At 36.9% G+C, this 72,089-nt stretch overlaps 1 protein-coding gene across 1 annotated transcript; it reads right to left on the bottom strand.

Annotated features, from left to right (window-relative positions):
* Positions 1-12,536: 12,536 nt before the first annotated feature.
* LOC100011172 (UPF0462 protein C4orf33 homolog) lies at positions 12,537-68,303 on the bottom strand. Its single transcript, XM_007496345.3, has 9 exons — positions 64,409-68,303; positions 63,280-63,347; positions 59,391-59,485; positions 48,209-48,263; positions 44,866-45,046; positions 42,961-43,021; positions 36,784-36,832; positions 18,766-18,965; positions 12,537-17,417 (listed from the first exon to the last, which is right to left on the bottom strand). The coding sequence occupies exons 2-9, from the start codon at positions 63,334-63,336 to the stop codon at positions 17,330-17,332; spliced, it is 786 nt and encodes a 261-aa protein (XP_007496407.1). The 5' UTR covers positions 63,337-63,347; positions 64,409-68,303; the 3' UTR covers positions 12,537-17,329.
* Between the last annotated feature and the right edge of the window lie 3,786 nt (positions 68,304-72,089).

Raw genomic sequence — 72,089 nt, 5'->3', positions numbered from 1 at the left:
TCATCAACAAAGGTAACTTATAAATCTTTCCTCAATTCCATTCTCTTCTGATATGTGAATGTACCATTTCTAATCATATTGTATTGTTACTTATCTGGGTACAAATGTTATCTCCCCAGAAGGATGTGAATTTCCTGAGCATAGGATTTTTTTTAATTTTGCCTTTGTATCCTTAGCTCTTAGTTGTTTTTTCCCCTCAGATTACATCAGTACAATTTTCAATTATCATTTTCGGACATATTTAAATCGATGTTATCTTCCTCTCCTATACCTCCCCCCCCCAAGATGGCAGGTAATATAATTTAGATTGTACATGTCTTATATAACACAATTATTATGTTTACTCAAAGGAATGGGAGAGAGGGAATGGTTTGGACCTGTGATATAAACCCTCTACAGCACCTCTGGTATAGAAAATCCCTCCATTTGACTATCAGTTTGTTTTATAGGATTGTCCATATTTGTTGCAAAGAAAGTCTTCCTTCTTTGAGAGGGTAGGGCTAGGGAGGAGAGGAGAGACATGAGTGGGTAGCCATAAAGACACAAAAAACAATAATAATAAACATTTTTAAATGCACAGAACAAAAAGTTGTACAAGGACAGAAATACACCTTTAACAGTTTAGTTACTACATTCTTAAAATTAATATGTAATCCTCTTTTTGATCATCTTGAGATATTGACCTATTTATGTTTAATGATCATTAAGCTTGCAATAACAAAACGAAAGAAAGAAAGAAAGAAAGAAAGAAAGAAAGAAAGAAAGAAAGAAAGAAAGAAAGAAAGAAAGAAAGAAAGAAAGAAAGAAAGAAAGAAAGAAAGAAAGAAAGAAAGAAAGAAAGAAAGAAAGAAAGAAAGAGAAAGAAAGAAAGACTCCCCTTGTGTAGGAACATATCCACAACTCAACTGCAGCTAGTCCTAAAGAATTGCCAGGATCACTATGGAGCTAAATGATTTCACTCAGGGGTCACAAATTTAGACTGTGCCAATAGAAGCCTAACTATTAAGTCCAGGCCTCTATTTTCCATCCCATTCTGCCTTATACATAGGAAGTATTTCATTAACACTCATTGTTGAATTGAATTGGTTTAGTGATATCATTTAAGGGAAGTGAGTTCTCATTCCTCATCTCAAGGTTCAGATCACTGAAAACATCTTTTGTGGATGCTTATGAATATTCATTAACATTCCTTGCATAATGACTGCCATATTGTAGGAAGTGATGTTCTTCCATGGACACTGATCTGGCATCATCTCAAAAAAATGCAAAGCACATCTTTGACTAGTCCACGAGTTGAAATAATTGCTCACAATTTTTTCTAACACTTTAAGGTTTACAAAGTGATTCACAAAAAAATAAATTTTTTCAACCCAGTGAAACAGTATATATTTTATATTTTACAGATGATTGTACTACCAGGATTCAAATTCAAGTTTTGACTCAAAATTCAGCATTTTTTGGACTACAGTAGATTGCCCAGTAGCTAAACTGTGGGAGGGAATAGCTGACACATGATAGATTCATACTGAAAAATTCACAAATCTATTGGAGTGTAACAGCTGCCTCTCATAATGACCAATACAAACCAAGTAGGAGAAATGAGTCCAGTGCATGCCTTATTGAGAAGATAGTGAAATTGATCCACAATGCTATCTCCCTTGTCTAATTAAAATACTTGAAATGTACAAGAGTTAAGTAAATCATCCTAGCAAATTAGGAATGAAGCCCATTCCCATACTGGCTGCCACTGGTTAACTTGGCCTGCTAGTCTATTCTGCCTTCTACCGAAAGAAGATAATATTGGATAGAAATACTTTGGAAGAAAAGTTTTCTCTAGGCAGTTCCTGGATCACAACCACAAAAGTGATCAACTAGAACAGAGAAAATTAAAAAGTTTAAGGATTAAAGAGTAAGTTAATTTCAGGGAGAATGAATATGGTGAATAATAAAATTTTAAAATTGAAAATGGCTTTCAAGTTAGGGAGAAGCATTTGAATGACAATGGAACACTCAGTCCATTCCTGATGCAGGATAAATGCTAATTTCCAGCATTAGCCAATTTCCTTATCGCTAGTTATTTTCTGGATGTCATCACACAACATTGACTTCCCAACTCAACAGCCCACTGACTTTTTCCCCCTTTTCTCCTCTAGTCAAGTTCTTTTGCTACAGAACCATCACTGGAAAGTTACACCTTTTTTTATCATAAGGCTAAGATTATAAAGACTACATCCACCAAAGACTGAGTGAAAATATACTGGCCAAGTTATCAGAGGCACAAGGAATATGAGCAGTTGCTAAACAGTGAAATATTTACTTGGATTCTTATCTCTTTACTCAAGGAAAGTCAAACTTCTTTACTAATATTTGAGAGAATCAGAGAAACCAGCAATAAATTGACAGATACCTTAGCCAAAATGCTTCCCCTTACATCTTCACTAGGTTTCATAAATTTAAATAAGATTAAGGTTAGGATTGCATTACATTCTCACTGAACTTCAGAGCTGGAAGAGATCTCAGTGGTCATCCATTTCAATCCATGTCTGAAGAGGACTCCCTTCTTCAGTACACCCAGTAATTGGTTAGTGAACTTTAGCTTAGAGACCTGGAATGAGAGAACCTCCTAACTCCCAAAGAAGCCCTTTGATAGGTCCAATTGTTAAAAAGTTTCTACTTAACTCAGACCTAAATTCCTTTCTTTATAATCTTCACTCCATGCTCCTTGGGATCAAGCAGAACAAATCTAAATCTTATACCCTACAATAACTCTTCAGTCCCCCACTTGTCTGTCCAGGTTAAATATCACCAAAACATCCAACATGGCACCTTCTTAAGAAATACAGAAACTGAGAGGCCTAGAAAGGTTGAAAGACTTGTTCCAGGTAGTAACTAGTAGGGTCAGGATTTGAATACAGTTCTTTCTTTCTAGACACCTTTCCTCTTTCCATTATATTACACTACTATGTTAATAGTCCAGGTTTGGAATATGCCAAGATATGCAAAGTCCAAAAATTATTCATTAAGAGTGACAATATATCCATTTCTCTGATTTGCTCAGTTCTCCAGCATGGAATAATTAGAAGGTCACTATTTAATTTAATCTCTTTCCATGGAATAGGCTGCCTTCTAAGATTATAAATTCTCTGCCAAAAATTATGATCCAGCCAAAAATGACAGGATCCTTTTTCAGGTATATTGTCGAAGGAATTCAGGTTTCCAGTTCAGTGTTGGACTAGATGATTTAAGCCTGAAGTTCTATTACTCTATGTCCTTAGATAGAGATCTCTGAGCCTTGGGGACTATTGTGCTAAAAGGTATGATTTTTTTTTTAGGGAAGATGCAAAATCATTGTTCTATACTTGAGAAAAGTATTTTATGATTCTTCAAGTATAGGCTAAAATTCATCTCTCATTCCCCTACTAGATTAACTCCATCTCATTCCCCTCCTAAATCAACTCCAGTCAATTTATATCATCTCCATGATAAAAAATAAATTCCTTCACTTTGTTTCTAAAGCCATTAATAGCCTGAACCAAACATCTTTCTAATTTTATTGGACATCACCTCCTTTCCTGAACTCTAATATAGACAAACTGGCCTTCTCTCTGTTCTACCCCATCTTTCATCTTCATGCTTTTGAATTAGTCCTTCTTCATGCTTGAAAAGCACTCCATTCTTGCCTCCACTTCATAGTCCCTCTCTTCCTTCAAGGCACAGATCAAATATTACCTTTTACATAAAGTGTTTTCTGGTCCCTATCCCAAACTACTAGTAAACTCCTAAGTACCTTTTTAATTATTTTATATTTATTTTCTTTATATTTATTCCAAATATACTTGTGTTTTATAAGTCCCTAGTGAGTAGGAATTGTTCCTTTTTAAAAAATTTGAATCCTTGTGCCTGTGCACAGTAGATGCCTAATAAATGCTTATAGATTGATTCTATCCTGCTCTGACTTCACCTGTGACATATCTGGCACTGAAGAATTTACCCTGCTCCATTACTAGGATAGGTTTGTTTTTATACCTGAGAAGGTCCCCTGGGACTAGTAGATAGAAAGTCATAATGCTCATTGTTTTACCTCCCTGGCAACCTGGTCTCTTGGGCCAATTCAGCCAGATGATTTTATAATTGGATAACTCCTCCTATAGATACCAGGAAAAGATATGCGCTATTATTCTCAGGCTTAACTCAAGCTTAGAAGATAGCATAATCTAGAGAGAAAAAGCATTAGATTACTAAGCATGATGATAGTTTCTGTGGCTGAAAAGACTGGCAAGTGGATTGCTTGAGTTCAGGAGTCCTGAGCTGAAATAAGCCATCAGGTGGTTTTATTAATTCTGCCACCCATATGGTAAGCCATAAGCACTGAAACATCAGCAGGATACCTAAAGGGAGCAAAACTGGCCCCAGTTAGGAGCAAGTGTGAGACCTGGTCCATGTGGTATGCTGAACTTTCAGTCTGAGCAAGATAGGGAGAACTAGCCTTCCAAAAAAGAATTGCATTTCATGTCAAAGGACATGGATTCAATTCTTTGCTTTGTCACTTGCTATGACTTTGTGCAAATCACTTCAAGTCCCTGGACCTCATTTAATTTAATTTCCAAAATAAGTAGTTTGGACTATATGACTTCTATGGTCCCTTACAGTTTTAAGCCTATGATCCTAATGTCTGAACTGTTAGATTCAGTGATGCATTGTGACTGTGGATGGTATACTGATTCTGTCATTTTGTGAATGGATTGTATTACCTCTCAGAGCGAGTGATGTAGAACCATGAAACCAGAGAATTCCAAAGGAAATCTAAGATCTCAGAGATGCTGTAGAGAAACCTCTACTTAGGCAATAATCTCTTCTATAATATCCCTTGAAAATTTTTTTCTTTGAACAGGTTCAATGAAAGATGGGGAATTTTCTCCTTTATGAGATAACCCAAAGATTGCATAGCATTTCATGGTGGCATATTAAATATGATCCAAGCCTTGGAGAGACAGTGCTGGAACACATATACTCCTCCTTATAGCTACTACGGTTTTTTACAGACATGATCCAAAATCTGTGTTCTTTTCATGAATTTCTACCATCAATAGTCAGTCTGACTGGTGGTCACATGCTGTCAGTTCTTGCCTTGCCTTTGACTATTCCATAAGTAACATCCTGCAACTCCAGTGAACTGTTTGTTATCTTTGTTGATGTAAATGACTTTCTGCACATTTGGTAAGGATAACATTAACAAAGATATTTATGTGACAAAGTGATTATCAAAGGGAAAATGTTGCCCATCTTTAAGCTTAAGAGAAAAGGAAAGAAGACTATAGTTTTGTCAAGCCATGTTTACCATTCTTCTTATTTTATGCAAAATAAATTACCATCAACACAACTTTCAAACCAGCTCCCTATCTTTCCTTCCCTTTTGGATAGCGCCTTTCCTAACAAGGGATCATAGTCTGCTTAGGTAATGGGTCAGATTGTGAAATGAAAGCACACCTAGAGTTTGGAAATTGTTCTTTGAAATCTATACATCTAACTTTATAGACCTGGACAAATAATAATAAAATTCATCTTGGGGGAGCAATTGTTCTTACTCTCAGGGGATTTTTTAAAGTAGGAATGAAGAGGAAATATATATCAAACCATACTAGAAGGTCATCATCAAAACATTTTGCCACTGGTTAAAAATAGAAAATAGATCAGTGAATGAGATTTGATAAGGAATAATCAAAAGTAACCAAACTCAACGACCTAATGTGCAATAAATTTGAGAGTACAAGTTATTTGACAAGAATTGCTAGAAAGCATGTTGTACAAAATTAGATTTAGCCCAACAACTTATACCATATATCAAAATAAGTTCAAAATACATGTGCCCTAAATATTAGAGGTTCAACTATATTGTAATTTGATGAGAACCAAAGCAGGTACCTTTATTATTTATAATTCTTGAAAATTCTTGGTTTCACTTTATTTGCACTAACTGCAAAGAACTAAATTTTCAAAGGGTAGTATCTGTATAGTTGACATGAATAAGCTGTAATATGTTAATAAGAATCCATTAGATTGTGAGCTCTTTGAAGGCAGGGGCGATATTTTGCCTCTTTTGTGTGCTCAGCACTTGGCACGGGGATTGACATATGTTAGGTAATTAATACATGTTTATTGATTGATGAAGAACTCTAGAAGTGGTTCAAAAAATAAACAGAAACAGATGATCAGCAAAGGAGAGAGTGCTTAATATAAAAAGAACAAAGAACAATAAATAGACGGACAGCCCATTTGCTCCATTGGTATGCTTATAATGTCAAGAGCTCATACACGAGCATGAAGTACACACTCTTGTGGAAAAATTTCAGGAGGATATGGACAAAAGCTATACTAGATAAGAAAACAAAATGAAAAGCAACTTACAGTACTGAACAAAGTACCAACAGTAAAGAAAAAACATCCATCAAAAGATCCAATTGTTTTATTAGTTACTTGCGATATTAAATTTATTATCTTTATTAGTTCTAGTATACTATCTGGAATTGTACTTTAAAAGACTGTTATCTTTTGTGGACTATTGAAATATTTTTCATAAAGTGCTTAGCACAGTGACTGGCACATAGTAGGTGTTTAATAGATGTTTGCTCCCTTCCTTCCCCCCAGACATCAAAATATTCTTGAAGAACTCACCAAAAAAAAAAAAAACTGAATTAAAAGAAGCCATTGTGACAGTACAAAATGTTGCCCACAGATCACCCAAGCATAACACTAATTCAAAAAACTTTAGAACACTTAAAATAGATTTTGACATATCAAATATGCATAATCTTCATGTGTAACAGAGTAAAAAAAATTCAAAATACAGAAACCACAGTAAAGGAATCAAAACCATATAGGAACAAATGATGCATATATCCTGCTCATCATTCTCATTATTAGGAGTTGTCCAAAAGAAGCTTTTGATGAACCTTCAGAAGATAACCTTATAGCCTAACATTTTTATTCAAATATTAAAAAACATTTCTTTTATCTACCTGGGCAATAATATGTAGAAATTTAAATATAAAAGAATAATAGCAGGATAGTGAGTTGTGCCAAAACCATTTCTAATTAAACTCATTTCTAGCTAAACTCAATCAAATAATATCCAAAGAGTAATTTTTTCTCTAAAAATTGGAATAAATCCAAAAGAGTTTTCAGGAATTATAAACAGTTTATTAAAGAAAGGAAGTGTTTCCATTTCAAAAAAGGCAGTGATGATAGTGGCCCCTAATGACTATGCCAGAGAGATTGTGGAGCTCACAGAGAAAAAAAGGTATTTTAACCTTTATTCCAGGAGGTAGAAGATGATGCAGTATTCTATTATCTCAAATGACAAGTGATTTATTGGGATAGTTTCTTTTCCTCCAAACTACGTTAAACTATTATTTTTTTTCTCCAATTGTCCTGATTCTTCAGCTTATTGAACATACCAGGCTCTGAGTGTTTGAATGCTAATTTTTTTAAGTACCATTCTTGACTAGAGATCTTTCCTTTAGTGGCATGGCAAAAAATTTAGTTCACCCTATTATGTGCTCAGGGCAGCTTTTATTTAAGGCACCTTTTTATCCAGCTTGTATTTGTATTCCCAATGCTTGGCACATAGTAAGTACTTAATAAATACTAGTTGACTAATTGACTGACCCAGCACTGAATACAAAATAATTAAGAAGATTCAAGGAAGTCATTTCTCCCCTCACTGCTTCTAGTAATTTGCTAAAATCCCTGCTTGAGGAAACCATTGTAAACATGATATTATGGATTTGTAATGGGAAAGGACCTTAAAGGGTCATCTAGACCAAACCAATCATGTTATAGATGAGAAAACAAATATTTAAGTTAGAATAGTGGCTTGCCCAAAGTCACTAAGGATTTTAAGATTATTGATTTGGAGTGAGATATACCTTGGAGAGCTCATCTAGTTCAACCCCTTCATTTAATAGATAAGGAAGATAAAGTTCAAAGAATTAAGTAACTTGCCTAGGGTCATACAAATAGTGAATAAAGAGCCAGTATTTGAGTAGAGGCCATCTATGTCTAAATTTAGGAAGCTAGGAGACTCTGGATAGGGCATAGAGGTGGTAAAGAGTCAGAAAGGCTGGAGTTTAATGGCTTTATCAGTTTGATTACCTGGGTAAATCCTTAACCTCCTTCTACCTCTGTTTCTTTATCTATAAAATGAGGATAATAGTAGCACACATTTCTCTAGGTTGTGAGGATCTTCAAATAAGATATTTTAAAAGCACTTTTAAAAATATTAAAAAATATTTTAAAAGCAAATCTTAAAGCTCTATATAAATATTAACTACCTTTATCATTAAATTCAGCACTCTTCTCACTGTACCAGTGTTGGCAAAGACGTGGCATGAGTGCACTCGGGAGCTGCTATGTTTCCCCTCTTCCCAGTGCCCAAGGATATTTTTGCATGCCCCACCCCCCTGTCCAGCTGCCCAAAGCAAGCACTTCATCTCTCAACTCTCTCCTGTAATGTGGGGGCTCTCAGACAGTTTGAATTTTCCCTCTGGGCACTCAAACTCAAAAAAGATTAACCAATGCTGCACCATGATGCTTTCCTAATTCCCAGCTTCCAAAATGGAAGGCTATGTGGTAGAAATAGAACTACATTTCTCTATCTGTAAAAAGAGATTGTTGAATAAAAGTATCTCTAAGGACCCTTCCTTCTCTAAAGATATGCTCCTGTTTTGCCTTCAAGATTAAGAGGAAAATGATTTTACTTGAAAGTAGCACTCTGCCTACATGTACACTGAAGTTATTTCTGAGGTAGCCCAGGTATGAAAGCCAGTTTGATGAGGATGGAATGATTATACATGTGCCATTTGTCAGGCTTACAGGTGAAGCCTAAAATGGAAATGAAGTCACTCATCATCACATCCTAATCTACTATAAAACCATAGAAAGAATGGCTTTGCTGAAGGGTCTGAGATGGGGATAAAATTTCTGCATATTTTTTCTCAAAAGGTTCTTCTCCCCTGAAAAGATGATAGCCTCATACTTTAAGCTTTCAGACAGTGGATTGGGGTGGGGGTGGCTAAATGGGGTGTCCAGAGTCAGGGTTTTCCAACTTTTATGCCTGCTTGACAAATTACTCAGAATCCACTGGCTAATGAGCCATTGTTATCTGTACTCTGGAGATGTGCAAATTAAGTTCTAGAAGAGGAAAGATGGACCTTCTACTAAATTTCCCATGATCAATCCTGTATACTCCAATTGCAGACTAAAAGAATGGCAGCCCTGAGGAATGAAGGAAGCCTTAAGAGATAGCAAGCTGTGAAACAAGAGTAGTATGGTTACATACCTACTATCTCATGGGGGAGATGTGTAAAAGAGGAAGAAAATGGAGACTCTCCTCTCTTACTAAAGGAGAGGGGTGAACAGCATTTTTGACTCACTGGATGGATGTTTCTCCAGTGAGAGGCTGAAGGGAGATGTGGAGGAAAGGGATGTGGGGGAACTGAAGATCTGAGGGAAATGACTGTATCTCTTCTTCCCCAAGTTTAGCTGACTTTAGAGCTATGGATTACACAGAGAGAAACAGAAGGAATCTGTCTACTTCTCTTCCCAAGGATACACCACAAATTATATCCTTGGGTCTTGAATGTGGGCTCAAACTGGATATAATGCCCAGAAAGTCCCTTGCAAGGGTCTTTGTTGTTGAACCCTTCTCTATAACCTCAGGGACAAGCTGGATCTTTGCTTGTTACAGATGAAACAAGATTTCACCTTTGATCTTGTCCCCCACAACCTCAATCTATATCTTCTCAAGAAAACCCTAAACAACTTCTAACAGACAATCTGAAAATTTATTTGGAGAGCTGGGAAATAAAGAGTTCGGGGAGTTAAGGCAGCAGGATGGAGGGATTAGGAATGCCCAGATATCTATATTCAACAGTTGTTGGAAATCAAAGGTCCTTGGCCAGAGGCTATGTGCCTCAAGTCTTTTTCCCAACACCCTGTTCCTTATCACTTAACTCTACACTAATTTATACTAATGTCTCTATTATTTAACCAGGGAAAGTAAGAAAGGGAGAGACCCAAAGGAGAGGGCAGATTGGCTCCACCTCAGAGTCCAACTGACTCTTGGTCAGTCTTGAGTAGCAGGAGATCAGTGAAAGGAGGTTGTGGAGGATTTTCTAGCTGGTGACAGGTATATAACAAGGTGGAAATCAGATTCTTTGTCCTCCTGGCTTCAGATATTTCTCTGACCCTCCGGAACCGCTCCTTTCAGTATCCTTCCAAAGCTGGAAGTGAAGTCTGTTGCCCAGAATTCTCTCAGCGTTCAGTTCCTTTCCCCAGAATCCTCATGCTCATTCTCTACTGCTCCTCGGTCAGCTGCCCCCACTGACTAGCTGTTCATTAAACAGCAGGGTTCTATTTGGGGGGGGGGGTCTCTCATTCCTTACATTACAGATGTTTTAAATACTGATATCTAAATACTAGACTAGAAATCAGGAGGTTTGGATGTTACTCACTGTGTGATCTAGACTAAATCACTTAACTTCTATGATCTTAAAACATCGAGAGGCTGAGGTAGGTAATCTCCAAGATCTGGAAAATTATGACTCTGTACACATAAAGTCAGAAGTTTCCAGCTATCTGGATTATAGGCTATTTGGCATGAATCAAATGAAATTCAATAGATAAAGCATTTTGGAAACCTTAAATCATTATGTGAATGTTAACAATTATTAAATTATAGAAAGAATTTTATATATTTGGTAGCAATTATTGAGATCTCTAGATCTTTTTGGATAATCTTTTGTGCTGACTAAATAAAATTATTATTGTGATAGCTAACATTAATATGACACTATGTGGCAGGCAATCGTGCTAAAAGCTTTATGATCATTGTCTCATTTGATCCTGACAACAACCCTGGGAAATGAGGACTATTATTATCTTGTTTACAAATAAGGAAACTGAGGTAAACCAAGGTTATATGAATTGCCCAGGGTCACAGTTAGTATATATGTCTCAAGCTGGATTTGAATTCAAATCTTTACATCAGCTCTGATGCCCTTTCCACTGTATCACCTTAACTACATAATAAATTCTACTATTACACCCTCTAGAAAGTCATATCTCACAGAACCCAAGTTGAAAGAGCCCTCAGAAGCTACACATTTAACCCCAAATAGCCTTAACTTGGCACATCCTACATCATATTCTTCTAAGCCATGAGCCACTATATATTATGGTATCCAAATTGACCACCTATGTCCATTGATAACCTGATTTATCATCGTATATTTCACCCTAAATTTACCACATGAGTCATATTTGACTCACAGAAGCATAACATCATCAAAGCTTTTGTGAGAGCTTTGGTCCATGATACAAGGTAATAATTAGGATAATAGATGCCACCGAAATTTTTTATTGACAGTGACAAACAGTAACTCCAATCATTTGGCCAAGTCGCATGGAGCTTCTAGTTTATGGGGCTTGAAGGTAGGAGAGGATATCAGATATGTATACATATTTCAAATAAAGAGCAATCAAGGAAGACATCATGGAGGAAGTGATGGCACATTCTGAGTCTTAAAGGAAGACATGAGCCATATACAACTCATTTATTGTATGTGACTCCTAACTACCTGTACTTGAGAGTTCTTGAATATAAGGTGTCCCAAAAATCTTGGTGCCACCTTAAGTTATTAATGCAAAAATGCACTTAGACTTTTCAGCTACCTTATATAAACTGTCTGATGACAATAAAAATATAAATGTCATGAAGTTGGCTTCTTTTCCTCAACTGATATATACTATAAATATTACAAAGATGGAGCACTGAAAAGTGGTCATGCAGCCAGAAAATTTGGTGGTATTGCAGACACATAATAGCTGTGTAACAATTAAGAAGTCATTTAAAAATAATAGCTAAAACTGATGCAGAGTGAAAAAAACAGAACTGGGAGAACATCGTACACAGTAAAATAATATTAAATGATGATTATCTGTGAAAACTTGGCTCCTCTCACCAATGCAATTGACATGGGCACTGTACCCCCAGAAACCCAGGCAAACTATTATCAGGGAAAACTCCCTCGCTCCCTTACATCCTCTTGACTCTGAGCCTAGAAACGCCCAAGGACCCTCTAGGGTCCTGAGATGACTATCTTCCTTTGATCATCCTCTAGATTTAAGATGGACAGAAAGATGCACCTTCAGGCTACACCTCGATCCTATCAGACATCTGTTTGTTCCCTAAAACTAAGGAATCTTTATGTCCCCAGGCAGACCCCAGTATGATCACCTCACCTCATGCCTGGGTGACTAACTCTGTTGTAAAATGTATAAAATCCCCAGAACTGATGTTGCCTGGGGGAACCGCTTTTCTATTCATGCTGTCCTCCCAGGAACTGCTCCCCATCTTGCTGTTCCACCCTGCTATCCTCCTGGCCACTCTCAAGATTTCTTTCTAAATTAATAAATTTCTCTTTTTGCTTCTAAGCTAAGTTTTGGAGTCTTGCATTTTTGCAAAAGGTATCCTTCCTGAACCCCAGGGGTACACATCTGAACCCCATAACACAATGACATGGATCAATCCTGAAAGACTTCTGATGAGGAATGCTATCCACCTCTAGAGAAAGAACCTTTGAAGTCATCTTTCACATCAGGTATCTATTTTTTTAGTTTGGGGTTTTGATTATATATGAGTGTGCTCTTACAACAGTGACCAGTATAGAAGTCTGTTTTGCATAACAATAAAAATGGAAAAAAATAGTGTCTGAAGAAGGAAAAAAATTAAATTAAAATAATAGCTAACAATAGCTATTTATAGAGTAATTACTATGTGCCAAGTACTTTAAAATGATTATTTCATTTGATTCTCACAATAACCCTGCAAGATAGATGCTATTATTATCCCTATTTTGCAGATGGAGAAACAGGAGCAAACAGAGGTCAAGCAACTCACCCAGGATCACACAAATCTGATGTCAGATTTGAACTCAGGTCTTCCTGACTTCTGGCCCAAGTTCTCTATCCACTATACCACCTACATGCCTAGGTGTGACTATACTTCTATGTCTAGATTTCCTCTTCTATAAAATTCCCCTATCTGTAAAATGCACATAAAGTTGTTCTAAAGAAAATGCTTTGAAAACAAAGTACTATAGAAATAAGTTATCAAATGAAGCTTGAGGAAGGTTAGCCCTTCCTCAATATTCTTGTTGTTTGGGGTTTTTTTAAATGAATGCCCTCCCAGAAATTTGTAAATAATTATTAGTTTTAGTGAATGGAATCACAGAGTTAGAGCTAGTAAAGATCATCTACTTTTTTAAATGAAGCAGCTGAGACAGGAAGGTACAGAAAGGTCCCAGAGGTCTCACAGTTAAGGTTTCAAGCTGGATTTTTGAGCCCAAGTCCTCTGCCTCCAAACATTACCCATCTTTATTCCTCAGCGTTCAAAGAGTATCACTGTAGAACATTGTCATCCTGTGTGCAGCTGATACACTGGAACGTGTGCTAAAGCTGAAGGCAAAAGACTTGGGTTCACAAAACAGATCCATCAGTTAGCACCAATATGGCCATGGGCCTCAGTTTTGTCATTTGTAAGATGAAGAGCTTAGACTAGATATCCCTTCAAGTTCAGGATGTAAGATCCACAAAGATTTATCGTTTCTCTTTTGTCTTCATATCCCCTGTCTAGAACACCGTCCCTGGCACACAATGGAACTTAATCACTGATGATCAATTGATAAATATTTATCCCTCCCAGTTCATCCTCAGAAAAACCTCATGAGGGTCTATGTTGAAATTCCTTTAAATGTTTCTATCAGAATCTTACAGTTTTTTCCCTGGCCATTTGTAGGGATGCCCCCATATAGGTTGATTTCAAAGGACAACCTTGAGCTAAGAATTCGCTGCTGGTTTAGACAGATGCTATGCTTAGCCTTCTTCCTACCAGTCCTGGTGTGTTCGTATATCCACTCGTCCAATTCACAACCATTAAATAAAGTGAACATTTGTAGTCTTAACGATTAAGAAAGGAGAAGGCGATTAAAAGTAAAGACCCTGCCTGCATTTAGCCATGTTTAAAAAATCCCAGGAATATTGTAATGAGCCTGTGCTTAGGAGAGAGCATTGTGCAAGTTAATGTAAGTAATGAACCTTTCATGTGAAATGATGTAGTGTCACAACTCATTTGCATCCCACTTAAAGTGTAATTAAGTTTCCCTGACAGCATGGCTTATGGCTGAAAGAACAGACCTGGCTGCTAAATTAATCCAGAGTCCCTCAGTTAATAACTCTCTGCAAAGAAAACTTTACACACACTTTCATTTAAAGTTCCCAAGACCTCGTTTAAGGTGGGCCAGGAATATAGTGAGAATAAGAAAGAACAGATGGATATAGTCCGAGTGAAGTACTGGTATTGGCAAATGTTAAAAGTCCAGAGAAGAGTTGTAACTGCGGAAAGGCAACTGGGATTTTGTTCCAGGCTTCCAAATTTAAAGGGAACTGAATTTAGAAAGTGCTGTCTTTAGAGTATGATGAACAGAAAATCTAGCCCTGAAACTTACTGACTGTGTGGCCGGAGCAAGTCACTTAACCTGGGTCTGGGTCAATTTCCTCATCTACAGAATGGTTCCTACCTCCCAGGATTGTTGTAGGGATAAAATGAGATAATATTTTTAAAGCACGTTGCCTTCGATCCTTTAAAGCACTATAAAAGTGGTAGTTGTTATAAGGGGCATTGACAACATTTGCAGACCTTTAGAATCTAACACTAAGCTAACAAGAAAAATTGGCTAAAACTGGAAGCTACCAGATGGCTGGCTTGGGCGAGCCCCTCTCCAATGCTGTCCTGCTCCTACTCTCTGCTCTAGCCTCCCCAGTAGCAGCTTTATACAGGAGTCCTGGGGTCTCTCTCTCCCACACTGCCACTACTAGTGTGAAGTTATGTCCTATCTACCCCCCCCCACACACACACACACACACTTCAACTGAGAATATTCTCTTCCCCTTGAGCCCCAAGTCAATCTGTAGTGCTTGACATAGATTTTAAAAAATCCTAATTATAGGTCTCCCTAGAAAATGGCTTCCATTGAGTTTCATAGATACTCTCGGTGGGAGGGAGGGATTCTAAAAGATCATGAACAAAGAATCACATGGGTTGAAAGGATGTGGATGGGTCATGATCTGTTCTAATGCTGGGATCACATCAATGTGCTCACAGATCCATCCGTGTCTCACAGTATGATGAGAAAAAATAAAGCTCTCCAAGTCATTCTCCATTACCCAAGATGACACCCTTCCCTACAGCAGGTAGATCTCCTCCCCTGAAAATGTCCAGGACAACTCTCTGGGTGTGGCAAAATAGATAAGAAAAACAAACAAAAATTCTCTGATCACAAGGCATTTACATTTTCCTGGGTAGGTACATGTAAACAGGTAAGTCTATGTGTGTATGGAAAACACACTTGTAATAGCAGGTTCAATAAAAAACAGCATAGAAAAAGTTAGCGATTATAAGAAGAAGGTATATCTTTTTCTTACTTGTATCCTCAGCACTTAGAATAATTCCAAGCACATAGTGGATACTTAAGAAATGTTTATATTGTATTGTATATATACAGATCTGGAAATCAATTACAAAAGGAATAAAAATGGAATCCATGGGAACTAATAAGGTTCCTGAGACCTAGGGTATATAAAGAGAAAGGGGACCTGGGACAGAGACTTGGGCAATGTAAACACTTAGGAAGGATAATCCAGCAAAGATGTAGAAAGAGTAGCCAGACAGGTAGAAGGAAAACTAAACCTGAATCCAAGAGAAAGGAGCAGTCAACAATGCCAAAAATCTGCAAAGAGATCCAAAAAAGAGAACTAAGGGGGAAAAAAATATTTAACAGCCTAGAAGTCCTTGATAACTTTGGGAAAAGAGGTTTTTAAAGGATCTCTAAATTGTCAAATCTAAGTTTCAGCTGAGAGGAGAGATTCAGAATCAAAGTTTGCAATGGGTTGGGAGGTGAATGGGAGGAGAGTAAGAAAGGGGAATAAGCATAGATTTTTTCTAGGAGTTAGTCAAGATAGTAGAGAGTTTTCTATTTTAAAAAGCAGGGCAAGATATAACCCTCAAAGCCTAGCCTATACAGATTTTCTGTCTTGGAACCACTACATGGCATTGATTCTAAAATGGAAGGTAAGTGTTTTAAATTTGTAATAAAGAAAATAAAATAAAGTTATGTACATTGCTATCAAATCACTAGTTAGTCCACGGATGCCTGGTCCAAGATAGTCTTCACAGGATGAGAAAAGCTTGATACCCTTCTCCACAACTCCTCCCTTCTGAATCACCATCCCTATTGGCCTATCCAACACTCTTTTCATTCTGATAGTAAGCAAGACTAGCATCAAGGCAGAGAATGGCAAAGGGTTAGAGCTGTCTATTAAGATGTTCATGAAGGCTGTACAAGAGCAAGAGTTAAGGCTTGACTACCAACACCAACATGGCAGTCCAACTCAGGTCAAAAATTGTAATTGTGTGAAGTCTCAAGTAGGATCATCAGCAAGTGTCAACCTCTATGCCCATTTGTGTCTATCTATAGGCAGACCAAACACCCATCTTCTCCCATTCCCTTTTGCTCTTGAGGAAATCCAGTTATAGAAGGAAAGAGTCCAAACTTGAGCAGGAGAGAGAACAGTCTTAGGCATATATATGATTTACTTTCTTCTCCCTCACAAACCAGAAGGCAAAGGGTGCTTACCAGTTAGGATTCTCTAATCCAAGTCTCTCATCCCCTATCTAAGTTATCAACAGCCAAGACTCTGCTAGAGAAAACAGCTTTTTATTTCCCTATACCTAGATTTCAAGATTAGAACCACCTGGCTTCATTTCCCAACTCTATGTCTATCAGATGAGGTGGTATTTGGGTAATTAGAATCACTAAGATATAGAGAAACTGGAGTTCTAACTTTCCCAGGTGCCCTGGTGGAAGAGTAGAGCCAAGCTTTCTGGAGTCCGCACTCTAGTAGTCTCCCTCATGCTCCAGGAGATCACTTTAGCACACCTTAATTTTTTCTGCCCTGCCTAAGGCAAAGCCCCACCTTGGTTAGAATAATAAGTTGTATTGATGTTCAGTGTTCAAGTTTTTTTAAAGACTCCTTCAAATAGATGTTTTATTTCCCATATATTGTCACATTATTGGCAGTAAATGATGGACAAAGATTTTCTTTTCCATGATGCTATCAAAGGGCAAAAAGTTGAGTGGAGTTGTGATCTGCTCCATGGCTTTCTCTGGGCTTTGAAGCAATCTCTGTGAGGTGGAAAATCAGTTGAACAAAGCTAAGGCCACAGCTTTGAATGGGGCTGCTCCCAGTCATCTCCCATCACCCACTTCAAATCGAAGGGTTTGAAATACTCCAGGCGATGGCTTCAGGGTTAAAAAATAAAAAGGAGTGGGGGAGAAACAAAGAAACAGCTTTTAAGCATATGATCCAAAATTCTACATATTTATTAAAAATGAATACATTTAGGGAAAATAGGCAGTTTTCTGAATGACTAAAGCACAAACTCTCTACTAAAGTTAGAAGTCTCACCTAGTACTAACTTAATCTCGGTGTGTGACATGTTCTGGTCCATTCCATTCCATTTAATCAAATACATATCAAGTGGCTACCATGTGAAACACTCTAAGCATGAAGATAAAAAGACAAAAATAAAACTGTCCCTGCCTTCAAGAAGCTTACATATTTCTCCAGGAAATGAAATATAGTAAGGTTAAAAAAAATTGAGGCGGGAAAGAACATTAATTATGGAGAGGAACAGGAAAGGCTTCAAGGACAAAGTGACACCTCAACAGAGCCATCAAGGTAGATAAAGCTTCAGAGAAGTGGAGGTAAAAAGAGGCAGTACACCAGAGAGGGGATGATCTGTGTTCTAAGCCCTGAATGCTTACATACATATTTATATAGCCAGTTTTTCCTATTTCAGCACGGGCTTCTATTGCTAAAATACCACTATGCTGCTTGCCTGAAATTAAGATACCCTGTGAATTTCTCAATCATTAGAGTAAGTGGTAAAATATGTGAAAGGTATCATTGTGAATTTATTAAGCTTTTTTGGTGTTATAATTAGCAGGCAATAGAATAAAACAAAATATAATATCAGGGAATCTAAATTATACTTTCTAAAACATAAAAAATATAAAATTACCTGTGAATATGTTCAGCATATTTGTCAGAAAAGATAATATGAATTCCCATTTATATAGTACCTAATACATTGTCTAAAACATAGTAGCTCTTAATAAATGTTTAATTAATAAATATAACTTTCTTTCCTCCCTAAAGCCATGTAAAGAAGCATAAGGATTATTATCCAATTTACAGATGAAGAAACTGGTTCAAAGAGACTAAAGAAGTTGCCCAGGGTCATAAAGTCAATTACTGGAAGATCTGAGACTCAAACTCAGACCTTGATTCCAAGTCTAGTGTTCATTTCCACTACAGCTTTGCTCTTCTACAAGGGCAAAGACTTTCTAATAGGAGTATGGCTGAAATTTCATTTAAATGTTGCTATTATCCTTTCACATTATGAAAGATTTAATTATTCCTTTTCTCAGAATCACAATTAAGCTATTTTAGTTCATTAAACTACTCAAAAGAATTTCCCATCTTGCTTTATCATAACAAAGCCTCACATATCCTACTTTCTCTCTCTCCTTCAGTCGTAATGACAACCAAAAACAACCCTAAATCAAATGATCGTTAGACACTCACAAATTGGGACCTTGTCCAGCTGCAATTTCTTCACATGGTATTGGATAAAGAGCCTCATAAGTTCTTCTATCCCCAGACCCATGGATGGCATATAAATTCATCTTGTCAATTCCAGGTGGAAAATATTCCCAAGGAAGAAGTGCAGTTCCATTCCATTCTTTCCCGTGTATGTCAGCTCTAAAATTTAAATCCAGCTCTTTCTGACATGTGATGGGAATTGGAGCAAGGGAGAGAAAAAAAGATAAAAAGGAAAGATGAATATTTAAATCAGTATCATTTAAAATGTAATACAATGATCCCTCACCTGTCCAGGAGTTACCTTCCAGAGACTCCCATGATAAATGAAAATCTGCGAAGTAGTGGCATTACACTTATTTTATTATTTATATCTATTTCAAGGCTTTATAAACCCTTTCTACTCTCCTACAAGCCTTTTCCACAGTCTTATTAACCTACAGTTACTGAGTCAATCAGCACCCAGGATACAGAACACAGCTCTGTAGTTGGTCACCTTTCATTCCTTCAGCTTGCAATGAGTGTAATTCTATGATACAGAATTAGATTTTCTTTAAACCCAGGATACAGTGAAGCCAAGATAAGTGAACCGCAATATAGCAAGGGACAACTATGTATCTTGCAACTAGGATAAAAAGGGAAGTTGTCAATTGAGTAGGGAAAGTTCTCTGATATTTGATATATAGGAACAAATATGAATATATAAGACCAAGATCTATTTGTTGATAATAAGTGATCAAAGGACATGAACAAAAAAGTTCTCAAAAGAAGAAATACAAAATATAAACAAACCATATGAAAGATTGCTCCCAATCACAAATAATAGGAGAAATGGAAATTAGAACAACTGAGCTTTCACCTCATACTCAGCAAACTGGAAAAGACGACAATGTAATCAATGTTGAGGCAACTAAATTAATAGCAGGCATATTAATAATTGTTAGTGAAACTGGTAGTCAATAAACATTTACTAAGTGTCTAAGTTGTTGTACTAACCAGTTGCAGTAAAGCTCTTGAAGACAATTTACTAAGCTACTGTGAAGATTGGACTTAGCTACATTCCGAGATTTATAATCACTTTCCTCCAAACAATAATGGAGTTATACCATTATTATCATAATTTTATGGGTAAGAACACTGAGGCATGAGGGGTTATATTCTCTGCCCATGGTCATACTCCATGCCCATTGGAACCAAAAATTTTTAAATTTTGCATAGCAGTGCCAAAGTCAAGGTCGTTAACCAGATTCCCTATCTTTGAGTATAGCATTCTTATACCCCAACATCTCTGAAATATGAAACTTCCATATAAAATACAAAAACATGAGATCCTATCCCTAAGATCAAATTTTACATGTACTCATTTAGCTCCTTAAAAAAAATCTTGGAAACAAATCAGGACAATTAATTTAAAAGTAACTAAATGTGACAAGCGCACAGTAATCACATGGTAAATGCTTGTTCCTGGAATTAAGTACACACTAATCACATGCCAAATAGATGACATTAATTGAATTACAGGGGAAGGAACTACATGAGCCTTGTTCTAGTTCTATGAAGGTGAGAATGTATTCTGTTCAAATATCTATTCAGAAAATGTTATCTTCCTTCCTCTTCCAGGAGCTGCCTAAACTACTGTTAAATACTTGAAGGGCTGTCATGCAGAAGAAGGAATGGACTTGTTCTCCTTGGTCCCAAAATGCAGAACTAGGAATTAAGAATGGAAGTCACAGAGGTTCAGATTTAAGTTTAATATAAGAGGGAAGAGGCCTAATAGTGAGAATTACGCAAAATTGTAACAAGTGACCTCAAGAGGCACTGCAGAACCCCCCCCACACACACACACACACACAATGATGATGACTTGTTAGGTATAGCATTGAAAGAACTCTTGTTCACATATAGATTAGAGTGGTGTCTGTGGTCCCTTCTATCTCTGAGATCAATGGAATTACTGAAAGAGGCATAAATTAACCTAAAGCAAGTTCCTTGATGGATGAGCATTTATTTTTGTTGCAAACTCCCTTTAAAAAATGTGATCTTTTTTCCTTATTGGTTGGTTTACCAGACAATTAAATCTGAAAGATTAGAAAAAGAAAAAAAAGAAAAAAGAAAAAATAACATCCCTCTTCTTAACTCACCTATTTCTGTTGAGGCTACCACTATGCTTCCCCAGTTGTTAGTTCTGCCTTCCTCTGCCTCTCAACCCCCAAATGTGAAGATTGGATTTAGCTATTTCCTGATTTTAACAATCAAGATACTTAGTCTAACAAAATCAGGGGGAATTGTGAATGTTAAATTACTCCACCCTATTTAGACCATAGTTTAAGGGAAGATAAACTTGTAATCTCCTGCTTGAACAATGAAGGTACTTAACTCTTACCTTATATTGAAGCTAAAACTTTTAGTTAAGTCTATTTTAAGATCTTAATACCAAAAGGTATTAAGTAACTATAAAGGTTAAATTAATCACAAAAAGGTTAAGTAACTCACAAAAGGTGAACTTAACAAAGAAGAGTTAAGTAACTCTAAAGATATAACATAATCAAAGAAGATGAGAACTCTAAAAGAATGGGCATTTAGAGGAGTGGACATAAGGGTGAAAGGTCTATACATTGGCTCATTTCCTCTCTCCCGTACCTTTTGTGGCAGAGAGTTGGCTGATAGCAGCATGCTGGGCCTTTTGGCATCTTAGCATGGCTACAAGCTATTGTGTGGTTCAGTAGTGAGTTTCTGGTTGAGTTTCCCTCCTTTACTTTTCCAACTTTATCCTCTTAGAAGCCTCTAATCTTCATCTGAGACCTAGAGTCGGGAATTTTAAACTACCCCTGGCACAGACTAGGCAGGAGAAATACTATATCCTCCCTCCTTCTCCTTAAATTCCTTCCCTGTGTATTAATTAAATTATCATAAATTTCCAGACTGACTTGAGTGTTTTATTTGGGATTTCCCCCAGCGGGCAACTAAATCTAGGTTTTAAGTCACAACCTAAAATTATCTTCACAGTCTGACTAATCCACGAAGATTGTGACCAGGACCCTCAAATTTCTGTGAAATCTCTTTTCTTTCTTTCTTTATTACTTACTCAAGTCAGCCTTTTAAGCAGTTTGAAACACAGCTGCGAGAACAGGTAAGTATAAAACATTTTTTATTTCTCTTGTTTCTCCTTAATTTGAATAGAACACAGCTGTTTTGTTTTAAAAAAAAATCAGGCCTGGGGAAGCTGTTTTCCTTTCCCTCAGAGAACAAACAACTTTAGGCAACCTTCACTAACAATACTGCCTAGATTACTCTTAATTAGGAGGGAGGGAGACCTGGAGAGAGTTTTGGTCTTGTCCTACTCACCACATGTTTTATGAAGCCTACTAGAAAAATAATTACAAAATATATATATATATATATATAAATATATATATATATATATATATATATATATAAATGAATACTACATTCTTCGACATTTATATGGCAGTTGAAGAATTAGGGACATTGAGGAATTCAAGATACCTCCAATTTTTTATGTTATTAGGTAAAGTCATTTTTGTGCTCCTCAGTACTGTGTTAAGAGATGCTAAAATACAAAAAAATTATGCAAAAATCTGAAAATAAAACACAAGAAGACATAAAAACATGCAAGAGAACATGCAAGCCCAAATGAATAATCTAAAATGCTTCTTACAGGATCAATTGGAAAATATACACCCCTTCTAAAACAGGTCTTAACCTGACAGATGTGTTTCTGGATCTCTAAATAAGGAAGTTCCCTTCCCTGAAATAGATATTGAAAATACCTTTCCTATAGCTCAGTTAACAGACTTGTTCTCTCATGGTCTACAAATCTTGGCTGAACTTAATCCCCAAGACCCCGTCTCCTTAAATCCCAGTTTCTCCTATTCCTTCTCCTACTCAAAAACTAATTCCAGCCCCAAGGAAATCTCGTCCTTCTAAAGAAACTCATCTAAGTCAAACTGACCAACAGGTACCAAATTCAATTAGAAGCCTGTTTCCTCTAAGAGAAGTACCTGAAATAGTACAGAACAGGAATCAGAGGATACAACCTTTGATTTTCCGAACCCTTATGTCCTACTACCCGTTGTTCCTATCCACTGCCCCCCATACTAATGGACCCCATGTTACCTTAAATGTAGGTAACACCTATTAAGATTGTCTTTTAGACACTGGAGCTTCAAGGTCTGTATTAAAGAGTACACCTGATTTACATTGTTATTCCATTGGCTCAGAGAGTGTAATGGGAGTGTCAGGAATACCCCAAAGAATTAAAAAACTTTCCCCTAGATTGGTGTCTGTAGGACCCCTAGAAGTACAACATTCCTTCCTTTTGATGCCTGACTCCCCTTTAAATTTGCTGGGGAGAGACCTTCTATGCAAACTCAGAGCCACAATAACGTGCTCCCCAGATGGTTCCTTATCTTTGGAAGTACCTGAGGAATCTTTAAATTTACTCCCTGTAATTCTCTCAGAGAGTCAGGAGGGGAAAGAGCATCCCACCTTTGTAATACCTACAGATAAACCTGAGTCTCTTTGGGCCACATCTTCTTCCAATGTAGGCTTACTTAAGTCGGCTGTTCCTGTGCAGATAAAAACTAAATCTAGCCCACCTCCTTCCATTCCTCAGTATCCCCTCTCAAAAGAGGCATTTGAGGGTATTACTCCAGTAATAAACTCATTAATTGACAAGGGAATAATAATCCCTTGTAAATTTGAATACAAAACACCCATCCTGCCCATTAAAAAAACCAAAAAGGGGGCCCGATGGCAAGCATCTCTTTAGATTCGTACAAGATCTGAGGGCTGTGAACAATCACATTATAAAGAGACACTCCATAGTTTCCAACATAAATACTATTATTTCCTCTATTCCTAGCACAGCTACATACTTTACAGTTGTGGACTTGTGCTCAGCCTTTTTTTCCATACCCATGCATAAGAACTCCAGGCATATCTTTGCTTTCACTTGGGTGGGCTCAAATATATATGGAGTTGTCTTCCCCAGGGTTACATGGAAAGCCCGAGTTTATTTGCACAAATTTTAAGCCAAGACACAGATAATATAACATTTAAAAATAGCAAATTAATCAAATATGTAGATGATCTATTCTTGGCTTCAACAGACGCAGAGCATGTCAGGAAGATAGTAAACACCTTCTTTTGGAAAATTATGTTCACACAAAATAACCTACTTTGTGTTCATTCTGCATTTATATTTTATATGTGTTGTATTTATCTATCTCCCAAATAAAATAATATTTGTAAAATCTTCTTTGCCCAATGTCTAGCAACATGGTAGGCACTATATAAAAGCATATTGGATGAAGGATAATCTTCATATATAAGTGAATCACCTCAAACTTCATAACATTTTACCAGAGCAAGGCTTAAAATCCAGAACACAAGCAATCATCTGTCAGGGGAAAAAATTGACATTGATTATCTGAGCTCATTTTTAACAGGCTGCCTATTCTCTTTCTTCCAGTTATAATATCAACGATGCACTAGGGAGAGAATGTAACGCCTCCAATATGGAGATCAAAATTCCTCTCATCTAAACCTGTAACTGTGGAATCAATCCCTACAGGACTATGTGCCTTTTTCTTGAAGGATACAGACAGCTGAAAATGAAGGGTTTATTAGTACTTTAATATTGAAGTAGACCTCCCAGGTGGCAGGAACAGTTCTGTAAACTTTTACTAGAAGACTCACATTAAAAGAGGAGGCTCCAAGGTATATCTCTTAATTTAAAGGGCATGATCATTTCAGAGATAAGGAAGCTGTCTCATTATAGGAAGTTCATAGGAAAAGGGACTTCATTTTGTTTCTATTAGATATGGGATAGGAGGGGAGAGCTACTCAAGAATATAATCAGCCTAAACAATTATCCCACCCCACTTACAGTGACTGACTAGATGCTAAGCTCTGGTAACTTTGTCAAGCCAATCAACCAATTCAATGTGCAAATAAGTTCTAGAAATCAGTCAATAGGTAACTAGATGGAATATAAAACCTGTTCAGATAAATTAAAGGGCTTAGCCATTCTCTGTGGGTCTTCAAAAAATAACAAACTGATTCAGATCCTGAGAGATTCAAATGTCTGGCTCTGGGGGGAAATGAGCATCTTCTGAGGAAAAATAAATCCTTGGACAGCAGGCAGGAGGATTCCCTTGGCCTTGATCTTGGTCTTGACTTCAGCCTCAGTGTCTTTTCCCCCTCCTTGACCAGAAAACAATCTTGTGAACTTTAGAGAAGCAGAGGATTTGGACTTTTCACAAGTGATCTTATAGCATATCCAAGAAAGCAATTATGTAATACCAAGATCTGAAGAATTAAAATTGAGCATTAACACAAAGACAAATGGAAAAATACATGGAAGAAATAAGTAAACACTGTCTAAATCCATGCAGTGGTTGATTGCACTATGCCATATTCACATGGCTAGTGTTCAATGAAATACAGAATAGCAGAGAATATTTCCCACAAAAAAAAAAAAAATAGCACAGGACATGTGATGTTAAAATATATTTAACCACCAGAGGATGCTACTCTTGACCTTTTCAATGATGAGTGTCTTGGAGGAACAAGAAGGCCAGTGTTGCTGTATAACAGAATATATGGAACCCTGCAAGTAGGCTTAGGTAGGAAACATGACAAGATGGGAAGAGATTTGTTATAAAGGGCTTTAGAAGCCAAACAAGGTTTTATATTGATCCTTAAAGTAATAGAGAGCCACTGAAGTTTGTCAAACAGGGAATTCAACCATAGGACCTTATTATCTGACTTGCAGCTGAAACTCTATTATCTAACATGTGTTATCTCCTCTTGTTACCTACTTACTGCACCAGGTTGATGTAAAATAGCATATGCAAAGAACTTTGTCTACCTTAAGCCACTATCCAAATGCTAGCTATAATTATCGTTAGAATATGAAATCCTTGAGACAAGAGATTTTTCTATCAGTATTGCTAGCCCTTTACATTTCTTGTTTTGAGTCATTTTTCACTCATGATCAACTCTGCATAACCCCATTTGGAGTTTTCTTGGCAGAGATACTGGAGTGGTTTTCCCATTTCCTTTGCCAGTTCATTTTACAGATGAGGAAAGTGAGGCAAACAGGGTTAAGTTACTTGCTCAGGGAAGCACAGCTAGTAAATATCTGAGGCAAGATTTGATCTCAAGATGATGAGTCTTCTTGACTCCAGACCTGCCACTCTATCCACTGTGCCACCTAGCTGCCTAGTACTTCATATGGCAAGCTCTTAATAAATGGCTTTTCATTCATCTATTTATTCATTTATACCTTGCTTTATTATCATCTTCATTTTAAAGATTAAGAAAGGAGACTTAAAGAGCTTAAGGTACTTGCTTAAAGTCACACAGCCAAAAAATCTCAAAGGCATGATTCAAAATGTTTGAATGCCAAGTCAAGTTCTCTATTCATTATGTTAACTACTTCTCAGGGCATAAATAAATCCATGAGGGGGAGAATAATAATGTGCATGCCACTTTAAGGCTCACAAAGTACTTTGCATATATCACTGATCCTCAAAATAATCCCTTAAGGTAGGCAATATAAAGGGAAACTGAGACTCAGAGAAATAAAATTAATTACCCAGGTTCACACAGCTAGTAAGTGCCAGAGGCTGGTTTCAAACCTACGTCTGACTCACTCTAACCAGAGCATTCTATCCACAAGAGAAAAGTGAACCTTTTGGATATATACCAGACAGATATAATAGACTATTTCCTCGCTTAAGATTACCAGCTGGCCTCAACTGAGATTTTCCCTTGGCTCTAAAAATTGCCCTTCTGCTTTTGTATGCAGAGGGGCTTCAGATCAATTTCTTCCTGGAATAGATTCCTCCAGGAAAAGGAAAATCCTTTACTTGTGGTTAGTCGCTTGAATACCTCTCCATATTCTTCCCTGTCAAGCTTTGGAGATTTTATTTATTCTTGATAGAATGCACTTACCACTATGGTCATGGCTTTTTTCATTCCAAGCTCCTTTTTGCTGTGCCTTAAAGAATGAAAGGTCTTTAGCTGGAAATTTCTCATGCTGGTTGTTGGGCCAGAAATGATCAATTGGGTGAGATAATGGTCAGGAAGGGAATAGGAAAGAGGGTCATGTACTTCATCTTTAAGAACTTGGTTTTTCAGTTCATTCTAGTTACATTTCTAAGTGAAATGAGACAGCTTTCAAAGTTTAGTTTGATTTATTTAATCTCTTCTTAAGAAGTCATTGTGAATACAATAATGTCAAGGAAACCAAGGCTGAGAGGCACCAGAATTCTGATGAATAAAGTGTCTAATCTTCACTTGAAATGTGCTTTCTTCCTATCAGCCCCAAAGTATCACTCTACAGATGTGTAATGAAGCATGTTTCATCCTATATGTATCAGTCTATGTAGTGATTTGTTTTGCTTAACTATATTTTCTTTGTTGATAGGGAGGAGTCATCAGTTTGTTGGGGTTTTGTTTGTCTTACAGGTTGTGAGGTGGACATTGGGACAATAAAAATAGCAATATTTTTAAAAGAATAAAGAAAACATTTTTTAAAAAAGAAATAACAGTGGAATAAAAAGCCTTAAGTCATATGAGTGCCATCAAGTTAAAGTTATATTCTAGGTAGAAACCTGAGAACTAAAGTTCTTCCTCTACATACTAATTCCTTATCTTTCATATCTCAGAGAATCACAGAGCAACAACTAGGCTCGATGACATTCAACAATAGGAGACATACTTTAATAAAACAAAGAAATAGGAAAATTTTTTTCATATCTTCTGATAACTGATTTCTCCTCCACGTAAAGAATATATGTCATTACTGAAATTCTTACACACTCTCTCCCAACACACCCAAATAAAACTTGTAGTACCTGTGCTTTGATGCCCTAGAGTGAAAAAGTTCTCTCTAGTTGAAGGCTCTGTGTTTTCATCAGCATGAGGAATTCCCAGTGTGGGCAACCTACTAGAACAATTTTGATTGTAACCAGTATATAACTCAATAGGTCAATTCTAGGGAATTACTAAGGCCCAAAGGTGCATAGGCTAGAAGCTAACTGAATCTAGGACTCCCTGACTCTCCCAGCCACTCAGAACCAGAGTCACTACTTCCCACACTGTATCCTAAGAGTAAAGTAGTTACCAAGACAATTCAATTTTAACTTAACACGAGTTGAGACAATGTGGGTTTTTTTTTTCCTCTGATCTCTGGTTCTGTGGTGTAGAAATGAAGTATTTCCATTAATTCCTTCTGAGAATATAAGAGTAAAGAACAAGGCAAACTAGTGTTCTATAATTTCTTTCTGTCTCTCTTCTCTCTCTCTCTCTCTCTCTCTCTCTCTCTCTCTCTCTCTCTCTCTTTCTCTCTCTCTTTCCCTCTCTCTCTCTCTCTTTCTCTCTCTCTCTCTCAATTTGTCTGGTCTCTCTCTGTTTCTGTGCATCGTTTTGTCTGAATTTTTTCTCTGTCTCTCCCTTCTAAAGTAGCCCATTACCCCAGATCTCTAATTAAAAGGGAAGTGTGGGGGTTGCTTTGGGCATGACAATAGCACAGAGGGCACTCTGACTTTGGGTTCAGTGACACTAGAATTTGGGGCAATAGAATCCTTTCCACCTTGCCTCCCACCATGATGGCCCACTGGATAAATTTAGGCCCTGTGTCTCAGCAATGACACTGCAGGTAGTGTCAGGCAGCAAAGGCAGTAGAGAACCATGACATTAGTGTCAAGTTTAGCATTTGCCCTAGGGAGAAGGCCTATTTCCCCCAAGTTTCAAAACCCAGGGATTAAGTCTTCATTTTTCCTCCATTTTTGGTTCTAAGATAGCCTTCATTACAATAAGCAAACTCATCTATGCATACACAAACATATGTATGTGTATATATGCGTGTGTGTTTACATATACATTTTATATACATATATATGTACGGAGAGGGAGAGAGAAAGAGAAAGAGAGAGAGAGAGAGAGAGAGAGAGAGAGAGAGAGAGAGAGAGAGAGAGAGAGAGAGAGAGAGAGAGAGAGAGAGCATTAAATTGAAAATGGCTTTCCAGAAACATTTCTTTTTTTTCATTTTTGGAAATTCTAATAAGAGGCTAAAATCAGATTTCATTGTAGAAGATTCATAGTCAACCTAATCTTATCATTTCAATTATACAAGAGCAATTCTATTACAGAAATTATCTTCTAGTCAATTCAATTTTTATATTCTAAACAAATTTATTATTATTCATTAAGAATCAGACTCCTGACTAAAATGACTGAACAACAACAAAAAATTGTTATTATACTCATCTTGATTTCCCATTGGCAACTCTAAATACTGCGAATAGAAATTGAAAATCTACATTTGTAGAAGCTATTTTTTATTAGGGGGGCATTTTCTCTAAGTTCAGGCACTTCTTTTGCCAGATTGTTAATTTTAAACATGAAATAAAAACAAAAGGCTAATACTCTCCCAGTACCTGGCTAAGAAGAGCAATGAGTTTTAAATCAGCAGAAATAGGTTTGAATCCTAATTCTACCACTTATTATCTATTTGACCTTGGTATATATCATTTAACTTCCCTGTGCCTCAGAGTCATCATTTATAAGGTAGAAATAATATTACCCGCACTCTATCAATGATTATTGTTTTTTTAATTAATGTTTAATTAATTTTAATTAATTAATTTTTTTAAATAATAAAAAGTGGAAGGGATTGTATAGACCACATAGCCCTATAGAAATGTCAGTTATTGTCAACATTATTGACATAATATTGCACCATTAGTCAAATTCTAATTCTATGTAGATAAAAATTCTTAAAACAGAAATTCTTAAGCTAGGGCTTGTGAGCTTATTATTCCAATGATTTTGATAACTATAATAATTAGTTTCCTTTGTAATCTTATTGATTTTATTTTTTACATTTGAAAACTTAATTCTAAGGGGGGGGGGGTCCAGAGGCTTTAGCACATTGCCACAGGTCTATGACATGCCAAAATGATTAAGGATCCCCTGATAAAGAGATGTCACATTTCTCTCAACTTCATTATGGAATTGGCATGGAGATGAAGGTGACTCTGGGTTCTCAAAGGGTATGCCAGAAGGGTACAAGCATTGGTAAGTCATAACAGGCTGGAAAATCTTTAAAGAAGAACTTAGTGATGCCTGCCAACCAAGGGTCAACCTAGATTAGTTTAGAGATGTTTGCCTCCAGTTTGAGTACAGATCAATGAATTTTTCAGGCACAGCAACTCTTGAAGACTTTCTGCTAAACATCTTAGAGTGAATGTTTTTTGTATTGGTGAAAGGAGTATCCTGAAAAATGAAATTGTATGCAGGGAGCATTGTCTTTGGTGAGAAGTAGGGCAAAAGTCACTAGGACTCTTCTATTCTATAACTAGTCCTGCCTCTGTGATTTATATGGAGCAAGAGGGACTGGGATTCATAAATATTTACAAATCTAAAATTGAACTAACCCTGGGGGCCATCTAATCCAACTTTTTCATTTCACAAATGTGTAAACTTAGACCCACAGAGTGACTTGCCTAAAGATGTAAAGGTAGAAGAAAGAAGAGTTAGGATCTGAACTCAGGTCTTGGACCCCAAGTTCAGCACCATATCATAATAGAGGGTTGTAGTGCCCTTTACCAACTTTACTGAACTCCTTTAGGTTACAAGAATTAAAAAGAATTTCCTGATTACAAATCAGATAAGAGGAACAGTGTAGAAGAATATATACATTGCTGACCTCTGAGTCAAAAAAACCCTGACTTCAAGTTCTACTTACATCATCTAGGGCAACCTGCTGTACATTGTAAAATCTGTATCACCCTGCTTTGACTGAGAGAATTTCCTGATCATGATTCCCTGTAAAATAAAATTACAGGTCTAATGCAAATTCTGTCCTCCCACTGAAAAAAAAAAAAAGATCAAACAAGAGTTATATTATTGTTGTTTCATTATTTCAGACTCTTTATCACCTCATTTGAGGTTTTCTTGACAAAAGTACTGGAGAGGTTTGCCATTTTCTTCCCCAGCTCACTTTACAGATGAGGAAACTGAGGCAAAAAGGGTCATGTGACTTGCCCAGAGCTATACAACTACTAAGCATCTGAAACATGTTTTGAACCACGGAATATGAGTCTTCCTGAGTTCAGGCTCGCACTCTATCCACTGCTCCATCTAGCTGCCAGAGTAAGACTAAAGAAATCCAGAAGACAGGAAAGAAAAGTAATTTCAGAGGAAGAGCTTTAGAAATACTTGAAGTCTCTTCTCTTTAACTTGCTGGGCTACATCATAAAAGAGATAAATGGAGCATCTGAAGTGATCAAGTTAAGTAGCTGAATGACTCCCTCCTCTCCCATCTCCACTGCAGGGCAGCAGAGTAGCCAAAGACCAACCAATGGCAGCAGAGAACAGCACCCAGTGGCCAGGGTGTCCATTGCTCGAATGTCCCACAACAGAGGGGTCTGGAAATAAAAATATCCAGTTTCTCTCAGCAGAAGTATGTGTCAGAGAACAAAGAGCAGCAGTCTCTCAGCCGAGAAAGAAACTTTCCCCATCTCCACCTGAGGATGCGGACTGGTCACTCTGAAGTATTGGAAGCATGAATTAACCCAGACACATTTGTGTGCCCTGTCCGTGCATATTCCCTGGTTTGTTCTATCATATGTGTTTCCTTCCCTTTTTTCATCCATATGATCTGTCAGTTTATGTCAAACCTTAATGCCATCTCTCATAATCCTACCTGTGAATGCTCCTTCTCCCAAATGTTCAAAGGGTACAAAATTCCATTTTCAAGCCGATAGTACTTTTACTGAACATGAACCACACATGGGCCACTTGACATTTTCTTGAGTATAAATCCTGGACTATAGAGTTGAAATGGAATGTTCAGTTAGCTTTATGCCAGGACCCACTATGAAAACATCCCCATGCGCAGCACCAGGGCTCTAAAGCCATTAAGTCCTTACCAATGATAAATAAAAACGGAGAAAGGTCAGCAACAGCTTTTTTTTACTTATTGTAACAAAGCCTTTGACAGAAGCCCAGGAAATGTATGCCCATGGGTTTCTGATTAATTGGAGAGCAGTACACCCATGGAACCAATTTACAAGTGATTTGCAGGCATGCTGGCATTACTGAAATAAACGCACCATTACAATGATTTATGCTACTCGTCCCAACACAAATGATAAAGTGAAATTTACAATCCTTAATTACCACCATGAAAAATGGGGAGGGGAAGAAAGAAAGCAAGGACTGGCAATTTGCAAATGTGTCAGGAAGGCATGAGACCCATATCCACTGGCTTTATTTTTTAAGGGAATGACCATAAGATCTGGAAGGAGAATTACTGGTATCTGGAGGGAGCATCAAATCTCAAAACAATTGTTTAAGACAAATTCATTTAGCTGCGGGCAATTTCTCTCCAACTTCCTTCTAGAGAAGAGACAGTGACTTTTCCACACCTTGAAGCTATTGGGGGTCAGGGGACCAGTGTGAGGACCAGGCCAAGGAGGAATTCCCTTGTTTTGACTCTTTATTCTTGATAACTAAGTGTTAGGTTCGGTTATTTCTACCTGCTATCAGTGTACACAATTTTGAAAACTTGGGGCAAAACCCTGATTATTCTAAGCTAATTATGACTCCAGGTACATTATTATTTTCAATTGATGGGGAAAGTGAAGGTAGGGAAAAAAGGATTAATAAGCTTCCCAAATCGCCCTACCCTTCACTTAAGCTTTCAAAAATTTTTCAGATATTTATTGTTGTTCAGTCCTTCCACTAGATCCAACTCCTCATAACCCCCTAAACCAGTGGTTCTCAACCTTTCTAATGCCGTGACCCCGCAATACAGTTCCTCATGTTGCGGTGACCCCAAACCAAAAAACTATTTTGGTGGCTACTTCAAAACTGTAATTTTGCTACAGTTATGATTCGGAATGTAAATACCTGATATGCATTATGTTTTCTCATTGCTACAAATTGAGAGGTTGAGAACCGCTGCCCTAGACTATAGCAAGCCTGGCCCTTCCATCCTCCAGTATGTCTCAAAGTCCGTCCAAGTTCACATTCTCTCTCTTTTTCATCCTCTGTGATCCCTTTCTCCTTTGCCTTCAATCTTTCCCAACATCAGAGTCTTTTTTCAAAAAATTAAAGCACTATGTGAATTTCTATCATTGTCATTATTAAGTATGGTGGTTTGGATAGGTAGATGGGTTGGATAGGAACTCTTTGAATGACTGGACCCAAAAAGCACTGATGGATGAATCCCAATCTGTAGGGAGGACTTCAATAGAATACCCAGGGACTTGGTCCTACACCCTGTTTTATTTGAGAATTTTGACAATAACTTGAATAAAGGCTTTATATGGCATGATTTTCAAATATGCAAAAGGCATAAATGTTGGAGAGGAAATTAATACATTGGACAAGAAGATTAAAAGTCCAAAAGATCTTGACAGGCTGTAACATTGGACCAAATTTATTAAGATAAAATGTAATAAGGGAAAATATAAAGCCCTATACTCAGGCTCAGGGTAGGGGAAATGTAACTAGATAGCTCATATATAAAAGATCTAGAGAAGTCATTATGGAAAGCAATTTAGAACTATGACCATAAAGTCACCTTTGAAACAGTAGTACCACTAATAGACCTATGCCTCAAAGAGATCAAAGAGACAGGAAAGGGACTCCTATGTTTAAAAGTATTAAAGCATCTCTTTATTGTTCAAAAAACTGGAAACAAAGAGGTTGCCTATTATTTGAAGGATAGTTAAATAAGTTGTGGCTTAAGAATGTACTGAAATATTATTACCCCATAAGAATACAATAAGCTACCTTTTTCCTGCTTTAAATAATAATAATCATAACTTCCATTAGATAGTGCTTTAAATTTTGTATATTTTATATAGTATTATCTCTCATCTGATCAATAAGGAGGTATTACAGGTATTATTTCCATTTTACAGATGCAGAACCTGAAATTCAGAGAGGTTAAATGAGTTTCCCATGATTACACATTACTTATTGTCAGGAGTGGGATGTGAACTTACATTTTACTAAGTCCAGGTCTAAAATGCTACCTGTTCTACCAAGCTACCCCTCTACCTTGCTACCTCTGAGGAATATGGCATTCAAAATTACATTAAAATACTTTTAAAGCTTTGGAAACAAAACGTCATAACAAATTCAGACTCTAAAACTTACTACATGATCACAGGCAAGTCACTCTATTTCTTTAAGCCTTAGTTTCCAATTCTGTGAAATAGGCTTAATAATACCTATAGCAAGAACCTCATAGGTTTTTTGTGACAATCTAATGAGATAATCTATGTATATGTTTTACCAACAAAAAAGGAAGCAGAGAAGCAAAATAAATAGAAAACTAAACTTGAAACAAAAAACTCCCTCTAAAACTTATTATGAGTCCATGTGCAAGCCACAACCTCTCTGAACTTGTTTTCTTATCTGTAAAATGAAAATGACACACGTAACTCCTTCACAGGGTTTTTGTTAGAATCAAGATTTCAAAACATCTAAAAGTCAATGGAGAGATACAAGATACATACATCAATTGGAGCATATTACAAATAATTGATTTCAAATGGGGGGAGGGGAGGCACAAAAGATGGACAATTGAGAATGAGGTGCAGCCTGGCCTCTGTCTAATTTTGAGACACAGAGGAAGGCCCCCAGCCTGTCAGCCCCTGCCATGGAATATTTATTGCTGATCATGGATTAGAGTCACCTTGAATGAGCAGGAACTATGCTGTTGAAAAGAATAGCCACATGGATAAGATCACAAATCTATTGAAATTTTGAAATATGAAGTGTGAAGAGAGTCACATTCCATGCAGTACTTAAACTTTTAAGTCAGTTTTTTTTTTTAAACCGGGAAATTGGCTTTATTGATCAGATGATTTTCTTTTCAGTTAATTCAGTCTATTCGTTTTGAGAATCCTAGGCACACTAGGCTATGATATCCTTATACCCTTCATAAATTTAAATGGCAAATATAATTATTTAAAGCAGTTCACCTTCCTCCATTGTATCCCAAGCCTTCTCTTGGTTCAGGTTTGTTAGGTGAGTCAATGAAAGATCTAGCCGCATTAATGGTGTTTCACTTTTTCTCTTAAGGTTACTGATAGTCTGCTATCTTTGGCCTTTTGATTGCCTGGTTTGGAGTCCTTTGAAGCATCCTGCCATCTACCTCGCAATCAAGTGCCTACAAATACTTTAAAAGCTGAGTTCAATAGTGTAAAGAACCTGTGATTCTGAGAACCCCTATTTTCTACCTCCTTAAACAAAACAGTCAATAGCCCTTCTGTCATATACTTTATCATTCTCCTTTCCCAAGTACTTCACAGAAAAGATCTGTGCAAAGACTTGCTTAAGGCTCCTGTGAATCACTTACAACCATCTCTGAATGAATCTAGCTATCCTTTCCATTCCCATTTGGAATTCAGTTATTCTCCATTTGCCAGGCAGTTATTTTTGCTTCAAAAATCCTTCTCTCCAAATCTTTATTTCTGCTATCAACTAGTTGCCCAATCCTCTCACTTTCACCTCCTTCATCCATTCTAACTTTTTACATTCCCACTGCCTCGACATTATGTCTGTCCTCAGGAAGAATACTCATCTCACCTTATTGAGCACAATGGCCATCTCTGCCTGTCTCCAGCCTCTTCCTCACTTTGACCCACATTACAAATAATGGGGGATACATACGGACTGGCCCTGTGATTTCATTGGTATTTCACTGATACAGAGGAGTCTTAGAAAGTTGCCTAGTACATTGAGTGTTTAATAACTTGTCCAAGGTCACAGAGATAATAATGGCCAAGTCTAGCTCCAGATTCTGTGGTAAGAGCTAGAGATACAAAGAAAAACAAAATGGTCCCTGCCCTTAAGAAGCTCACAATCTAATGGAGGAGACAACATGATAACAACTATATGCCAATAAAATATAGATGGGATACATTGAAGATAATCACATCAGGAAGGCACTTGCATTAAGGGACACAAAGACAATCCTTTTACAGAAAGTAGGATTTTAGCTAAGAATTGAAGAAAGACACTGTCAGGAAAACCAGAAAGTAGAACCAGGGAAGAAGAGAATTCCAAACACAGAACTTGGTAGTGAAAGCTCAGGTTTGAAACTACTTTGATTAGCTTATCATCCCCAAAGGCAGAGGTTCCCCCAGTAATGGCCTTCCCTAGGAGAGTTCCAAGATTTCTGTTATTCTGCCCCTTAGCCAAGGGAAGTGAGAGATCAGCTTAATGCCATTTATTCCAAGCATAAATATTGCCAATTTTCCTTCTGGCCTGAATTAGAATGGAAGTGGTGGAATTAGGAAAGGGGATATACATTTGAGAAATACTCTAAAGTTAAGATATACAACATTTGATGATTGACTGGTTTTGAAAGATAAGGGAGAAAGAGAAGACAAAAATATCTTCAAGATAGTCTGGGGGACATAGGAGAATCTAAAGAAACAAAGACGTTGTAGGAGTTGGTTTGAATGAAAAGTAAATAAGTTTTATAAACATATTGAAAAATATTGAAAGTCCCATTTTCTTTCGCTGAAAGAGAATCAATTTGTATTTTAAAAGAGCCTTTGCTTCTTAATGGAAATATCCATAAGTCATGGTTTTCAAGACAATTTCAGATAACTTTCTCTAGAGTCTGATCTTTCTTGTACAAAATGTATCCCTCACCCCCACCCATAATAGCCATCATTGTTGCCCATTAACAAATTAACCTTTGGAAGAAAGAACTCACCTTTCTATATTCTTTTATAGGGAAAAGGAGACAAAAAATAAGAGACAAATACTTAGATGCATAGATTTTCTTCTCTTAGAGAAAAAATAAAACATTGTTTTTAAAATCCTAAAAGGGTCAAACAGAATTTTCAAAAGTACAATAATTGCAAAATATCCTTAGTATGGTAAAAATCAAATCAAAGCATTAATAGGTGATAATACTTTTCATGTAGGACTTACTGCAAAAGCATCACCACTGGAGAGCAAAAGGACCAGGTGTTGTCCATGCCTAGACAAACCAAAAGAGAAAACAGTAAGAGAATAAGGGGAGGCACTGTCATCTTTATTTGAATTTGTATCCCCAGCACTTAGCGCCACGCTTGGCACATAGTAGGCACTAAATAAATGTTCATTGACTTTTGAGTATTGATTATCCTACCAAAATAGAATGTCTTACATAGGTGATAGTAATGACCAATCTTGACTTCAGAGAAGGAGTGAGAAAATGCACCTTCCTGCTTTCCTTGGATAGATAAGGGACAAAAAGGTACAGAGTGTAATATGCATTGTTGGACAACATCACAGTATCAATTGATTCTCTTAAATAATTTTTGTTTGTTATAAGGGATTGCTCACTGGGTGAAGGACCAAAGGATAGCTGGAAAAGAAGATGAGGCAAAATCAAAAAGACATCAGTAAGCATTTAAAAATAAAAATAAATAGAATGGTTAACACAGATTGCTTCCTTCAAGCATATATAGGATTTAAATTCCTATCTAGTTTATTCATGGTCCTATTCATGATTTACCAACAGCTCATTCTGGAAAGATTGCCATGTTGATTAGTTCTATTTTTTGTTGATAGTTGAAGACAGATGGAAAGGTATTTGCATACATAGAAAGCAGTGTTCTGGTCTATTCCCTTTGGCCTCACTTCTGACTAGCAACTCAAATTAAGAAGCTTCAAATTAAAGGAAAGTTTAGAGAAACCTAAACTTCATCTAAACTTCTCAGCTCTGTCAGAAGTTAATTATAATGTAGGAAGAATCAATTTAAGGACCAGCTGTTTGGATTTGTTTTAATAATGCTCAGCCCACTGTACATAATATGCTAATAAGTCTACTTACAGAGTGCTCAGAAAGACATGAGTGAATCAACATGTACTCAGTCCACAAATTCCCTGATTTGCATAACAGAATATATGTTCATTTCAGCCTTCAAGCTCACAAGTACTCTTTTAATAGTCCAAGTTATTTGTAAAGTCAGCAAAAAAACTTCCTCAATAAAATAATGGAGAAATAAGTATCTTAGCAGCAATCACATACAGAACGTGATATTAAATCCCCTAATCATTATTCCCCAGAAGTTATTGTTTTTTAATTAAAGGAGAAAAATTCACATCATACAATGAATTCACTTAGCAAATGATGTAGATAGAATTGGGTTTGAATCTTGTCTCCAACATTTACTACTATTTCACAATGAGCACGTCATTGAATTTCAGTTAGTCACATTTACTAAGTTCCTGACTATGTGCAAGATACTGCTACAAATTCTGAGTCTTAGTTTCTCCATTGGTAAATTGATTTCATAATACTCTAATGATACTATATAAATAATATTATCAAGTCCCAAACTCACGGAGCCATTGGGAAACTTGAATGAAATCATGTATATAAAATGCCTTGTAAACTTTAAAGCACTATGTAAATATTAGCTGTTATCATGTGATTTCTTCAAAAGGCAATGGTACCTATAATGTCAAATATCATCAATATAAACTAGCTTAATTTCTAATAATGGTACAGAAATTCTTTTATCTATTTCATCCCCTTTGTTGTTACTGCTGTTATTGTTGAGTTGTTTCAGTAATATCCAGCTCTTTGTGATCCCTTTTGGGGTTTTCTTGGCAAAGATACTGGAATGGTTGGCCATTTTCTTCTCTGGATCATTTGATAGCTGAGGAAACGGAAGTCAACAAGGTTAAATGACTTGTCCAGAGTTACACAGTTAGTAAGAGACAGAGGCTAGATTTGAACTCAGAAAGATGTATTTTCCTGATTCCAACCTCTGCATTCTACTCACTGAACTACCTGGCTGCCCCATTTCAACCCAATGACCATGATTTTAGATTTCTTCCATTGACTTTATTGTTTTACTTTCTTTTTTCCCTGCCAAGAAACATAATATCTAGGTAGAAATCTAAGAAAAAGGCATGGTACACTGAAAAGTGCATCAGAGGATCAAGATTTTAATCCTGGCTCTGCCAATCACTATCTGTGAAACCTTGGCAAGTCCTTGCACCTCTCAGTTTCTTCATCTTTAAAATAAAAGGATTGGACTAGATAACTTTTGAAGCCCCTTCTAACTCCACATCTATGACCATTTGAAAGAATCTCTCAGTATCTCTACTAAAGATTTAGCTCCATAATGGAACATATTTTAAAAAGTTAAATATGTAATTGATGCCATTACTTAGTATATTTTTATTGCTATTTTCCTGGGAAGAGCTTTATCCACATTTATTTCAAAGCCGAAAATTGTATCAATTAGACAGATAAAACATTGAGGATTTATTACAAAGGAGGATTCATTAATTATTGTATGTAATTGGTGAATATAAAGGGCAGACTATTGCTAGCAAAAAAAAAAAAGAATTACTTATTTTGTACAAGTCTAATTATGTGTTTTCTATCATTTAGATGACCTTTTCAAAGAAGTAGGAGGTACATCAAATAGTATTATGCAGTCCAAAAAGAACAGGGTTTTTTCTAAAATGTAAAGATAATCTTTTTTAATACAATCCTGTAACTATCATAGATAAGGTTAAACTCCAAATCATTGCCTTAGGAAGATAAAGTTAACATTATAGAAAGTATCACTATCGCATATTTGGAAATTCATTGCCTTTTTATAAAATCTAAATAAAGCATTTTAGGTGGGCAATAAATGTGATAGTCTTTTGAGTAAAGTGTACCTTTAGAATTAAAAGAAAACTGGTTCATAGAGTCTAATAAAGTTAAATATAGTGAATTCTTATTTCTCTGTTTTAATAAACAAAATGAACATCCTTAATCCAGAAATCATTCAAACATGGCACACCAACATCAAATTTAAGCCTCTTTACCCTGTTTCTAGCCAGTGACAAAATAGCATATATAAATTTAAACTCCCATTCTCTTCACTTCCCAGGTATACGCCCAAGAAGCAGAAAATCAGAAGTAAAAGAAATAGGAAGACATAAAGATAATTCACAAACACAATAAATAGCCTTCAATAATTAATAGCAATATAGGTGGAAACAGGAAGGCCTTCAATTTCATTTTGTGCCATAAATTCCAGATGTCCAGTGGTATGTTATGAACCAAAATTAGACGAACTTTAATTTAGTCTTCAATAGGCTCTATAATGGATGCAATATACAGAGCTTTGGCTCTAGAGTCAGAAGTCCAAGGTTCAAATCCCATACCATCCATATAAATAGTGTCAAAACATTAAATCTCTTTAGACTTTGATTTTTTTTCATCTGGAAAATGAGAGGATTTATCTACTGGTTCCTGAATTTCCTTCTTGTCCAAGAGCCACAATACCCCAATCACCCTCCAGACTTTAAACTGAAATCCAATACACATTTGGGAAATAAATGATGAATGTTTCTGATTTAATTTATTTAAAACAACTATCTTAGCAAATTAAAGTTTGGTTTAAGCAATAACATCCAAAATAACTGCTTTGAGATCAGCAGATTCCTGTTTGCTTATTTCCCCTCCCAGGGTACTTGGAGATAACTACAAAGCACTTATAGGTCTTATTGCTTACTTCATTTTTTTTATTTTTGCTTATGTAAAGTACCAAGAATCATGTCAAAGAATATTTGTGAAGAAGTTACACTAATCCATATATAATGATAAAGTACTTCTATAAATTTAGAAATGACTACGTAGAAAATTTCATAGAGTCTCCTTTTACCATTTTTTTCCACTTGGGGAATAGTAAAGCAAAAGAAATCAAGGAACCTAGTGGTGAACTAAGGATTTAGAACAAGAAAGAGAGCTCTGTTGGGATTACTTCCAAGAAGAATTTCCTCTACCAATAAACTGTTTATAGCATATAGCATCTAGCAAACTACTTGGTATATGGTAGGAACTTAACAAATGCTTGCTGAATTGAAATTTTGTTGAAGAGGCATTTACAATAAGGTGCTTTAGTGATTTTTCACCAACTGATTGGTTTATCTCATTGAATTACTAAGTCTAAGAAAAATTCAGGAAACTCTGAAATAAGGAGCAAAGGAATGAGAATGGCATAAGTAAGGGGAAAACCACAAGTGAGTGGAAGAGATGAGAAAGAAGAGAATATCAGCAGATAACTCTATGCCTCAGGAAAAAAAAAATACATCCCTGAATCGTTCTCAGGTTGCTTACAAGAATTCCAACTGGCCAACCTGGGAAAGAGTCCATTGACATAGCAATACTACTTTTAACAATTTTAAATGAGCATCCAAGAAAGACCCATTTCACTAAAACTCTCTATTAACCAATCAGTAAGCATTTATTAAGTAACTATTGCATACTTGTGGGTAGGAACTAAGTTGTGGTAGAAAACTAAGGTTTTGAAAATCAAGACCAAAACCAGTGCCTCCCATCAAAGAACTGACGCAACATCAGAAGAGGCATAATATACATTAAAAAATAATTATAGAATGCATGTTTTTATCAATGCCTAATGATTTCAAAAGGGTGAACCCTAGGAGCAAAGGATAACAGAAAAATCTTTATATAAAAGCTAGTACTTAATTTCTATCTTAACAGAAGAAAAGGACTCTATAAGACATCTATCAGTCTATAATTCTTATAGACTCTAAAAGATAGAAGAGGAGGGGACACATATGGGACAAGGCACAGAGATGGAAGGTAGAGGGTTGTGTATAAAGAACAGAGAGAAAGCCAGTTTGATTTTGGATTGAGAAATGTGGGAGAGGGGAATCCATGTCCAATGAAGCTAGAGAAATAGGTGAGGGGAGATTTTGTAGGACTTTTAAAATTAAACACAGGAGTTTCTATTTTATCCTAGAAGTAATAGAAGTCACTGGATTTCACTGAGTTAGGGAATCAGTCAATAAACATTAAGCATTTACTATGTTCTCTGATCTCTGATCTCAAGGAGGTCATGGTCTAATGGTCAGACCTACCCTTAAGGAAAATTACTTTGGCTGCAATGTAAAAAATGCACTGGCATAGGGAAATACTTTAACTCAGGGAGACCAATCCAAATGTTGTCAATAATCTATACAAGAAGCAATCGGGACCTAAACTAACACACTAAGAGGGAAGGATATTTTCATTCCTAATATGTAAAACTTGAGTTCCATTTCAAATCATAGCATTGAATGGTCAAAAATTAGCTTCCAAAAAATATTCATTTTGCTAATATTTTAAGTCTCCCTGAAATGTTTTCATAATTACTTGTTAGATCAACTCTTTGTAGCACTGTACATAGAGTTTACCTTTAAAGGATTAAGGTAAAAATTAATAAAGATGAGAACCCCACTAGTTGTGCCCCACTGACAGTAGATCATGAGGTTTTTCTCCTTGCAAGGGTCACTTTGAAATACAAGTTTTCTAGGTCAAAGATGGTTCCCTCATTAAGAAATTTCCATGCCTGAACTATTTCACCCCAAAACTTTGCTTCCTCAAACAAAACCTTATTACAATAAAATTATATCTGTAGCTTTATATGGAACCTTAGAAGTCATTTTGTTCAGTGCAATCATTTCATGGATGAAGAAATTGAGCCCCAAATAAGTGATTTATCCAATTTATCCACTATGTCACAAAGCTAGCAAGTAGCAGAGTCAGGATTTGAGCCAGCACCTCTGATTCCAAAAACAGTTTTTCCATAAATAGGAGCATTACTGAGAATTATTTTGTTTCTCTTTCATTCACTTCCTGACTCCCTTTAACTAAATTTTCTATTGTGATAGTTGTGTTGTGTATATATGTGTGTGTATATATATAAACTGTCATCATAAAAAAGGTTCTTAGACACCAGTGTGAGAGTTCTAATGAAATCAACCCAGAGTTAATAAAAAAAAAAAGCACACCAGTTAAGCCCTGAAGAAATTCAACAAACTCAGAAGGTTTTTAAACTTTTACCTGTTAGTCTATTTTGCATGCCAGTCAACATTTGAAAGTTAACATCATTAGTTCTCTTACCTCACTAGAAGGTTAGGGCAATATGACTAAATATTAAATTAAATAATGTTAAGTATTTATTACCATTACTAAATATTGATAACAAATTAATGACATAAATTTTATACAAATAGAAGTTTTTGGAGTCCAATGATTTTTGAAAGCTACTTGAAAAGCTTGCCTAAAACAAAGCAAAATGAAAACATGGCAGATAAAGAACTTACGGGCAAAGCTCTACTTCCAAGTATCCTTTGGTTGTACTATTTAGGAAAAATGCTTCCACAACTGCAGATAAAGAACAGCAATTACAGTATATTAAAAGCAATTTAATCTTATTAGAACCAAGAAAGTAAACATTGATCCTCCCTTGCTCCGGAAGCTTTCCTGGCTCCCTTTTGGTGGCATAAATTCCATAAAATAAAATAAAAACTCCTTCATTTGGCATTTAAAGCCCTTCATAGTCTGGGTCCCAGGCTACCTTACCACACATTCCCTGCTACATCTGTTCATATTTTCCACATTCTGCCCAGCAGACCCACTTGATGGACCTCAAATTTGACGTTGTATCTCCCTCTTCTGTTTCTTTTTACAAACTGCCCCCCTTTCCTAGCATGCTCTCTTTCCTTACTTCTTTTTCTTGGACTCTCTAGGCCAGGTTCTTTCAAGGCTCAGGTCAGATACTACCATCTACATAAGGCATTTCCATTAGTGCCTCCTAAAATTACTTTGCATTTACTTAGTATGTGTGCTAGATTTACATATATCTTTGCATATTACTGTCTTCTAAATGGGCAAGTAGGTGGCACAATGGATACCAGAACACAAGGCCTGGAGCCAGAAAGTCTTGAATTAAAATCCAGCCTCAAATACTTACTGTGTGACCCTGGGCAACTCACTCAATTCTGTTTGCCTCAATTAAGTCATCTATAAAATGGCCTGGAAAAGGAAATGACCAACCACTCTAGTGTCTTTGCCCAGAAAACCAAAGTGGGTCACAGTTGAAGCAACTAAACAAATCTTTCCAATAAAATATAAACTCCTCTGGGCAAGGAATATTCTGTTTCTTTCTGTCTTTGTATCTCAGGAGAATTTACTAAATGGGACATTATTTTTCATACTGTTTAGAATATAGTCAAATACAAATCACAGTCCCTTCCCTTAAAGAGCTGACTATACTCTGGTAATTCAGTATATCCATTTGGAGTATTTATATACAGAGAAATATATGTATATCTATATGTGTATTTATGTATGTGTATATGTAGACAAACTCCATGCATTTCCCATCTAATTGCATGTCATAATCTGGACAAGAAAGATTCTCATTTTATGCAATTAACAAATAGTCATACATAAACAGGAACTTCTAAAAGATCTCATATCCTTTACAGGCAATCCCTCTTAAACTTGAACTCAGCACTGAATCTTCCTCTTTCTCCTCCCTCTTTCTCTTTCTCCTCTCCAGACTCATCCCTTCTGCCTCCCCCTCTCTCTCTCTGTCCCTTCTCTCTCTCTCTCTCTCTCTCTCTCTCTCTCTCTCTCTCTCTCTCTCTCTCTCTCTCTCTCTCTGTCCCTTCTCTCTCTCTCTCTCTCTCTCTCTCTCTCTCTCTCTCTCCTCTCTCTCTCTCTCTCTCTCTCTCTCTCTCTCTCTGTCTCTCTCTCTCTCTCCATCTCTGTCTCTGTCTCTCTTCTCTTTCTTTTCTCTCTTCCCTCCCTTCTCTTCTCCTTCCTCCTTTCTATCTCTCTCTCCCTCCTCTTCTCCCTTCTTATTTCCTCTCATTTCCTCTCTCTCCTCCTCCTCCTCCTCCTCTTCTATTTCAATTTGCCTGGTTCTCTCTATCTTGCCCAGGCTGGAAGTGCAATAGCCACTCATAGGCTAAATACCACTATTGATCAGAAGTTTTGACTTGCTCCATTTCTGACCTGAATTAGTTTATCCAATTTGGGCATCTTTCTGGTCCATCCCTATTCCTATTCCCAGGGGCTTCCCCTGGTGCTGAACTTTGTGTAGATGCCCCAATCTGTTTAGTTCTCAAGTGATCCACCAACCTCTACCTTTCCAAAGTAATAATTACAGGCATAAACTACTACACCATTCACTGTCAATCTCAGAAGAGAAAATCTCTCACCTTCATATTCCCAGAGTCCATTAAAAGGTTGGCCTGGGGCACCAGGTGGTGCTAGAGGATCATCAAAGAAAGGAGCACTCACTTCCATCAGTAATCCTTGATCCCCTGGTTTGAAGTGGAAAGTTACAGGTCTGTGTGCCACTGGAAGACTGTCCCAGGTGGTGATAATATCGTATTCCAACTTTCAGCATTAGACAGAAGAACAAATACCATAGCATGGGTAAATGCAGTATATTTTTTGCTTCCCTAGTCTTGTTCAAATTAAGTGAAATCAACATTTTCCCTAACCTCCCTAGAGCCATGATCACTTCATTAGTTTCTAAAGGATTCAGTTAATTGCAGGAAAGCTCTGTGTGTGTGTGTGAGAGAGAGAGAGAGAGAGAGAGAGTATGTGTGCGTGCTATTCCTTCATGGTAAGAGTTATATAAAACTATTTTTAGCCACTATCTTTGCTTGGTTTTTAATTTGATAGCAGCATTAGGTACATGGCACATGTAATATATGCATACATATATCCAGTGAGTATCTAAAAAATGCCTAGTACTATGCAAAGATACAAAACATAGCAGACAGTTTCTAAAGAGTCAAAACAAAAAGACATGAAATATGACCTATGGAAATGTAAACAAAGCAAATGAGCAGAGGATGGAGTACCAAAAAGAAGGGTAAAATGAATAATTCAAAATTTAATAAGTACTTATTATGTGTTAGATTCTTAGGATGTAGAAATGAAATCACTGTCCTCAAGAAACTTTTATTCTTAGATCCTGCCACAGGTAAATAGATTTTTTAAAATAGGATAATTAGATGAAAGGGGGTATCATCACCTAAGGAGATTAGGAAAGATTGCATAGAAGAAAGAATCGATGAAGGAAGCCTATCATTCCTTCTCAATTTCCTTTGCTTGATCTTCATCTATTAGCTCCCATAGATTCAATTATCCCAATGATGATGATTCTCAGATTTACTTACTGAACCCTAACATCTCTCCTGATGGCCCATCCCACATTTCCAACTGTCCATTTTTTTTTTTGCTTTTGAGCACCTCAAGCCAAATGGCCAAAAACTGAATTTATTTTCCTTAAACCTCCTCTTTCCTTAATTTCTTTATTATTGCTGAGGGTACACCACTATCCTCTTAGTCACCTAGGCTAACAATTTAGCTATCATCCTAGTTTCCTCACTGTCTCTTAACTACCACTCCCCCATCCAATCTTTTGCCAAGTTCTGACAATTCTTCTTTCATAATATTTCATAATATGTAGCTGCATCCTTCTTTCCTATGATACTGGCATCAACACCTGGGTCCTGGCCCTCATCTCCCACTCCAGTTGATCCTTCATTCAACTGTCAATGTGCTCTTAAAGCACAGATCTAACGATATCACCCCCTGCTCCCAATTCAATAAACTCCTATGGTTCCCTATTATCTCCAGATTCAACTATAAAATTTTCTGTTTGCCATTCAAAGCCCTTCAAAATGCATTGCCTATCCCTTCTCTAGTTTTCTTAAAACATACTTCCACCTCTTCACATACATACTGACACAACATATGCATACACACATAGTCTTTGATCTAATGACACTTTGATCCAATGGCCTTTTTGCTGTTCCTTGCAGAAGACATTCCATTTTCTGACTCAACATTTTCACTCATTACCACTATCTCTGAAATTGTCTTTCTCTCTTCTTATTTCTACCTCCTAACTTCCTTCAGAATTCAGCAAAAAATCTGACCTTCTAAAAGAAGCTTTTCTCAAGCCTCCTTAATACTAATGTCTTCCCCCTGTTATTTATCTCTGATTTATCCTGGGTACATCCGATTTGTACATCACATCTGCATGTTGTCATCCCATTAGACTGAAAGCTACTTGAGCACAGACACTGTTTTTTTTTGTTTGTTTGTTTGAGATATAAATGCTAGCTAGAAGGCATGGATGGATCAAGGAAGGGTTAAATGAGGATGGTAGAGGTATTGACATGTGTTTCCGCAGTAGGAAAGCCATCAGTATGCAAAGAAAAATTAAAGATAAGTGAAGGACTAAAAATGACAGAGGGGGCAATCTGTTGAGAGGACAGGGTGGAATTGGGATCATTTGAGCCTGTAGAGGGATTTGCCTTAGAAAGGAGAATTGCAATCCATTCACATGAGATAGGGTTGAAGGTGAAGACAGTACCAAAAAATAACTGAGTAATGTGAGAAGAGGAGGGGAGAAGAGGGAGCTCTCAGTAAAGGGTCTCATTTTTTAGTTCTTCAGGTTCTTGATTGTCTTCCTATCTGTCTGAGAGTTTTCTCCATTTTTTATTACTCTTTCTCTTACCTCACTGAATAAGGACATTTCCCAAAGCTCTGTTCTAGATTCTCTTCTCTTCTGTACTCTATCATCAGATGCTAAGAGCTCAATTATTATCTCTAAACAGATGATATCCAAATTATATTTCTAGCCTAATCTTTCTCTTAATTTCCAGGCCTATTACTAATTTCCTATTGATCATCTGCACTTACAATTTAATGTTGAATTGAATTTCTTAAATCTACATGGTAAAAAGTCCTAGTTTTGCTCCATAATTACTTTTGTTTGACCTCAGGCAAAATTTTTCCCCTTCTGGTCTGAGTTTCATCTGTAAAATGAAGGTATTGTGATTTAGAAGAGCTATCCAGCTGTAGGGCCCATAATAACTGGATAAGGATAAAGCCTATCGTCTTTCAAATTTGTTAACTTCTCATCGAATTTGACCTAAGGAAATTAAAGCATTCAGTTTCCAGTGGAGGAATATTGTAAACACCGAGGCTGATACGCAGTTGCAGTTGAAGTAGATTTGCTGGTATATGGAAAAGTCAAGTTTCTCACAACTGAAAAAAAATTGTCTTGAAAAATCAATAAAATAATAGATAGGGTTATCTTTGAGGACATAGTCTGGCTGGTGCATAACTAGATCTTGCTAAAGTTATTTGCTAAGAAATACTTTTAAGGGAAAAACCACAGCTGTTAAATGATTATAAAAGCAAAAATGATTAAACTTAATAGTTGAGTTGACATTAAGATAAGTAGTTTATTTTATTCTACATTCTCTGGGCAGCTAGGTAATACAGTGGATAGAGCACTGGGTCTTGAATTAGGAAGATCCAAGTTCAAATCCAGACTCAGATATTTAATTAGTTGTGTAACCAGAGAGCAAGTTACTCAATCCTGTTTGCTTCCATTTCCTCACATGTAAAATGAACTGGAAAAGGAAATGAAAAAAAAAATACTAGGGTGTATCTTTGCTAAGAAAACCTTGAATGGGATCATGAAGAAAGGGGCACAACTGAAAACTACAAAACTAAAGCAGTGATTCTTACCTCCCTTCTTCCATCAAATAATTTCTTTCCATGACTATTTTTGAAAATTCTTGTACTATAAAATATGGGAAAGAAAAAGAAGTTTTACAAATGATATATTTCAATACATCTGTACAAAATTTAAATATAACATTTTTAAAGATAGTAACCACAAAAACTTTCTGATAATGAAAATTTTCACATAGCATTATGTATGATTTTTTTTAATGGAAAGAAATTTGAAAGTCCAAAAATAAAGAAATGATTAATAATTTTGGAAATTAATATAATTTGTATAATTAATATAATTGACTTGGAAACTAATATAATGGGATAGAATAATTTAATGAAGATGGGCTAATGTGAAGTCAGGAGGGAAGTAGTAAAATAATTCTATGAAATAATGAAAGAATCAGAATGAGAAGAATGGAATATACACAAACTATGATCCGAGGCAAAGTGAATAAGGATGAATAGACAAAGAATCCTGATGGCTATAAAGGAGGAAGGATAAAAAACACATTACAACACTCTTGTGTGTTAAAATAAATTACATTAAATATAACACAAATGTTCAATAATAAAACCACTTGAGTTTTTAAAATATTAGGAAAAAAAGATGAATAGAAGCAGGACTACTTATAGTGTCAAGATTTTTAATCCAATTTGGTACCTGTTCCAAGGTAAACTCAATTGATCTTATAACACCAGGAAAAAAAAAATCATTTTGTCAACCTACTTCTTCCATCTAGTGGCAAGAAACAGTAAAAGACAATGCCACAGAAAAACACCTTCAAAGAAAAATTGGAGTACCATTTCAGAAAAATCCATAATGGGGGGGCGGGGGGAGGAATTCTGAGATATAAATGATAAGCCTCAAATGATGATAGTAAAATCATCACAATGGGTTATTCATATCCCGTCAGAAATGTATCTGTCACTTCTGTTAAGTTACATATGTGTTTTTATTCTCAGTGTATAATACACTTTCTAAGGATGCTGGCTCCTACCATTTTGCCACCTGTGTATAACTGCTAGCTTTTGATGGATTTACTGTGATATGCACCTTTTCTCATTCTGTAAAATCAGCCTGGATCCAGCTGTGTGCTAACTATTTAGAATTCTGTTCCCTCCTTGGAGACATTGCACTGAAGTGCTGTGCTACTCATGCTTGCTGGCAATTGACATGAAAGCTACTAAAACTGAACTCTTCCCTTAAAATCACCATTTAAGCTACTGTGGCAATGAACAGACACTCACAGTTTGATTTGATGTGCTGAAGGGAGGTAGGAGTTTAAATGAGGAAGGATTAGCATCCCTGGATTAGAGCCTTTGCCCAGGGTGCTGTTCTAGTGACCTATCTAGAGCAACTCCGGAGAAATTAAATGAAAAACCTGGAATGCACAGCACAATTAGACCCTCAGTTGACTCCGAAAAGGGCACTAGCTTATCCCTAAAACATGAGGTTGGGATGCCCTCTGAACACTGTCTCTGTTAGCATCTTGTAAATGTAATTAATGTTTCAGAAGTGCAATGCGGGTTACTTGGAAAAAGAAATGAGTCTGCTTAAGGACAAGTTTTCTTTTCCTTATCCAAGTGAATCTCTTAACACAGTGCAATGACTTATGTAGGGGAGTGAATATCAAAGCTGCTAACAGACCGAAGGCCATGGCTATGGGGAGGAGAAGGATCAGCAAAAACTCTTGGTTAGTATTTGAACTTCCTAAACTTTAAAAACATAAAGAAATTGAAGGCAAAAATCATCTGATTGTTCTGTAAATTTTTCCATGTGTTATTTCATATCTGGAAGGAAAAAAGATTATAATCACAGGCTTGGAGTTGGAGGTCATATTGGAGGTCACAGAAGTCATATGGTCCAAACTCATCATTTTACAGATGAAGAAACTGAAGCCGAGAGGGATGGAGCAATTTGCCGGACATCACTGATGTAGTTAGTGGAAAAGTCAGGGCCATAACATAGGTCTCCCAACATAATTCAGTTTCATAAGAATTCATTAAGCCGTGGATAGAGCACCAAGGTCTAGAGTCTTGGAAACCCAAGTTCAAAATTGACCTCAAGGGAGCCAAGATGGCAGAATAGAAGCAGGGAAGTTCAAAACCACCATGAGAATCCCCTTCAACCAAGGTTAAAATACTGCCACAAAACAAATATAGGAGTGAAAGAACCAACAGAGTGAAGCAACTTTCAGGAAGAGAAAAACCTAAAAGGTAGGCAGAGAACATCTGGGGTACTGGGGTGAGAGGGGAGCACAGCCAGCAGGAGGCAAGGAGTGAGGAGGAAGCCAAGAAGAGCAAGCCCCAACCCCTCACCCCACATCTGCTGTGCCAGGTTCTGAACCTGAGCCCAAACTAATAGCCAGATCCTGAGACCCTTCCAGGGTAGACAGAGGTCCAACCAACCCACACCACTTGAGGTTCAAAGCAAACCTGCAGTTGGGGTCCAGAATTCCAGTCCAGGACAGTCTTTGCTGAAGCAGCCTGATTCGTATGGGCCCAGAGTGAGACCAGGAGTCTCGACAAGGGGTAGTTGGTGGACACAAAGCTGGACCCCTTAAGTCTCTCATCAAAGATTCAAGGGCAGGGCAGTCTTCTGTCTTCAAGCCCAGAGTAAGACGGAAAGTTTCACCCATGTCTGAGGTGAGAATTTGAGCTGTGCCTAATCGAATCAAGTCCAGAGTGAGACCAAAACCTTAACCCAAGTCTTAAGTGAGAATTTCAGCCATCTGCAGTCTCAAGGGTTAATTGAATCAGCAGGTCTCAGAGCTCTGAGCCCTCAGGTCATCATACCATCTTGGAAGACCTGAAACTGGCAGAAACCCAGAAATAAAGCTAAGGGTAGCTTCAAGGAGGGACTAAAGCTTCCAGAGAACAGAGCCTACCTATAAAAAGGTTGGGGAAATAAGCAGACAACCAAAAAAAAGCACCTAACTATAGAGAATTTTTATGGAGACAAAGAACAAGGCATAGACATAGAAGGGGACAGTGAAAGCAAAGCTAATTACATTCAAAGTCCAAGAGAAAAATATGAACTGGACACAAATTCTGAAAGAGCTCAGAGAGGATTTCAAAATTTACCTCAGACCCTTGTTAGCTGTGTAACCCTAGGCAAGTCTCTTAACCCCCTTTGCCTTGATTTCCTCATCTATAAAATTAATTAGGGAAGGAAATAACAAGCCATTCCAATATCTTTGACAAGAAAATCCCAAATGCAGTCACAAAGAGTCAAACATGACTGAAAGAACTAAATTTCTGACCACCACCACCCTTAATCTACTCTTCCTTCCCTCCTCTAGCCCCTTCTCCTCCTACTTCCTTGTTGCAGAAAATGAATTTCTATAACCACCTGTGTGTGTGTGTGTGTGTGTGTGTGTGTGTGTGTGTATGCTCTTCTCTCCTTGAACCAGTTCAGATGAGTGCCCTTCAAGCCTTGCCTGCCCCTAAACTGCTATTATCCTTCCGTTGTATAATCATTTCCTCATGGGCTTCATTTATGCAAGATAATTTTCTCCATTTTTTCCCTCTCCTCCTCCTTCTCTAAGTACAAGCCTCTTTCTCACTCTTCCATTGTTCTTTTGAGATCATTCCAACAAAGTCAACCATCTAAGTAGGCACCTTTTAACAGTCAAACCAATATTAAAGTTCATAGGCATTACATGTATCATCTTCCCTTAGAGTAATGTAAAGATTGTTAAGTCCATTCAGTTTTATCTTTTTATTTTTCTCTGAGTTTTAAGGGATTGTGTTCTTTTGTATTTTTGCACCTCTTTAGCCAAGCTGTTAATCTCATTTTCGTAATTTTCTTGCATACCTTTCATTTCTTTCTCCAATGTTTCTTTCATCTCTCATTTGAATTTTAAATTTATTTTTATTTTTTTATAATCTCTTTCTTTAGTTCTTCTAGGAATTCTTGTTGGGTTTGTTTTAATAAGTATTTTTACTTTGTGCTTTTGCTTGTTCTGATTAGAGATTTGTGTGTTGAGCTTGTGCCTTGAGCCTCTTTATCCCCATATTAGCTTTTTATGGTCAGGTTCTATTTTTGTTGTTTGCTCATTTTTTCCAGCCTATCTCTTGACTTTGAATTTTATATTAGAATTGAGCTTTGCTCACCTCTGAGAATGGAGAAGAGATATCTGGCATGAGTTTTTATCTTTTATGTCATTCTGATGCTTTCACAGATCAGTCTGGAGGCCTCTAAGTTTTTGTTGATTTCCACAATTTATGATCCAGGAAGATGTCTATTCATTACCCTCCTGGTTTGAGTTCAGACTTTTACCCAGGAAGGGTCTCTTTCTCCCTCACAACTGCACCACTCCTCTCATCCCTGGAACTGTGTCCCAGAACTAGATAATGGGTGACAGAGCTGCAAGCTGACTTTTGAGGCTAGAAATTGCTCCTAGTGCTGATATAGGGTCCCCTCAGATTTATTTTGACCAAGTGATCAGTCCCTTTACTATCTCTAGCATTGGACTACTTCTTCCTGTTGCTGCTGCTTCCACTATCCAACACTCCTGGCCAGCACCCACTCCACTGTCCACAGACCTCTCTTTCTGTCTTCCTAAATTGCCCAAAATTGGAAAAATGATTTGGTGTTTCTTTTTCTTGGCTTCCCTGCCAGACTTGCCTAAGGTAATACAAATAGAGTCTGAGACTGGATTTGGACTTAGGTCTTCCTGAACTCAATTCTCTCTCTATCTCCTATACTACCTATCCATGCAAAAAGAATAAAATTATGAAAACAAGGTCACATTTGTGGTATCATCAGTGGGTTCTGAACCCATGTCCTCTCACTCTAGAGGCAGAGTACTTTCCACTGTACCATTCTTTCCCCTAAGTCAGCAATAAAATGGTTGTTGCCTTCAAGGGATTTGAATTCTATCTACATGTCAGAAATAAATTCAAAGTATATGTAAAGTCATTTTAGGAGGGAAAGAAATTAGTAAACATTCCAACACTCTACTCATTAAATTTTCTATCATACATAATGAAATGCCTCTCCATGCCATTCAGTGTTGTATTTGAAGAGCCAAACCTTCCCACCCCCAAGGGAACAAGGTCACAGAGAACTGCCCACATGTTGAACACCATAAATTTATTCTCATGTTGCTGTGAAAGGGCTTTGCTGAGTGACCCCTTTCTTTTTCCTTTCAGAGGAAGCTATTCTTAAAGTTGTTACTCTTCACATTCAAGTTGTTGCTTCAATGAAGGGAGAACATAGGAAAGAAATAGAGTGTATACTATCTTATTTCTCTGCCCCAAACCCAGTATGACACTAATAAAATCGTCTGTCATCAAAGGAGCACAATAATGTCAAATGCATTCGGAAATTCAGCAAAAACTGATCTTCTTGCTGTTCCTCACTTATAATGTTCCATCTCTGGTCACATAGACTCTTCCTAGCCTGGATTGTGTTCCTTACTCACCTCTACCTCTTAGAATTCCCCCAATTTCTTTTCAAGTTTAGCCCAATTATCACCATATTCTAAGAGCTTTGATAATCTCCCAAACCTACACATGCCCTCTTCACAAAATTATCTTTTATTTGTATATTTATTTTGTATATACTTAATATATGTTTACATTTTCTTCTCAAAATTTGGTTATCTTTTAAGGAAAGTTTAAGGTTTGAGTCCTTTGTGTTTTCTTTATGTACATATGATATCTGTGAATCTTTTGCATATTCTGCATTTTCTGTGGGGTATAATAAAAATGTTGTCCCATATCAGATTTTCATTTATTACCTCCAGCTTTTATCCACAGTTGAGAAAACCAAGAAATGAGCTCTACCTGTGCTTTATCTGAAGTAAAAGCTAGATGGAGGTAAAACATACTAAAGAAAGACAAATGATCCTTTTGGTGTTGTTATTCAATCCCCCCAAGATCAAGTCTATTCAGATGAGCTCAGAGTCTTTATAGGGGGCCAAGGTCATTGGCAATAACCACATGGTCTACATTTCACAAGTCTGTTTGAGATGCAAATGATCTAATGTACATAAGTTATTATGTAAAAGTCAGTTATTATTAATGACCTGTCCAAAGTCACCCAGCTAGAAATTATAGAGCTGGAACTCATTTCCTAGGTATTCTGGTTCTAAATCTAGTACTGTGTCTACCAGACCTCTTAAAAAGCAAGAGAAAATGGAAAGTGAAATGAGAATTTAAAAAATAAAGTGGAAAAAAACATAAGGGGAAGTCAGAGTACAAATGTTGACACATTCAGACTCTAACAAATGGAAATGATTTCAAGAGTCAGGCACTATTACAGCCAATGTTTTGTCAGAAGTCGGGAGCCCAATAGACAAAAAGCAGGCAGCATCATTCCATCAGCTTCCCCAAGAGGCACTGATTCCATCATGCTAGAGTTCAGTGAATTGGTTTTATATAAAAACTAAAGAGCTTTTCTAATCAGCCACAGCATATTCCCAGACCACAGGTAGAATAAATACAATATTGAATTTTGGTTTATTGCTGGCAAATATATTCTTAAAAACTACTTAAGGAGTAGAACATAATAAAAGAGGAAAGAACAGAGTCGAATTTTGTGCACAAACATTTATATTTTATGTTGGCCACTTTCCAAGAGTACTGAATTTTAGAGTCAGAAAATCTTATTTAAGACCCTCCTCTTTGCAGCCTGCTACCTGTGTGACCCTCGCTATCACTTCTCTCTGAGCTTGTTTTTCCTCATCTGTAAAATGAGGTGCTATTCCAGATCTAAATCTCTGATAGTATGATTCCATGACTCACTCACCGAAATCCATAATGTGCTATCCTAAATGCATAGGTGGAACTCAGTGAAATTATTTCAGAAATACTCTTCTACCCAATAAAAAAAATCACAAGATAACATAAGCATTTCCAGCAACAAGAAGACTCTTTTTTATATATCCCATTTTTTTCCCTTCTCTTAGGGTCATAGAGTTGGAAGAGACTGCTGAGGCCATCTAGTTCAAGAAATCTCCATTTTGCTATCTAGGAAACCAAAGTTCAGAAAAGTCTGCTTAAGGTCAAACAGCAAGGAGATTACAGAATCTAGGATTTTTTTGCCCTAGTCCTACACAGACTTTTCAAGGTATTCAAACTGTATGTATATAGTTCTCTTCATAGGGAGGATAAGCTAATATAGTAAAAATGACAATCGTACCTAAACTAATCTGTTTCTTTAGTGCCATAACTATCAAAATACCAAAAAAAAAAAAAAACTTTTTTACTGAATTAAAAAAAAAAGTTTATTTGGAAGAATAAGAGATCAAGGATATAAATGGAAATAATTTTTAAAATGTGAAGGATGGGGGCCTAGAAGTACCAGATCTTAAACTATACTATAAAGCAGTGGTCATCAAAACAATTTGGTACTGGCTAAGAGACAGAAAGGAGGATCAGTGGAATAGACTTGAGATAAATGACCTCAGCAAGACAGTCTATGATAAACCCAAAGATTCCAGCTTTTTGGACAAGAACCCACTGTTTGACAAAAACTGTTGGGAAAATTGGAAGACAGTATGGGAGAGATTAGGTCTAGATCAACATCTCACACCACATATATACCAAGATAAATTCGGAATACAGTATAATATGTACATTATATAATAAATGTCATATTACATGTAATTTAATAAATGTAATAAGTATACAGTTCATTGAGTCTCCAATGCCAGTGGAACCATATAATTTACATCCAATGTAAATCTCCATTAAGAATCTTCACTGATACAGATTCTTTTTGCACTCAAATAGATCACAAACAATACTACCTCTGTTATGGCTGAAAAATCCATCCCTCTATAGAAGACTTGGGTATGAGCTTCTCTGCTCATAGAGAGGCTAGCCTTGAAAGGTCACACAGATTTGAAGTGGCAGTTTTTCCATTTGTTAGGGAAATGTAATAATTGCCCCTCAGCTTTTATAGAAGCCAGGATCTATACCCCAATCAGGTACTCAGTAGGATCTTTGCAGTAGTATATAATTTTTTTTTGGTATAGGGCCACATATTTGGTATAGGGCCACATGCGATGGCCACATAGGGCCATCACAGAAGAAACAATTGGAAAGAATATGAAGAAAGAGAGGGCAATTGTATATTCTTAGGGGTGGTAGTTAAGTCAATCCCCCTCTAATATTATCTAAGGAAGCAAGGAAAATAGTACCAAATAAAGAAGACAAAAAACAAAACAGGAGGGATGAGGAAGAGGAAGAGGAAGAAGAAGAAAGAAAGAAAGAAAGAAAGAAAGAAAGAAAGAAAGAAAGAAAAGAAAGAAAGAAAGAAAGAAAGAAAGAAAGAAAGAAAGAAAGAAAGAAAGAAAGAAAGAAGAAAGGAAGGAAGGAAAGGAATGGAAGGAAGGAAGGAAGGAAGGAAAGGAAGGAAGGAAGGAAGGAAGGAAGGAAGGAAGGAAGGAAGGAAGGAAGGAAGGAAGGAAGGAAGGAAGGAAGGAAGGAAGGAAGAAGGAAGGAAGGAAGGAAGGAAGGAAGAAAGGAAGGAAGGAAGGAAGAAAGGAAGAAGGAAGAAAGGAAGAAAGGAAGAAAGGAAGAAAGGAAGAAAGGAAGAAAGGAAGAAGGAAGAAAGGAAGAAAGGAAGAAAGAAAGAAAGAAAGAAAGAAAGAAAGAAAGAAAGAAAGAAAGAAAGAAAGAAAGAAGAAAGAAAGAAAGAAAGAAAGAAAGAAAGAAAGAAAGAAGAAAGAAGAAAGAAAGAAAGAAAGAAAGGAAGGAAGGAAGGAAGGAAGGAAGGAAGGAAGGAAGGAAGGAAGGAAGGAAGGAAGGAGGAAGGAAGGAAGGAAGGAAGGAAGGAAGGAAGGAAGAAAGAAGAGAAGAAGGAAGATATATCTCAAGGAGGAAAGAAAAAAATAAATAAACTCCATTGAGAGCCACAATAAAACAAAAACTGGTTACTAAATTCACCAAATCAAAAAATAAAACTACACAGAAATACTAGAACCAGAGGGCAAAGTTAAAATAGAAAGATTCCACAAGTCATCACTTCAAAGAAAACCAAGCATACCAAATTCTGAGACAAAAAAAAAAAAAAAAACTCCCTATTTAATCAAAGCTACTAGAAAAAAAATATGAAAGTAGTTTGGCAAAAATTGGCTTAAGACCAACACCTTAAATCACATATCATACAAATTTGCAAATAGATAAATTACCTTAATAAACAAAAAGTCATAACAATTAAAAATTAGGGAAGATTTAAAGGAGGTACTTTGCAAAGATATGATAGGGGAATGGAGATGAACATAGAAGACAATATAGAAAATAATATGAGATTTAAAAGCTTTCACATGATCTAAGCCAACATAAGTAGAACTAGAAGAAAAGCAGTTGGTTAGTAAAAAAATATCTCAAATGAAGAATTGACATCCAAAATACACAGAAAATTAATACAATTATTTAAGAGCCATTCTCTAATAGATGTCAAAGGATATGAACAGGAAGTTGTTTTTTCTTAAGAAATATCAACAACCATGTGGAAGAACCTCCATATTTCCAATTAATAGAAAAGTTGAAGTCAAAACAAAATTTGATTTTTCAACTAACACCAGTCAAGTTAACAAAATGACAAAAGACAAAATGGCCAAATTTGGAAGGACTTTGGGGAGAAGGACTAGACATGACTAGCTCTGTAACACCATCCAGACTATACAGTCACTGAATGTAATTCAGAATCATTTTTAAAAGCTGAATAAACTTCTGATAATACATACATCTAGGAAACTCAAACACAAGAAAGAAGTCTCATATATACAAAAATATTTATAACTGTCCTTTTTCTGATAGCAAAGAACTTGAAGGAAAAGAAATACCTACGAATTGGAAGTAGGCTAAACAAATTGTTATATTACATAGGAATTAAAATATTATGCCTTAAGAAATTACAAATATGAAGAATTTAATGAAATTCCAGAAAATTTTTGTCAACCTTATACAGAAGGGAGAAAGAACCAGGAAAATAATTGGCACAATAACCATAATAATGGAAAGGACAGTAATAATATAAGACTTTGGGAACTCTGAATGTGGCACCAGTTACAGATGGAGTATTAGAGCAGAAAGAGACATATTTTCAGAGATATGTTTTTTTTTAATTGGTAGCATTTATTTGTCACAAAGTCAAAAAGCATTTAGTCTGTCAACAAGCATTTAAGTGACCACCATGTGCCAGGCACTGAGCTAAGCCCTGGAAGGTTTACTGGAGAATTTGAAAAAAGGGAGTCATTGGGAAGTGACTATTATGAGGAAGAAAAAGGAAAAGAGTTTCAACAAAACATTTCAAAAGGGAAAAAAACTCATATTCAGGTTCATTAGGTGAAATTTGTTTAGTTCAACTTGCCAGACCTTAACAGGGATCAACATTATGATACAAGAGCTGATCATTTGAATTACTTGACTCATTAGATATTTTGTGGCAAAACTAAAGCCCTTTGTAGAATTTTCCTCCAAACTTGGCATCCCATAAAATAAGATTCCTTGATAATCATTCATTTATTTGTTTGTTGTTCAGTTATTTGGGGCTCTTATTTGAGGTTTTCTTGGTAAAGATATTGGAGTGGTTTGCCATTTCCTTCTCCAGCTCATGTTACAGATGAGAAAACTGAGGCAAACAAGGTTAAGTGACTTGCTCAGGATCACACAGCCAGAAAGTGTCTGAGGCCAGATTTGAATTTAGGAAGATGTGTCTTTCTGACTCCAGGCCCAGTCCTCTAATTTCTGTGCCACCTAGCTGTCATTCATTAGAGTGTAGCCATTCCATCAGTTTTGTTCATTATTCTCCTGGCATTTACAAGGAAAACCCCTTTTTCTAGTGTGTCTTCAAATGTTACCACTCTTGTAGCTGCTTCTGGAAAGAGCTTCTTCTCTTACTTACATAGTAGGATCATGGCATTTAAAACTCAGATGGAACATAATATAACCTAACCCTTTCTTCCCCACATTTTACACATGGGGGAAAAATGATTCCCAGATATATCACATAGATAGTAATGAGTAGTTGAGATTAGAACCCCTATTCCTAAAATCCAAGTTCAATATTCCTGCCGTGGCACCAGATTGACTCATTAATAGGAATTATTTTCCCTATCATTTGCCACAAAACCTAACAATAATTTTATACTTCATCCTTTTATAGGACAAATTCTTTATAATTTTTTAAAACCTTATGAATTAAATTTTTTTTTACTATCCAACATTTTACCTCTCTTTAGCACAGTGAAAACTGATGAATTGATGGTCTTTAATGATGACTCTGAGGTATTTCTCACAGGCTCTCATTCTTGAGATGATGAACTTCTATTTTTAAATAAAACTGTTTAATATAATTATTTTCCTTTGTAAGAGAAGAGGTCCCTAGACTTCAGCAGACTACCAAAGGGAATATGACACAAGAAAGCTTAAGAATCTCTGTTAAATACAAAAGTGCTCTCTGAATTCTTAAAGAAAGTCAATAATACTCCATATATGTTTAAAGGTAAGGTGTAGTACATTAGTTTCTCAATTTTAGAAAATTAATTATCTGGACTACTAACTGGCATTTGCTTAGTGGTTTGTGGTTTTCAAAGTATTTTAAATAATTATCTCATCTGAAACTTCTAACAATCCATCATTATCTCCCTTGTACAAATGGGGAAGCTGAGTAGTCCAGCGACTTACCTATAGTCATACAGCTTGCATTAGAAGTAGGATTTAAACCCCACTCCTTCTGACTCCAAATCCAACACATCATGCACTTGTCATACCAAAATAGCTTTTCAAGCTACATATGGAATTATGTATAGTAATCTACCTATTTTCCCTCCCATTTTCATAATACCTTATTCTATTTACTTTTCTAGAATCAGACTGTTAAGAGTAATACTCATGCAGATTTTGTTTAAAGAGGGTGATAAAAATGATCACATTAAATACAAACAACCAGTCATTCATCCAAGTTGCTAAAAGTTCTAAAAATATGTCATATACCTATTTAATGAAGAGTATTCTGCAGGGCTTCCAAAACATGTGGTAGCAAAGGCTAAAAACAGCAACACCTTCATTTTTGAAAGCTGAGATCCAAAGGACACTCCTATATTTATACTTTAAGTTATCTTATCATAGGTAAAGCAATAATACTTGGAATTTGCTGGGAATGGAATCAATTGTCCTTGGTTTTGTTTATCAACTGTGGTGACAGATCTAGGTTTCAAATACATTATCTCTGCACAATTAGCTGTTTATTAGAAAAACATGGTGCTCATGCCAAGGGCACGGGTTTATTAGCCCTCCAAGGGCCAGGTAATGGAAATGTAAGCAGCAACTGATGGTTTTAGAGGTAGGTGCCTTTGCAGAGTTCTCATAGGGATTAGCTGAAATTCCTCGGCTATTCCATCCATCTTTTAAAATATAAAATGGGTATGTATGGGGCAGTAATTTTTGTAATCCTAGAGATCATGATTAGTGAAAATAGTTGGGAAATAAAATGGCATTAGAAAGATCCAGACTGCGCTTTATCCTCCAGTTATCCTTGTTTAATAAGAATAACGATAAAGAAGTTACACTGAATATATATTCTATATAGCTGGACATGAGCTGAGTCCAAGTATAAAACCAGTAAGAAAGGTTTTACAATCCCTGTGGCAGTAGGCAAAGCTGGTACAAGGGGGAAGCTAAAGTAAATGAGTAAAAGCAGGAGTCTAATAACTCTAGCCACGATCTCTGTTATCTAGCCCAACTCCAGGACTCCAAGTAACTACACCTTGCAGGGTGGGAAGTTTTGAATTTGAGTAACATGAGTAGTATTTCTTTGAATACCTAGGTTTGACCACCCCTCTTGAGATGGGAGTTTGGGGATGGGGTGTGGTAGCTGCCCGAGTTGGGGAGGATTTCTGGGCTGGGAAATTACTTAAACTGTCTACATTGGTGATGTTTCTAATATGATTATGGAAAAGTAGTAGATAGTGAAGTTTTTGCAAATGACCTCACTTAAAACACAGTAGGGATCAGAGAGGGGGACAGAATTTTCATAAGGTGGTAGGAGTATCCGAAGGTAAGAATATATTTGGATAAATTCACACTAATCCCCTTAAAGTATAAGAAAAGCATAGATTGTCTCTCACAAGAAGAACAAAAGGTCAGATTACAGGAGCTGCTTCAGAAGCTGCCAATAGGAGCTATTACAGGTTGATATCCCCTAGAGAATCTTCTAGTAAGAAGTAGTGCACATGACAGCTGTAGTGAGCATTAGATTGATAGCAGTGTTTGATATTGAATAATAATAGGCGCTGTCCTTGGTGCCTCTGCTATCACAAATGAATTCCAATGTTATTCATTTATCCAAGAATCTCCAGTAGTTCATCAAAGATTCTAGATTCCTCAGCCTAGAATTCAACATTCTTCATATTATATCCTCATCCTAGGAATCCAATTCATTGCTTCCTTCACTTACCCAAAACACAAATGTTTCACATCAGGGAAGATGGTTTCCTCGCCTAACCCCAACCATACCACATTTCCAATTTCATATCTTTGCTTATGTTTCTCCTCCAACCAGAAATATCTTTTACTTCTCCACTTATCCAAAACTATTACAAGCTTCAAGGTTAAATTTAAGCTCAGCTTCCTCCATGAAGCCATCCCTGACATTCACAGCCCATATTGCCCTTCATTTTTGTCTGAAATAGAACTATAGCACTAACCAATAGCATTGATATGGCTCACACATTAGCAAGCACAGAGTCATGCACTCTGTCATGTTTTCTTCAACTATTTCATGAGTATATTCTAATGTTCTTGATGCATTGATAACACCCTAGTGGAAGTCGACTATGATTTTATACTCACTAATTTTTTTCCTTTTTATCTAGTCTCAGATGATGAGATGGCTTGCCAAAACTAACCCCTTACATTGGAACTTTTATCTAAATTTCTCCTAACCTCATCCTATTTCTCATCTCTTTTTTCTATCTTTAATCTCTCTTTCCACATCATGCATAGGTTTCTCCCATTTAAAAAAAAAATCATTCTTTGCTCAATCATTCTCTGAATTTACCCTCTTCTCACCTCCATTTCCTAATAAACTAGAAATAATAGACTGTATTTACTAAATCCAAATCTTCTTCACCCTACTAAACCACTCTTTACTATCCTTGAAATGTGGCTTTTATCTCTGCCATACTACTAAAAGTGCTCTGATTAAGTTTGTCTATTAGATCTCAATTGTCAGCTTTTATATTTTTTTCTGTCTTCATCTTTCTGCATCTTTCTATAGAATTTAGAACTGCTGGTTCATTCATCATACCAATTTCTCCCTGGGTTTCCATGATATTTTTCTTTCCTAATTTTATCTCCTATCTAGCTGACTTCTCAGTTTTCTTTACCAATTCATCATCTTTCTACTACTCTTTAAACATGAGGATCAGCCAAATTCTGTCTCATTCTCTTCTTTCTCCTCTCTCTGCCTTGATTATCTCATCTATTCCTATGACTTCAATTATCAACATTACACAGATGACTCTCCTATTAGGACTTTAGTCCTAATCTCTCCCTTGAGCTCTATTCCTGTTGACTAATTTCCAATTGACTCCTAGATATTGCCACTGGGATAATCTGCCAACATCTGAAATTTAAAATGTTCTAAAGTGAACATATCATTTCCCCCCAAAGAAACAATGCCTCATACCAATATCCTTGTATTTGCTAATGGCACCATGATACTTTCAGTCATCTGGCAAACTAAAACAACCCAGTTTCAAAACTTTAGTCATAAATAATTAACCCCATGCCCTTACTATCCCATAACTGTCCCAAATTACTCTACCCCCTTCATATGTCTCAATTTAATCCCTTCCTTTTGGCTTTTTTTTTTCAAACCCCCACCTTCCATCTTAAAATCAATACTGTATATTTTTCTAAGTCAGAAGAGTAATAAGGGCTAGGAATGGTGGTTAAGTGACTTGCCCAGGGTCACACAGATAGGAAGTGTCTGAGGTCAGATTTTAATCCACTAACTCCCATCTCTAGACCTGGCTCTATCCACTGAGCCACCCAGCTGCCCCTCCCTTTTGACTTTTAAGGCCACCAAAATAGTTCAGAATCTCATCGCTTCTCACCTGAATCATTGCAACTTCCTGATTCCTTGCTTCCAGCCTTTCTACTCTCCAATCCATTCTCTATACAGCTGAAAAAAATGAAAAAAAGAAAGAAAGAGAAGGAAGAAAAAGGGAAAGGGAAAAAGAAAAAACTTCATATTACATAGGTCTGATCATGTCACATTTTCTTCCAACCCACCTCCCCCCCCCCCGAAAAAATTGAGTGGTTCTCTTTTGCCTCTAGCATAAAATACAAAGTCCTCAATCTGGCTCTTCAGTTTCCTTTACAATCTTTGTCCAATCTACTCTAACAGTCAATTTCAAATTACTACCCTTCACATACATAAATTCCCTGTATGTTGACATATTAGCTGATTCTCCATTTAAACCTATTTTTTCCCACCTCCAGGCATTGATGCAGGCTGTTTTTCCATTCCATAGAAAGCTTAACTATCTCTACTTGTTGAAGTCTTTCACTTTGTTCAAGGACCAGTTCAAGACCCAATTCTTATTTGCATCTTCCCCTGATTCCCCTCCCCTAAATTGAAAGTGATCTTTCCCTATTAAAGTTTATAAATATATGTGATATACATACATCTATAATAATATTCTAATTCCAACTTATTTAACAATATAGCTGGCATTTATGGAGCACATCAAGGTTTGCATAGAACTTTATACATATCTCATTTGATCCTCAAAACGACTCTGGGAGGTTGGGGCTAAAACTGAGGCAAATTGGTATTAAGTGACTTGCCCAGGGTCTGTAGTAGATAATTTTACTAGGGGAATCATGATAATGGGGAAATGTTAGAGATGTAACACCAGGAAGCAAGCCAGGGAAAAGACTGGATCTTGAGTCCCTCCCCCTACACTACTTCCTGTTCCCTTTCAACTGTCTTAGAAATATTCTCCTCACTGATGTTAAGCTTGAAGATTTCCCCTAATAACCAAATCCCACAATCAAATCCTTCAACTAAAAGGTCTTTTATTCTTTGCGTAGAGGAGGTAAGGAGAGGGGAGGGGTGAGAGGAAAACAGGTCTCCCTAAATTTTCTAAGTTATCCTGTTGATTGAAGATTTCAAGATATATTAAAATTCAGAAAACAAAATTATCTTTCCTTAGGGGAGATATTGACAGCTATGCTTACAAGTTACTTCTGGACTAATGTCTTTTCAGCTCACAGTCTTATGAATGGCTAGAGAGTAGTCTGTCTTCCACCTTCTGGTCAAACAGCCAGAGAAAGAATTCCCCTCAGCCAGCTGAAGCTTCTTAACTGCTTTTCCCCAAGGTTCCATGGGAACTGTCTCCCCATCTCAGTTGATTGGCGTTTCACAAAGTTCTGAGCTCCTTTTCTTTTTGCAAATGCATTTGTCACTTCTCAAATGTCTTCATTTACAGGTCATATAGCTCAAAGGCGTCTGAAACTGGATTTGAGGTCAGGTCTTCCTGAATCCAGGTCCAACACTTTATCCACCACACTGTTTAATTGCTTATTTGTGTGTCTTTTCTAAGTGTTCCAGAAATGTATAGGATGAATAAGGTACAGGGAACCTGGAAATGCAGGCAGTCAGACATTTCTGAGAATACTTAAATTTATGTCAGCTGGTGTTTCATGGGCCTCGGGCAGAAAAGAGATGCTATTCTAAATTCTGGGTTGAGTTTTCCTTTAAAGCAGCTGAAATGGTGGAGGTGCCCCACAGGTACTATCTCTGCAGCTGAGCAAAACAGAACAAAACAAGAACTGAGACCGCTCCAGGAGAACTGTGGGGAACTATGAAGAGCTAAAGAGCACCTTGGACCCAAGGCATACAGAATTATATGGAGCAGAGAGACAAGTCCCAATGAAGCAGAATGGGTATAGGCTATGCTGTGAATCATAGTCATGGTGAGAAGTGGTACTAATTCCAGTATTTCTTGCCCCACCTACCCTGCTTATTTCCTCAGTGCAATTATGAATGAGCAAATTTCATAATTTTCCCAATTTTTCTTCTATTCTACAGGCTAGAGAAGGATTTGGGGGAGGAGAACTGATCTTATTGCCCCAAACTCTTTATCATATGACACCATTTGTAGTTGGCAACTCCACAAATGAGATTGAATGAAAAGGACAGAATATAAACATGAGAAATGAAGAGTCAGAGCAGAAATGAGATCATTTCCTAGATGAGGCATCGTTGAACATATTCCAAATCATAGCTCTAGAATCAGAACCCCAAATTGGATTGACTGTAGTTAAAGCACCACCTAGTGAGTAGTCAGGGGAACTTCTGTTATAAGGAAAAACTGTACATGTGGACTAAGTGCTCTCTAATCTGATGTTGGAGCCGCTAGGTGTCATGCACAGTCTTTGGAGTCAAGAAGATTCATCTTCACTGGTTCAAATCTAACCTCAGACACTTAGTAACTGTGTGACACTGAGTAAACTACTTAACACTGTTTGCTTAGTTTCTTCTTCTACAAAAATGAACTGAAGAAGGAAATAGTAAACTTTTCCAGTATCTTTACCAAGAAAACTCCAAAATGGTGTCACAAGTAATTGGATATGACTGAAACAAAACAACAACAATCATCTGACATAGTCGCTGATTTGCTGGCCCATCAGTTGGTGGCCAAAATGTGTACTATACTTCCAAGCAGGTTAGTTAATTACTTGACCAGCCTCTGCTTTCTGGAAGAAAAAAAATGATGATGATGATGGTGATGATGAAGAGTTTACATAGTTCTTTGATATTTATAGAGTGTATCATAACTATTATCTCATTTTATCCTCACAACTTTATGAAGTAGGTACTGTTATTTCCATTTTGCAGGAAGAAACTGAGGAGGACAGGGTTGAGTGACTTGCCCAGGGTCACACAACTAGTACCTGAGATAGGATTTGAATTCAGGTCTTTCTGCCTCTGGGTCCATTATTCTATACTGCTGTGACTCCCAGTTGCCTAATGTAAAGTATGGAAAAGGAATGAGCCAAAGTATCAGTGGGTATAATTTTGGCAGCACCATCACTTGTATAACTAATACCTAACCTTCACTATTGTCATAGGGGTATGCATTGTATCCTCTCTTATCATGTAAACTCCTTGAGGCCAAGGATTGTATCATTTTTCATGTTTGTAACTCCAGCATCAAACACACCATCTTGCATGTAGGGTTTAGTTAACTGTTGAACTGAATGGACTAATCCGTTTATTTTGTTTTCCCCTTACCTCCCAGGACGAAGAAATGAGCAAAGTTGCCCCTCAATAATTACCTGAATGAAATGAATAATTTGACCTTTCATTGCTGTAAAGAATAGTGGTTACTGAGGTAAAGATGAAGGTTCTCTCCACTGATTTTGATGGTATATCAGTGGAGTTCTCAAGGAGATTCAGGAAAAGAATCTGTATATGAGGGAGAAAGCTAAAGCTTGAATGGATTAGCCTCTGTTCTCCTCTCCCCACCTCGTAAGAGAGAGGTAGTTGTCAGTTACTACACAAGGTATATTGAGGTTCCCTGAAGATAGCGGTGGTAAAGAGTTGAAGACAGGTCACCCTATCAACTAAATCCAAGGATGGCCTCAGTTCCTCTGGCACAGAGAAGCTTTGGAGACAAGCCCTGGTGGAGGCTTTGCCTCAAAGGGGGATAGTCCTGGTGGCTCTCTGTTGATTTGGATCATGTGCCCTTTCAGATATAATCAAGAGGCTTGGCAAATCTGACTGTTGTTTGTAAGATTTATTGATGAATCTATAGGTAGGTTGGGTGATGGAAAGGGGGGTTTGGTTACCCTAATGTTTTTCCTACATGGTCTCTCACCTGAGCAGTGTGTAATCACAGACTCAGGTTTCTTCATCCCATCCCCCCAACTAAACAATCCCACTATTATTTTATGTATCTATCTGGCCTAAAGAATCTATAAATAGATAGGTGCAAGAGGGCTGGAAGGGCAAGGGAGCTGGACTCTCTCCTATGTGAGTCCGCAGCCACCCTTTGGGGTTTGAGATATCTTCTCAGTTGAGAGGTGGTTGGAGACATCAGACAGATAGGTTTGTGGAAGAACTTGAATGCAGGAACAAGATATTCTCTGGTGGTTCTTGGTTCCTCAGCTCAGGAACAGGTTTTGCCAGGTCAAGGACTCAGCTCAAAAGGCCAAGAATTCCCTGTAGATCTTTCTCAGGTCAGTTTCCTTTCCCAGAATCCCTTGCTCTCCAACCAATGTTTTTTCTCCCTCAACCCTGATGCCAAGGTTCTAAAAAAATCCTCTTACTTGCACCTGATCGTTACACTACCTATCAAACTTTGTTTCCCAGTACTCCCCAGTTACTCTGCTCTTTTCTCATTGAGCTATCTCACATCAAGGTAGATGGTGCAGTAGGTGACTTGTGAAACCTAGAATTAGGAAGAATTAAGTTTATATATGGTTTCAGCCACTGACTAGCTGTGTGGCCATGGGTGAATCACTTATCCTGTCTGCCTCAGTTTCCTCAACTGTAGAATGGATATAATAATAACATCTACTTCCCAAGTTTGTCATGAGGATCAGATGAGATTATATTTTTAAAGCATTTAGCACACTGGTACCAAGTAAGTGCTAAATAAATATTGCCTTCCTTCTTACTTTTTAATCAATCAGATCTTCCCATCATGTATTCCTCCCCTTTAATTCTTCCTATTCAGTTCCTATCTATCCTCACCGGTAGAAAATAAGTGCCATCCTTTCCCACAGAAAGAGTGCTAAGAAACCCTATCTTGATTCTTCTAGCCTACATTAATGACCTTTTACAGAAGTTTAGAGTTTAGTTTAGGATACATATCCAATGTTATTATACTGTCATTTTTTTGTATTATGTTATGTTATATTAGATTTGACTTCTCACCTAATTTGCAAACTCCTTAAGAGTAAAGACTGTAGGATCACAGGATTCAGAGCCAAAAAAAGAAAAAAAAATTTTTAGGTGAGGAAACAAAGACCCCAGGTCATTGATTAAGTGTGGCAATGTGATATTAGCCTTAAATTCTCAGCACAAAGAGAATCTCATCACCAGAAAAATTATTTGCTTTGAGGATAGGGCTCCTATAATATTAATCCTGGAAAGTTTCCTAAATGAGCCTATTTACTGGATTCCAGTCAACCTAGCACAGAAGTCTAATGATGTCCAGAGAAAGGCACCTGAATGGGAGATAATAAGACAGTTAAGCTGGGAGCCCTTCTTAAATGGAGGTTTGGGGAGGAACTCTCTGATATCTACCTTCAACCCTCTTTAGTTAGAGGGAAGGGGGGCCCCAAAGGCAAGAAAGTGATTGCTTCAAAAGTGATACAGTCTTGCAGGATGATGAATTTCTGAAGACCATAATGAAGTCAAAAAGTGCACTCTGATAGGACAGCAAAAACTTAATAGGAATTTTTTCAAATCTATAGATTTAAACTTCAAAGATTCTGGAGTCTTCTAGTTTTCATAGAAGTTGATTTGATATCATCTATAACTAGAGGGCATTTGGAAAACCTCCCCATCAAGAGATAATTATGAGCACCACCAACTTGTATAAATGGATAGAAAAGGAAATAGAATCAGAAAGAACCAAATCGACCTTTACAGGTTACTTTGTGTCATAATTTTGAGCATGACATGAAAAAAGTTGGCCCACCTAGCTGTCCACCTGTCATACACTTCATTTGTAAGAACAAAATGAAAGCTAAAGTCATAGCACCAAATTTCATCCATCCATCAAGTTCAAATCATAGAAATATGAACATCAGGTTGGCTGATCTTTCTAGTAAACCAGAGTAAAAAGTATCATCAATCACAGTGAACAGCAATAAGTCAACAGACATTCTATCTAGCAGTCTTAGGTTTGAAAAAAATGAAATTTCAGGTGTCATATATCTTGTTTTGCCAAGCCTATTGTTTTTTCACTTGGCTTCAGGCAACCTCCTGGGTGATTTCCTCAAATGAGCATTTCCTTTGTTTGAAAAACTGCACTTCATAAGACAAATGCTAGCTCCAGATGTTAAGTGAGAGCATATTTTGGAACAGAAATCCTCAAAGATGCTTCTATTATCAGCTGCATTTTAAAATACAATCGAATCATTCCTTTAGGATATAAAAATTCCCCATGATACAATGGCTTTTTCTTATTTAGGAAAAAAGATTAAAAAGCATCTGATTTTATTTTCTTCCTTGGCAAGCCTATCCACTTGAAGCCACATGGCTTCAAATATCACTTAATCTTGATTACTCATTGATTCATCTCTAGTCCTGGTCCCTCTTCTGAAGTCATACCAACATCGCCACTATATACAGGATATCTCTCTTGTTCATCCACTGGTATGTCAAATTCCACATATGAAAAATTGATTCTGTTCTTCCCCTAAATCTTAAAACTTCATCATTTCTATCTGTGCCATCATAACTCATCCAGCCTCCTATGTTGATAACTCTGGAATTAATTTCAATTCTCCTCTTTCCCTCACCTCTCATATCCAATCATTTACCAAGTCATACCAATTCTGCCTCCATAATATCTCTCAGGTTCTTACCATCCTTTTTTATCACTAATAAAATCACTCTTGTGTATATCTTCATTAATTCCCTTCTTGTTCTATTGGAACTGTCTTCTAGCCAGTTTTTTCACCTTCCTTCTTTTCCTCTCCCTCCATGTTAAGTAACTTGCCCAGGGTCACACAGCTAGTAAGTGTCTAAGACCAGATTTAAACTCAGCTCCTCCTGACCCCAGGACCAGTCCACTGTGCCACTTAGCTGCCCTTTACCTACTTGGTCATCTTGAAATTCTTCTTCCTGACTTTCAAGGTTCTCCCATAACCTGGTACACCTCATGGTTCTAGTCTTATTTCAAATTACTTTTTTAATCATATTTTATACTCCAGAAAAACTAAACTACTTTCTAACCTCTGAATATATAGAGTCACTTAGTTGAATGGGATTAACAGTTTCCCCTTCCACTCTGTGAGATGCTATGATTCTTTTGTTGAGAAAATAATACAATGAATTGTAGACATGTGTCCTGGGATCCATTTTTATTCAGTAATTCCCACAAGTATATACATTACCCTGCTGGCCATGCTCAGTGAGCATAAGGCATGGCCTCCTTTGGCACATCTTTTGGGGCTACATATAGTTCATTGGGCACCATGGACAGGAGGACCAGGACCAGCTTGATCTCTTTGGATTCATGCTTGAGAATACTCTCTTTCTGAAGTTGTAGCTTCATTCTCTACTTCAAGAGCTATGCTTTAGGACTTAAAGCATTTGAATAGTTAAGTGGTAAAAAACATAGCTGGCCTGGCCTTTGTTTAGCCTCAGAGATGATCACAAACAGAATACATGAGGGGTTGTGGGTTAAAACTACAAGGCTTCACAAGACCATTTACTTTACACACATCCTGACTTCTAAAGCAGTCACTTTCAGTTGTGTCCAACTTTCTGTAACTCCATTTGTGGTTTTCTTGGCAAAGGCACTGGAGTGGTTTGCCATTTCCTTCTACAGCTCACTTTGCAGATGAGGAAACTGAGGCAAGCAGAATTAAGTGACTTACCCAGGGTCACACAACTGAGTGATATCTAAGGCCATATTTGAACTCAGACAGAGGAGTTTTCCTGACTCTAAGTCGGGCCCTCTATGCACTGTGACACTGTCAGGGAGGACTAGCATCTCTTGTGTGATCTTGCCAAGCCTTTTCCATGTCAATCATACACTTTTGGTGTCCTCCTTTAACCCCAATCTCACCCGTGGCTCCAAGAAACTATGACATGTGCATTGACCACCCACTAGTAAAAGCATCTTGGCAATGGGCTAGACCAGAATGAGGGGAACCAACAGACCTCAGACCTGTCAGAGAATCAGAAAGATGTCCACCTCAAGCATATAAAGGCCTCCTCTAGCAGAGTGGCTGAATGAGAACAAATTTTTCCAATGGCCATAAAGGCAGCTGAAGCAGGAACTATGGAGCTTAGTCAGACATCAATGATGCCAGCGTCATCCACTGTATCCTAGGTCATCACCAGGCTTCCTGACTTTTGTCTTGCCACTGTACTTCAATGACTGGAAGAGAGAGTAAGGCTATGACTTTATGCAACTCTGCTTCACTTAGATCTGTTTTGGTCAAAGACACCACCCTGTGATGAAGGATGAACAATAACAACACCTCTAAAGCAGAGGTTGTTAACCTTTTCTGTGTTTTGGACCACTTTGGCAGTCTGATATAGTCGATAGACTCCTCAGAATAATGATTTAAATGCATATAATGAAATACACAGGAATACAGAGGAAAACTAATATACTAAAATAGAGGGTTTGGGGGTTTTTTTTACCATTCAAGTTCACAAGATCCCTGAAATTTGCCCACAAACTAATTTCAGGGATGTAAACTTCAGGTTAAGAACCTCTGTTCTAAAGAATGGAGCTCTAGTACAATGAGATGAAGCCTCTTTTGAAGCCTAGGAATATAGCAAATGAGCAAAAGGGTTACAGTTTATTCTCCTTAATAATGTAATTTTTTCTTTTACTAAAATTCTCTTAAACAGGAGTCCACTTCTGTTTATCTGTTATATGTCATATGTGTGATCAAAACTCACAGTTGACTTAATCATTTATTTGAGCTGTAACTTTGTTCCAATATCTCTTCATAGAGTATTTCAGTTGATGAATGAAAGTTCTTTACTGGGGAAAATCAGCCTTGAAACTATTAGTTCTGAAAAAAACAATGAACCATCTTTTTCATCTGCATCATTCTATGTGGCCTTGGGCACATCATATATGTTCTGCCTTTCAGTGATTCCCCTATTAGTTAACTAGATCCTTTGAACTACATTTTGTTTTTTTCTGAACCAAGG

This window comes from Monodelphis domestica, chromosome 6, assembly GCF_027887165.1.
Source record: "Monodelphis domestica isolate mMonDom1 chromosome 6, mMonDom1.pri, whole genome shotgun sequence".
Classification (NCBI taxonomy): domain Eukaryota; kingdom Metazoa; phylum Chordata; class Mammalia; order Didelphimorphia; family Didelphidae; genus Monodelphis; species Monodelphis domestica.
Note: the sequence above shows the minus strand (reverse complement) of the source record. Positions and strands in the feature narration are given on the sequence as shown.

Excerpts from the sequence above, each read along its gene's own strand:
- LOC100011172 (XM_007496345.3), bottom strand. The coding sequence starts at position 63,336 with ATGGATTGGAGAGTAGAAAGGCTGGAAGCAAGGAATCAGGAAGTTGCA. Across the intron at positions 18,966-36,783 it reads CCAGTGGTGATGCTTTTGCA|AAAGAGCTGGATTTAAATTT; the intron begins GTAAGTCCTACA and ends ATCACATGTCAG. Across the intron at positions 17,418-18,765 it reads GCTGGACAAGGTCCCAATTT|CCATCGCCTGGAGTATTTCA; the intron begins GTGAGTGTCTAA and ends TTAACCCTGAAG.